Below are 72,089 nucleotides of genomic sequence, written 5' to 3'. Positions count from 1 at the left end.
TTCAATAGCTTCAATTTTTTCTTCTTCCTTAGTTAAATTATTTTCAATAATTTCTTTAGTTACTGGTGATTTTATGAATTTACTTTTATTAGTTTTACATACCAAACATTTAGCTGCTATTCTATATAATCCATTACTAGTTTGAACTATTTCTGAATTCTTATTTTTAGTTTTCTTTTTACATTTTTGACAATGAATAAGCTCATCCATTTATTTAATAAGAAAAATACATCCATTATCTTTATGAAGTAATTTTTCAAGATGGTGGATGTATGTTTTTTATTAAATAAATTTTTTAATAAATGGAACAAATTAAAACATTCAATTTAATGATTTATAAAAATATAAAATATCTTAAAATTTTTTCCATATAAATATAAATATAAAAATGTCTTCATTAATAAAACAATTCAATAATTATGGAAAAATTAAGATAACTAAAAAATAAAAGAGTTGGAAATTAATAAAGAATATGAAATTTTAAATATTAAAAAATCAAAACAAAAAATGGATGTTTCATGTCAGTTGAATTAGAAGAATTTATAACATATTTACCAAAAAAGTATTTAGAAATGTTTGATGAAAAATCTATTAAAGAATTTAATAAAATTAGTTTTATTAGGTTTAGATGATGATAAATATCCTATATTAGAAATGAGAGAATTTTCATAATTTTTTTAAAATTTAAAATTCTAATAAAAAATTAAAAATTAAAAATTAATTTCTAATTTCTAATTTATTTATTTTATTTTATTTTATACTAATTTATTAATTCATTTTCTTGATTATTTAATAATAAATTAATAAATTTATTAATTTATTTTCTTGATTTATTTAATAAATTCTAAATTAAATTAAATTAAATTGATTTTTTTTGGAGACTATTTTGTTGAAAATGTACTTATTTCTCTGCTTAAAACTACGTCTCCAGTGAGTGGAATAGTACTCTCATATTATCATCTACTGGCTATTATTTACACTAGGTATACAGTGATTATAATTTTACAATATATATAATCAGTTCTAGTTCAATGACATTCTATGAACTATTCCGTTTAAAAATCTAGATGCATGTAGGAAATTCAATTCAGGCTTATATTGCGAAGAAATTAATCCAATTTTTCCAGTGACGGTAGGATTATTAGTACTATTCAATAATGAAGGAACTATTATCTGATACTACCTTGTCAATTCACAATACAATATAAATTATAGCATAACATTCTTATAAAAACAATGCATTTTTATATGCTATTTGAATATTTAGACATAACATATGGCATAGTGATTACTTGATTTCAATATTATTCTTTCATTCAATAAGCATTCTGAAGGTTAAATTTTTTTTACAAAAGTCTATTAAAGAATTATATAAATATTGAAAATGCATAAACACATAAAATTCATTATTGCATAATCATGCTATATGACAAAGTTAAACACAATTATTATAATATATTCCTACACTATTATCAATAATAATATAATTAAAGTGAATACTGTTCTCTTGAAGACAATCTCTAGGACTATATACAGTACCATACTTGTGATGCTGCAAAAGGTTTAATACTGCCATCATATTTACAATAATTCTCTTCATTTGAATGAAAATTGATTGTTCTATGTGAATTTCTATTTACAGATTGTAATTTAATAGAAGCAATCATTTCTATTAATAATTATTAGGCCTATAATAGAAAAAAAATCAATAATCAGGACTAAACTGTAGGCTAATGATAACAACTGTTATTATTTATGTAATTGTGATAAGGAAAGCAATCAGTAATATAATAAAAAGAATTCTTGACTACCGTAGCAAAGTTTCTATTAATTGTTTATTTACAAGGATAGGCAAAATTATAAAATTATTCTATGGGTCCCTGATTTGGCAAACCTCTCAACAATTTTTTCAGGATCTATAACTATATCCGGGTGAATGTAAAGTAGGGCCAATCCTACTAGACGGTTCTCCGACATTGTACTCCTCAACCAAGTTTTTAAGAGTCGCAGAGTTGAGAAAGATCTTTCTGAGCTTGCGTTACTTACAGGTAAAGTACACAAAACTCTCAATAGAAAATGGATCGTTGGGTAGATGTCTTTTTCGCATTCTCTCAAGACATTCAAAGCGTTTGTTGGTAATGGCAACCCTTCCTTATTATATCTCTGCCATTTGTTTCTCCAATGAGCCATTTCTGCATTAAGCTTCAGGGAAGACAGGTCACGATTATCTTTCATTATTGAACCAAATCTATTCATAATAGGATCAATTGATTTTTGCATATCTTGCACACTAGTATTTACAATTCCCTCTGGAAGCAGTAGGGGGAGGTGGAATACGTTAAGGACATCAGATGTGAATCTTGTCTTTAGATCCTGAATTATATTATCCAGTACTGGAACATACACAGTGAGTCTAAAGTACTCTTCTGTTGTTGCTGATTGATGATTGGACCGTTCAGTTTGACGCCCACATAATCTTGGGATTTTCAGTTCAACGTCCAATTTCCTGGCGATTTCTTGGGCTTGCATGTAGACACAATTGAAGTACTCAATACTGTTTTGCCTTCTCTCATTCAACAGCTCTAGAAGGCTATTTAGAAGTTCGGCTGACTTACAAAGGTCCAGTGTTTCTTTTTGTAGTATTCTACTCAATGGCAGAGATAAACTCAAGATATCACTAAGGCAAAATAAACCAATTATTAGTTTACTGTCACATAAGGCGGTTATCAATAAGGATGCTTTGCCTGAGGTTTTTTTATCCTTCCACTCAGAAATTTTATGTAGGCAAGCCAGGATATCAGGTAAACTGGTTGTGAACTGAAGAACTCCATCATGCCTCTCAGTCCACCTGGTTTCACATAGGTGAGTCATTTTCTTCCCAAGAAAATTTTTCAATGCTGTATTTCTTTTTGGAAATGAGAAGAAAGCGATCACCTCTTTTAGAACACTCACTGAATTCTCTATGAGTTTTATATTGGAGCATTTTGAAATGCTATTGTTCAACTTATGGTTATAGCAGGGTGTTGTTATAGCATTTTTAGCAATTTTTTGTATCTCCTTGACAGCCCCATTATCAGACAGCATAACGCTACAGCCATCAGTTCCAATCCCTATACACTTATCAAAAGGAAGTTTTAAATCGTCAATTTTTCTCAAAATGATTGCACCCAGGTTCTTACCACTAATACTCATTTCGACCTCACTATTACTTCTTTCGTCGCCCAGATTATCTTCATCAGCTTCTTTCATGTCTTCAAATGCATCAATAAATGTGATGAAGTCCTCTCTTATTTCAAACTCATTTTCAAAGTGCACATAACGCAGTACAATACTCACCTGTGCTCTCTGTGAAATATCACTGGTTTCATCAAACATAATCGAATAAAGCTCAGCTTTCGCAATTCTACTCAGAATAACATCAGTAATTTCTGCTTTGCAGCACTCTATGATATTATTCTGAGTAGATTTGCTGATGTAAGTGGATCTTGATGATGATGTATTGATGTGATCCTCCAAAACTTTATCCCCAGCATCAATTCTAAATTTAATCAAAGCTCTAAAGTTACCCTCATTAGAGACTGTATCACTCATCTCTAAATTGAGTGGCCCATCGTCTCTGTGCCCCCTCATAGGAATATTCTGCCTACCAAGCAAAATGACAGTTTTAACTATAGAAAGAAGTTTCTGACGATTTTTCTGGGATTGAGAGAGCCGTTCTTCATTGATGAGGTTATTTACTTCCATTTTCGGGCAGTGGTATACTCTTAGAAAGTTTTTCCCTGCTGTCACGGCATCTTTATGATATTGGGTATTGCAGTGGTCTTCCAAGTGTCCATCAGATCCTGTTAATTTTTTGAAATTTCTCAAAGGTTCGGTTACAAGAGTTTTTAGAGCAACATTCTTGCAGTAGCCCCCCTCATTACGATTAGTGAACCACGGACAGTATTTACAGAACAGCCCTTGTTTTACATCGGAAAGTACGAGCCAATCCTTATGTGCCTGTAAATGACTTGGCCTAAGAAAATTTTTTATTGATTTTCCTGATACAGATCGTTTTGAGTGAGGAAAAGAGTAATTTTCTGGTGGGACCCACGGTTGCTCCAATAATTTCATTTTAGTATGTTCATCGATGGTTTTACCAATATAATGTCCAATGTCATTTAATGAGGAATTAGGGCATGCATCTGACCTCATTGATTCCGTAGATGATGTGGTGTAAGAGTCGTGCTGCAAGTGGTGGAGTTCAGCATCTGGATTACTAGTTGCTGATGCCGATGAGCACTGAGCAATATTCTCTAAAGTTTTGTCATCACTTGCCTGATGAGGTTCGACTGTATCATCTGCAAACGATGGAGAATCAGTAGCGGGCTCGGTAGCATCTACAGCAATCCTCTCTTCCTGATCGGTTCTGCGTTTCTTCGCAGCCTGACCAAAGAAGGCAGAAATCAGACTTTGGTTGGATCGTTGAGCCTGGGAATGAAAAAAAAATTATAAGTTACAAGTCATGAAAAGCACTTTCATTTCACATTTCCATGGCACACCTGTAATGTGGAAAATATAAACTGTTAAACAGAAAAAAAACAAGTTTGTTTATCTGAAAAATGAACACTTAAATTTAATATATGTATTAAACATGTAATTGTTTGCATGTTACAACTATTCTATATAATATCTATAATATTCAATTGGACATTTTCGATTATCTATGTATTGTTATTGTTAATCTATTAATGTAATCAGATTGAACTGCGAGATAGTGGGAGCGGATTTACAAGGAACATTGTTATCAGGTGTAACTGGAAATCTATCTGAGATAGAACGGTATAGTCGATTAAAAATAGAAATTCTTCTATATTTCGTTTTTCCAAAATGTTGACTCGTTCTAAAAAAATAGTAACTCAGGACTCAATGAAGATAGAAAGCTCAGAATTATTTCATTTTATTACGTATCACGGTATTTAAAAAAAATACTTTTTTAGTGATTTTTCCTGTCCGATCGCTCGATTTGACGGGAATCACAGAAAACTGGAAACGTTTTATAACTGAAAAACTGGAAAAGGTTATTTGTCTCTGTATAATTCTACTTATTATTTTGTTCACCTCATCCCTCATCTTAACTCTTTCCTTCCCAATTTAGGCCTAGTCATACCCACACCATATTACCCACATCATATTTTTTTTAATAAAATGCTTACTGTTCAGTTAGTTGATGAGTGGTGGTTTTAAAGTTTTGTTCTTGCAAAGTTCAGTTGCCATTATGCTTTGGAACAGCGAGGACCGAGGAGGGTGCGTTCGCCGTTGAGGCCTACTTTCCGAGTGGCTGTTCAGTGGATGCAGCACAGCGCGCCTTTCGGAATCAGTTCAATTTCGCCCCGTTGGCCCGTGTTCCAGGCCGGCAATCGATCGTTTTGTGGATTGATACATTTAGAAAAACAGTTAGTACTTAAGTTCCATGGCCACATTAGATTACGTGAAAACATTAAGACAGTGAGAGCTTCAATTTAGTTATCTCCAAACAGTTCAGCAAGCAAATGTGTGTATGCTTTTGGACTTTTTGATCGTTCTTTGAGGAGGATTGTTCACGAAGACCTTCACTTCCATCCATTCAAAAAGTATATATATATATATATATATATATATATATATATATATATATAATATATATATATATATCCATTCAAAATAGCTGTTTTAAAGAGACAGCTGTCTGCTGTTTGCAAAGAAATTTGCTGTTTATTGAAAAAACAGCAATCTTTGAACTTTGCAACAATATCAGAAAGCTCTAAGAGGAAGGCAAAACTGTATCAGGTTTATTTATCGACCCGCAAAAGGCATACAACACACTTGACCTTGATCTGCTCAAAAGGAAACTTGAGGCCCTGCAAATAAAAGGAAAAGCTCTTCAATGACTGGACAACTACCTTACAGACAGAGAACAATATGTTGAAATTGACTATAACCTATAAATCCTCATTAAGACCAGTATAGAAAGGGGTACCACAGGGGTCAATACTGGGGCCACTGCTGTTCCTGCTTTATATAAACGATTTTCCCAAAGAAAGACTGTAGAAAGAGCAGTATACTATTCGCCGTTGACACCACCATCCTGATTCCCACCGAAAAAAACTAACACGATTGTGAAGGCAACGTAAAATAAGGCCGAACAGATATGCAAAGGACTGAACCTAGCTATGAATAAAAATAAAACCGTCCATATTCAATTCAAACCTAGGAAGAGTGACCCAGAGGAGCAGACCGGCATCGACACATCTACAGTGAACTGTATCAGATTTTTAGGCATACCTATTAATTGACAACAATTCAACTTGGCAAAACCATATTGACTAAAGTGCGAGATAAATTACTTTTAACATGAAGAGGAGAAACCCATTTCTCCCTCCACAGTTTGTAGCATAGACACAGACGGACATCCTGCGCACAATTGGATGCACTGTGTCATTTTGCTTCATGTTCTTGTGATGGAAACATCTCTGTAACATACACAAACCAATATACCTGACCAGTAAACGATCTTGGAACAATGCCAGGCACTAGCTGGAGGGGAGTGTTGGCGCGACGCGTTAGAATGCTGCTAGGTAGTGGGAGTGATTGTTGGAGGATAGAGCATCGGACCTCTCCATCTTCGAGAAAGAGCCGTGTTAAAAGTAATTTATCTTGCACTTTAGCTCTGCAAGAGGCTCTCTTCCGCTGTGTTTGTAATATTCAAAAGAATAAGAAACATCACTGAAGAAAAAAACGCATGGTACATAGCCTATCTTGTTTGCCTCTCATCTCAAGTACGGTATAGTGGCCTGGGTTCTGCTGCGCAAACCAGCTTGGACAGAGTCCTGCGTATCCACAAGAGAGCACTCAGAACTATATCAACAGTGCAACGAAGTAGAAAGACCTTATTATAAGACAATAGATTTTACTAACGACCACACATATCAACACCGTAGATTATAGAATACTCTACACACCTGATGACGACCTCAATAGAGGAGATCAAAACCTTTGATGATTCGCTGCTCTAGGACCATGAGGAAGACACCGGAAGTAAGTTAGTAAGTAAGGCATAGCCTACTAAATCCCAGAATAACATATTTGAATTGTAGGCAATTTCAAATAGCCAGCTCGATCTCCTGATTTGCTCCCGAGTGTTTTTTTTTATCTGTGGGGTGATGAAATCCCATGTCTGTCAAAGGATTAAAAGAAAATATACAGGTGAAAATTGTCAAAATTAATTGATATTAAAATACTGTAGTAGAAATAGGCACTCTCTGCGTATACTGAGTGGGGAACGTCACCTTCATGATATAGGTACTCTTCAAAACTACTTGAAACAAAACTTTTAAGACATACTTGAATTTTAAAAATAGAATAAAACTTTTCTGACTCTTAGGCCCAGTTGCACAAAAGCATGTTGAATTTTAACGTGATAATTCCACGAGAACCAATCAGAGAAGCCATCTTTTCAAAAACGCCTCCTGTGATTGGTTCTCCTAGATTAATGACGGATAAATTTCAACTGGCTTTAGTGCAACTGGCACTTATAATACATTTTATTAAGTTTTGAAAAAATGAAATTATGATGCCGCATTCTGTACCATAGCATAAAGCCTGGACATACGTGCTTATGGAAGAGTAACTCTCAGCAAAAAAATGAATATTACATACGATAGAGATAGCCCAGTCAATGAAGGTCCAAAAAAGCAGTTTCAATCCGAAAATTAAATAAAAGCTGAATTTCCCACCCAGATAGAACCCTCCCAGAAGGTCATTCTCCCAAAAGTCCCAAAAAATCCCCTTGGAGCTTTCCGCCCCAACCCCCTAAAACATGAAAAATGCAGGTAAACACGGGAAATCAATTATCTCTGTAACCATTGATCGGAAACAGTTCTATTATATGCCATTCGATTCGTTACATTATGGACTACAATATTAGTTATATTCATTTTTTCAATAAAATTGACAGTTTTCTTGATAAAATGATATATATGTAAAAATTGAGGGGGTTTGTGATTTGATTTTTTTGTTTTCTCCGATTAACCTCGAAACAAGTAGTTTTAAAAGAAAATGAGCCAAATAATTAATGTAGCCAATCTCATTGCAAATCCATTGATGTATAATGTTATGTATTTGCGATTCAATTTGACACTGTGGAAGGGGAAACAGTCGACACGGAACAGCGTGGCTGACTCTCTTAGCCATAGTAAACAGCAAACTGGAAATCAATTATCTCTGTAACCATTAATTGGGAAAAAATCTATCATATGTCATTCGATTCGTTACATTATGGACTAAAATATTAGTCGTATTCATTTCCTCAATAAATCGAACAGTTTCCTTGATAAAATAATATATACGTAAAAATTTAGGGGGTTTTCAATTTGATTTTTGTTTTCTCCGATTAACTCCAAAGCAAATAATCTAAAGAAAATTAGACGAATAATTAATGTAGCCACATTCATTGCGAATTCATTGATGTATATTGTTATTCATTTGCGATTCGATTTGACACTGTGGAAGGGGAAACAGTCGACATGGTATGGCGTGGCTGACTCTCTTCACCATAGTAAACAGTGAAATACAGTAGTAGGCCTACTGCTTTCTAAGTTGCATCTTATTCACACACTATGGCGCTCGAAACAATCAATTTTGTCTATTGTTTTGACATGCGATGGAACTAATTTTTCACATTTTAATTCTCTAAATTCTCTAAAATCATTTTGTTGTTATAGATGTGCTAAATCATGCATTCTATGACAGACAAAGATATTGTTTGCAACCGATAAAATATTCATACTATTACATAATATAATACATATTTAAAATATGTGTGTTTGATCATAATTCTATGCTAAAATTTATCATAAGTTATGTCAAAAACTGAGATAAATTGTAGATTACAATAGTGTTAACAGTGGCAATTTCCTGAAAAATCATAGCTTGCAGTGTTTGCTGTTTTCTACAGTTAATATTCTTCAAGCCAGGTTGATAATATACCTTCAGTTGAGCCAAATATATATGACGGCTGAGGCATGAAAAAATTATACATTGGGCTTGTTGAGTCGAGACTTTCTATGATTCTCTCTGTAAAGTAGCTAGCTTATCTTCCGTTCTTACTAGTTGAATCTAGATTATTTAGACAGTCCAATATGAAAATTCAGTAGATTCTAAAGATGAAAGCCATGCAAACATACAAATTAAGGAAGAGTAAGCATGCATAAAAGGTAGGAAAATCATGAAAGTGTTTCACATTTACCACAAAGTACCCTACTGTATAAGATTAATTGAAAGATGATTCATCATCTTCTATTATTTTTGTTAACATATCGATTTTTCACCTCCACTCGCACCTTGTAATTCACTATACAAGGTTGGCAGAAGCTTTTCTTTATGTCAATTAATGTTGATTGAAATTGCTGTGCTACCAATTTCTCCTAAATAGGTTGGATAGCATTTCACACCTATTAACCTACAGGAAGTTATCGGCTCCAAAGTGGTAGATTCTTGATAAACTATGAATGGATCTATCACCTATGAATGAGAAATCCAGTTTTCAGAGCAAACCAACTTATAATCTTCAGAAGAATTTTGGCAATATACAACACAAATCCACAATACAATACCTTACACACTTAAACATCCTAGCATCATTACAAGCTAAAATACTTATCCAGTTTATATAGTTGAAAACAATGGCTATAGGCTTGTAGACACACAAAACAATTTTATACAAAATTAGAACACCATAAGACTGTTCAAAACTCAATTTAAAACATTATAAATTTCAATTGAACAGAAAAATATTCAGAGAGCACAAAACACTTTCCATAGCCAGCCACCATTTTTCTAGAGAAGACCAAGCACAAATTACAGAGCAAAGACCACACCTCAAAATCAGTGTCAACGTTATGGACACGTCATTGATATTAAATTCCAAAAAATTATAAATTACAAGTTGAGAATTTACATTTTATACTTGTTCTCAATAAAACTTTATTTCGAAACTGTTATTTTAAATTTATATATCATCTATATTTAAATAACCTATTAATTCTGTTTCTCTGTTTCAGTGATACCATGGAATGCAACACAATTACTTATGATAAATTCTCAGTTAAAAAGTTGTCTGCATATCGATTACTCTGATATTTACTATCAAGTTTTATAGATCTCGAATTGAAGATTCGATTTTAACCCTGCATTACACACGGCTGATCTGAGAGATCAGAAAGGGATATTTTGTGTTGCAAAAGTTCTGGGAGTGGCAACACTGAATCCAGTGTTCTAGTACCTTACTAGCTATTATTGAGGAGTGAGTCAGTCCAGTTGGTGTGGTTGTCCACCATGTTGAAGTTTGCCTATACAACTTTTGATCTGTGAGATCACTGCGTTAAAGGTTTTCATTTTTCAAGTTTTATCTGTTTGTCAGTTCTATGTTCTCAAATTTCTTAGTATATCTCAAGTACCACATTAGTTGCACTTATAACAATGGAAGATGTTTATTCCTTACAAAATGAGGCACAAGTGGATGCAATAATTCGCATGCTGGATGACAACTTGCTGACTGACGATGAAGCTAATGAACCCCAATATGATGAAGAGACAGATACAGATGAGGATGCTCCTGAAGAAGATATTACTTTACATGTGAGTGATGAAGATTCATCCAACTCTTCAGAAAGTGATAGTGGAAATAAAAAGTCTGATGAAAACTATTACTTCGCTCATCAAGTGAGAAACAAGAAAACCATCAATACATGGAAATGGAAAAAAACTCCTTACAATCAAGCAAGGAGACGTGGGCCACTGAATATTCTTACTCAACAACCTGGAGTGAAAGGTGCAGCAAGAAACGTGAATTGTGTATTAGAACTTTGGAGTCTACTGATAGATTAAACTATCCTGAATAAAATTGTTGAGTATACAAATAAATATATTGACAAAGTGAAAGACCGATTTGCTAGACCTAGGGATGCTAAACTTACAGATGTAATTGAAATAAGGGCATTTATAGGACTATTATATCTTGCCGGTGTTTATAAGGCATCAAAATTGAATATGGAAGAGATTTTTAGTGATAAAGGTGATGGTATCGAGATTTTCAGACTCACTATGGGGATAAATCGATTTCGATTCTTGCTTCGATGTTTACGTTTCGACAATTTTGAAACAAGACAAGAAAGAAGAGCTTATGATCGACTTGCAGCTGTGAGAGAGTGCTTTGAAATTTATGTTGAAAACTGTTCAAAATATTATAGCCCTGGAGAAAACGTAACAATTGATGAAATGTTGGTTGCGTTCAGAGGGAGGTGTGTTTTTCGACAATATAATCCCAAGAAACCTGCAAAGTATGGGGTGAAAATATTTTCCCTCACAGACGCCCGGATTCCCTACACATGCAACTTGGAAATTTATGCAGGAACCCAGCCCGAAGGACCGTTTGCTTTGGATAACTCACCATCTGAAGTTGTAAAACGTCTAGTAGTCCCAATAAGAAATTCTGGAAGAAATTTGACCATCGATAACTGGTTCACCAGCTATGATCTAGTGAATGAACTTGAGCAGATCAAAATATCTGTGGTAGGAACCCTGAGATCAAATAAACCACAAATCCCACAGTGTTTCAAAAGTAAACAGAGAGAGGAGAAATCATCGATGTTTGGTTTTCAGAAAAATGCAACTTTGGTTTCGTACATCCCAAAACCGAAGAAAAACGTTTATCTATTGTCATCTCAACATTTCGATGACAAAATCGATGAAGAAACAGGTGATAGAAAAAAACCAGAAGTGATAACTTTCTACAATAAAACAAAGGGGGGAGTAGACATTGTGGATCAGATGAGTGCAGCCTATAACGTATCAAGAACTACAAAACGTTGGCCAATGATAGTTTTCTTCACCATGTTAAATACAGCAGGAATAAATACCCAAATTTTGTATACAGGAAATAAAAATATGGTAAAGAGCAGAAGATCATTTCTAAGACAACTTGCAGTTTCACTTATACAAGGACAAATAGACAGGCGAACGACTATAAACACAGGGCTGCCTACATCTATTTCCAAAGGACTGAAGAGACGTCATTCAGAAAATACTACACCTGGTTCAAGTAATCTTCAAACTGTGGAGCAGAATGAACAGAGGAGATTGGACTGCATACCTTGTAAAGTGGTAAAAAAGAGGCGTCTCACAAAGTACAAGTGTCATGTGTGTAAGAAGCCACTATGCTTGGAACATTCACGTATGAGATGCCAGAGTGATTGCACTGAGGATTTGGACACAAGCTCTAACAGTTAATAATATACAAGCTCCTGGAATACTACCCTCTTGATTATTTGTATAGTTATTTTTTATCACTCTGATAGTTAAAGACATTCAACATGATTTTCGAAACATTAACTTTAAACACTTTGTTTTAACTTTGATTAGCATTATGCTTCATTTAAAATTAAGTCAGTCAACTTTGTATTTCTTGAAACTCTAGAATAGGCAAATATTATATGAGTCAAATTTACTTTACTTTATAACATACAAGTATAATTGAAAGAAGCATTTCAAAATTACTTTTGATTCAGCTTCATAATTTAAGGAAAATATCTCAATTGAAAGTTTAATATATATATAAAGAATAGTTTTTGAAATTGCACATAAATTTAATAGATAGAAAAATTCAATTTTTTATTGCATAAAAAAAATTTAGTATGTTGGATAAAAAAAAATGTTTAATGAATTGATGAATTGTTACATTTAATTTTCACATAAAATTTCAATTAATAAAAAAATGTTCATTTCTTTCACTATTGACGTGGTTGATTTTATTGATGCAAATTTTGGAAAACAGTCCGTTAAGGCACTCAGTATGAATTTCAGTTAAGTGTGACTCCAGTGTGATGACATCAGTGTTGGGCTGATGCAATACTCGTAGTGTTGGGCTGATCTGGATGCACGTAGTATTGGGCTGATACTTGTAGTCGACTGATGCATACCAAACTCGATACAGGTGACATCTCAGTTAGCATTGCCTCATGCTTTTAGTAGATGGCTGCATACCAAACTCAATACAGGTGACATCTCAGTTAGCATTGCCTCATGCTTGTAGTAGATGGCTGCATACTGAACTCGATACAGAGTCATGTAAATTTTGTATCATATAATTATAGAATGTACATTTCAGGCTTGAAATGACAATGTAATTCGTTTTTTGGAAAAGAGATAGATGCTGCATACAGGATTAACTTAGGTGAGGATTAATTTAGGTAAGGTTTGGTTTTTTGATATTTTCAGATTTCAATGTTTAGAGTTCTGCATACAGGAATAATTTAGGAGAGGATTTTTTGAATAAATTCTTTCATGATACTGTGACTGTTATTCTGAATTCAAAGTTGTGAATGTGAACAAGGATGGCAATTACATCCAGGTAATGTGGTAGTGTTTAAGTTTGAGTTACATGGTCAGCAATAGGCATTGGCATTGTCATTGGCGTATGCTTTGGTGTCGGCATTGGCGTTGGCATTGTTGTAGGCATTGGCATCAACATTGGCGTAGATATTGGCATCAGCGCAGGCATCGGCGTAGACATCAATGTAGATATTGGCGTAGTTATTGGTGTAGATATTGGCGTAGTTATTGGTGTAGATATTGGCGTAGATATTGGCGTAGATATTGGCATTGTTATTGGTGTAGATATTGGCATTGGCATAGTCATTGGCATCGACATTGGCGTAGACATTGGTGTAGACATCGGTGTAGTTATTGACATTGACATTGGCATCAACATTGGCGCTGATAGTCAATTAATGAGTCACATTAGTTCGAAAATCACCCAAATGTTCTTAACACTCTTCATAGCGTTCACTTGTTGCTGATTTCGAGATTCACGTGATAATTATTTTGATGTTAATGTCCACGCTGTACCTGTTATCTTAAAATGCTTATAAACTAAAAAGAAAATTTTTATTAGGCTACCAATACAATCTAATACACATGAAAATTATTTCTAAGTATATAATCAATATAAAAATAAAATTTATTAACATCTTATTATACAGTCAGCAATACATATATTGTGAAATTTGGAGACATCAATTACAAAATTTTAATAAAAAAATTTCATTTCCATTTATTCACTGTTCAAATAACATAATTTAATCCATTCTTCAAAATTTAGAACATAAACAAATACATGTTACATAAATTTCATTACACCCTGTATCATTATCAAAATTATAAAAAACATCAGATCATCACAACAAAAATAATTTCAATACATATTTCAATAATATTTCAGACAATTGGTTTTCTATTCACAATCATTTCATAATACAATATATCTGCATTTCATTATCATTTAGTATAATATTTCACATTTATGATTTATCATTCAGGGATTCAAAATTATTTATGTGGACACATTTATAAATTTTCATTTTAATTTTTTGTTCAAATATTGTATAAAAAGCAAATTATTTAATATTATTAATCATTGTTTGTTGGATACTATAATTTATTTCGACTTTTCAATGTTCTAAACACAAACTACATTTCATGACAAAACTTTACTATCAATCATTAAACAAGAAATCATTCAAAACATCAATAATATTTTGCTTCAAAGGCAATCAATATTCATAAGTAATCATCTGCATCTATGGCAATCAACATTATTAACCATTATTTTGCATCTATGGCAATCAACATAAGTAATCAACACAAAAATATTATCTCATTACTGCCTCTCTAAGTCATAACCTCTGTTATTCCTTCTTTAGGCAATAATGGGTTTCCATCTCAAAAAACAATCACATACCACCAAAATTCTAATCAACAAACCCCACTAAAAATTCTACATACACTCCAGCATCCATTTCAAACGATAGGTAATCAATCATATCAAAATTTATAGAACAGTTTTCAAAATTTAGAAAAATACATCAATTACAAAAACTTTAGAGAAGTTTTAACCTTTAACTCCTTTCAATTAATAATATGACAAGACGTTTTTATTTAATGAAAACATTATTCAAGTTAACTTTAATTTATATTGAACATCTCATATATATGGCGACACAATTCATTAATACTTTAAAATTTTGAAGTTTTATTATTATAACAAAAGAATTTATACATAAGATTAAATTTCAGTATGTTCTAAATTGAACCATTTATTTTGTAAATAATTTCAGAGTTTGAAGACTGTATAATAAGTACAAACATTTCAAGATTACAATACAAAGACGATCAAGATGAATAATGGGTAAAATAAGTTCCCTAAAAAATACAAATAAGAGAAAAAGAAAAATTGAGTAAATAAATTTCCCAAATAATACAAGGAAGAGAAAGATTAATTAGAGCCTATCCTACATGTCAGTTCTAAACTTTCATAAGGAAGTATATTTAATAAAATATACTACTATGAGAAAATGGGATATAATTTGCTCTGAAAAAACCTAGTTACCTAATATGATACCTGACAAAAAATAGACATAATTAAAAAATGTAATACATGATGAAAAAATATACCGCAAGCAAACAATTATTTACACTACAATGGATAGATTTTAGAAAAGTTAAGTTGTATCAACAATTTAAAGATTAGGAAAATAAGCTACTATTTTAACTCCCAAAATTATTTCAGAAAAATACAAATTTAAATGACTATGGACAAGATTGGTTAAGATATGCATCATAGAAGAATTTTACTGAACATTACACAAAGACAGGAAAGAATCGAAATTTGAAAAGATTAAGGGCCAAGAAAATAGGCTACAGGAAAGAAAAAAGACACAATTATGGACTCTTACCATACACTGCATAGCGATTATGCTATTCTGAATCCCAGCATAACACTGGATTCCTAATCATAACATAGTGCTGGGGAATACCCACCCTTTCATCATGTGATTCACAGTCATCATCTTGTAAGTAAGCAACTTGAAACAACCTTTGAATACTAACACATCAATGGTGACTTTGTGCTTTGTTTTCTTCAAGAACATGATTTTATTCATGGATTCATTTGTTTCAACAAAGCCATTTTGCTTACAAAAGTCAGTCATGTTCACTAGATAATGCTTTGCATACACCTTTTCAATTTTCAGTTGAAAGTTGAATTCATCAATTAATTGATGTTGACTTTCATTGTATCGCTTTGTATCAATGTTACTTGCACTGTTTGCAATTCATCACTATTCTCTCAAGAATTAGTTTTTTATGAATTTCATGATCTGAAAATTGAAATTCAAATGCTATCTGGATGACGTTCGCATTCCACTGGTTTTTTCAATAATTGTTACGTTGGAGAGTGAGGCAATTCAATCCATTTGGAAGTAAAAGGAAATCACAGAGCGATTTGAACAGTGGATAGTAACTTTGAAATTCAGTTGCTCAATTCATTACGGCTTGAAACTATCATTTATAATTATAGTTGATCAGAAATATGGATTGTCTATAATGTTTATATTCCAGTTTGACCAATCTTCTATCACAGTCTTGCTTTCATTCATAAACATGATAATCCTAAATACGTTGGTTACCTTAAAGATGTAGCTTATCTTACGTCGAACAATGTACAATATAAACAATTTTCATTAAATTACTATTATGAAAATCATTGGAATTTCTGCCTGTGATTGAGAAAAAGTCATTTTATGAGCCTTGAAATTCATACCTAGAAAAAGTTGCATTATTACTAGAAATTTTGTTATTTTTACTATTTATTATAGGTACTGTACATTGATTTTTGTGATTAAAGAGATCAACTACTTTATTCTGAATAAGGATAAGGATAAATAGGGAAATTGTGAGATGGGGATAACATTCATAGTTACATAGCATCAATTTGAAAGCTCAGATAATAATGATTTTAACGGAACTGCGATTCTGGCTTGGTATTGCCTCTTCATGTTCAGTGAGAATAGTAAGCTTCAGAATAATTCGTTCTCACTATATTTGATAATATTTGTTAATATTTGAACTGAATGTGCAACAAATTAATCTACTCTCAGCTTGAAAATTTTTTTGTTCATGTGATGTGATGATATTCATTCCATTATCAAGTGTTTAAATTATAAAGAGTGATGAAACAAGTTGAAACACAAGAAAAGTTACGAAAATAAATTTTGAATTTTCATTTTTCACAAAATAAGGATAAGACAAAGGAGTCGGACACATAATATATCATGAAACCTCGTTGAAAAACATCAATATCTGAAACTAGAGTTATCAAATTGTGTTACCTCTGACTCGTATGGAGAAGGCACACTTCAAATTAATATAATAAATTCTGTGAGAAAACAACGAAATCCTGATTTTTATCATGAGCATGGTTAAATCAAGAAAATTGTAATATTTTTTAAGAGTATTGAAAAGTGAAAATCTATTTACAGCGCATGTCAAAACAATAGACAAAATTGATTGTTTCGAGCGCCATACTGTAAATGAGATGCAATGTAGACAGCAGTATTATTCTGTTTACTATTGTGAAGGGAGTCAGCCGCGCCGGCTGTTTCCCCTTCCACAGCGTCAACTTGAATAGCAAATACATAACAATATACATCAATGGATTCGCAATGAATGTGGCTACAATAATTATTCGTCACATTGTTCTTTAAAACTACTTGCTTCGAAGTTAATCGGAGAAAACAAAAAAACCAAATCGAAAAACCCCTAAATTTTTACATTATATTATTTTATTAAGGAAACTGTTCGATCTATTCAGGAAATGAATTCAACTAACATTGTAGTTCTTAATTTAACGAATCGAATGGCATATGATAGATTTTTTCCGATTAATGGTTACAGAGATAATTGATTTCCAGTTTGCTGTTTACTATGGCTAAGAGAGTCAGCCGCGCCATTCCGCGTCGACTGTTTCCCCTTCCACGGCGTCAAATCGAATCGCAAATTCGCAAATACATAACAATATACATCAATGGATTTGCAATAAGAGTGGCTACATTAATTATTCGACTCATTTTTCTTTAAAACTACTTGCTTCGAAGTTAATTGAAGAAAACAAAAAAATCAAATCGCAAACCCCCTAAACTTTTACATAATATATATTTTTTTTATCAAGAAAACTGTTGATTTTATTGAAAAAATGAATATAACTAATATTGTAGGCCATGATGTAACGAATCGAATGGCATATAATAAAGCTGTTTCCGATCAATGGGTACAGAGGTAATTGATTTTCCGTGATTACCTGCATTTTTCAACTTTGAGGGGTGCTAGGGGGGAAAGCTCCAATGGGATTTCTTGGGACTTTTCAAATGCCAGGTTCGATTATTATTTTTCATCAAGCTACAAAACTTAGCCTACTTCATCAAATAAAATTGAATGATGGTGACTAATTCCTAGATAAATAATATCCTTCCTTATTTATCCAGCATATTGTTGAATTGAAAATTAGAAAGATCTAAGCAAGTAAATAAATAACATTACATTTTAAAAATAATAATTGCAATATGGAAACAAAGTTACCGTATATATTCACTTCTCCTTATATGGCCATCAAAATTGATAGAATCAATGAAAATTCTTAAGTAATTTATTGAAATGTTTGATTATAATATTGATTAATTTTTCAATTACAGTAACTTAATTAATTGAAAATGGCAAAGAAAAATAGTCGATTCATGTCAGTAGTCGGTAAATTGATGAAACATTTTGAAAGCTATATAGGTAACTACTTACTTGCAATGAGAATTTTTATTTCATTCCGTTTTCAGTAATATTATGAGGATTTTTTTCATGAATATTACTGCCAAGCAGTGCTAGATTTAAACCGGTGCACAACAGAGCTGAACAATATTAGTACCTACCTCTACCTAGGCATATATTCAGCAGTTTAATTTCATCCCAGTTAATACATTTAAGAGAATTTAAATCCTATTCTAATCCTGTATATGTTATGTTTGCTGTCTTTCAACTAAAACTGAAACATGAAAATGAATCGTCATCATGATATAAAATACTATTGACCTAATGCTGATGATTTTTATTTAAACCTGACACAGGAAAAATTTCGTTTGAATAGTAATCAAAATTGATACAAATTGGCCAATTTTATTAAATAAAGAAAAAAATTTCCCGGGGGAAGACTACAGTATACTCCCTTCCACATGGGAGGCATTCCATACCCTCCCGGAGCATAGCTCCGGTACTTTCTTGTGTCAAGTATCAAATAATTAACTATGCTTTTTTAGATTTCTATTTAAAAAAATATTATGCACATAATTATATAGCCTACCTGTATGGGCCTACAATATAGAATGCAGTTATTATACAATATATTGTATCTTATCGCTCAAAACGATGAAAGATTCAAGGCTGCTACCGTACTCCTTTAAACCAATGACCGCACTTGAACTGGCTCTGCTTAATAATCGAACCCCACCTTGGAATAATATTATATCATATCCATCAAAAATATTGATATATTATATCCTTTCCATATCCACATCATCATTATTTCACATACTGTACCCGCTCTTTCGAGGAACACGTTCAGTAAAAAACTTCCACAAAAAATAGGAAAACAGACTATCATAAAAATTTTTAATTCTTAATAACGTATAAATCATTTGCGCTCTTTATTTATTGTTTAAAAAATTATATTTTAGTTTTTTATATCGACATCTTCTATAAAATTATTGAATAAAATCTCAATGCCCATTGCAACTTCAAATTCAAAATAATTAATCACAGTTATATCTATGCAATTGTAAATAAGACAAAAAAACTCACGTCCCTTAAAATAAGAGTGCCGTCTCTGGTGGATGTGCTGCCACATTTCCACTTGTTCGTCAAGTAAATTCAAGGGCTCATTTTCGAGCTCGGGATTTAGCTAAGTTCTAGACTTTAAACAGCTGGAGCCAGAAAATTGGCTTTCCGAAAAAGGGCGTATTCGTAGTTTTTATGCTAATCTTCATTTTCTCATTTCTATAATTATTGGAGACGTTTATTGCCTTGACGAAATGATACATTTCTAAATAATTCAAAATAGGTAGCTGAAACTTTACACTATTTTCTCTTTATTTTATTTTGTGTTCAATTTTATAGTTTTTCAAAATTTAATTTAAACGTGGACTACGACGACGCCCCGTTTCGGAAAGCCAATTTTCTGACTCCAGTTGTTTAAATTCTAGAACTTAGCTAAATCCCGAGCTCAGAAACTGGCCCTAATATTTTATATTTTCAAATCACTCCAATTATTCCAGTCCGTTCATTCCATTCAGCTGTATGTATGAGTGAATTAACGAAGTTGATAAATTGTGACCCATTAAAAAAATATGATTCCACCTCTTGGCAGGATACAATTAGCAACGTCCCGTCCGAATCCCTCCTCACAGGGATAATAAACCGATTTTCAGTAGCCGCTACCAGGTCTAGTAGACGCCAAAAGTAGATTTAAATAATAACAATAGAGTACTTAAAGTGAGAAAACGGAAAAAATGACATGAATTCAATAATTATAATTAATGCTGTTTAATTCATAGATAGTAAAAAATAGACTCAATTACAATTTTACGATATAATTCTAAACAAAAACACTTATTTTAGAGGCAAAATAATCAAATTGTTAAAAAAGATTACCATTACACTACTTCAACAAACAGAGTGCCCCAATATTAGATTTTATCAACTTGTAGGTTATACAATTCAAGAGATTTAGGTTATTACAGAATGACCCAAAAAGAATGGTCGGCTTTTAAGTGACTATAGAATAATTTCCAACATACATTTTATTTCTATATATTATGAGCTTGTTCAATTGTCTAATTTCAGAAAACGTCATAATTAACAAAACTGCTTCAAAGTCGTCGACGTTCCATTAGGTGGCGTGATTATCTTTTGGCCTTTGTTTGCCGCTCTTCCTTTACAGTATTATGTATGTTAATTATGACGTTTTCTGAAATTTGACAATTGAACAAACACAGCAATATAGAAAACTAAATGTATGTTGGAAATTATTCAAGTTATAGTAATTTAAAAACCGACCATCCTTTTTGGGCCATTCTGTATCTTACAACAACACACAACGTTCACATTACACATAAGGAACTAATTTTATCATCGGAAGAAACATAAATTATCAGCCATACTAAATTAGGATATTTATTGAGAACAATATTTTCAATAAGTCAAAATCACACTGATTATCCAGAAGCGAAATGCTAGTTGCAATTCAATACAGCTGTATGTATGAGTGAATTAACGAAGTTGATAAATTGTGACCCATTAAAAAAATATGATTCCACCTCTTGGCAGGATACAATTAGCAACGTCCCGTCCGAATCCCTCCTCACAGGGATAATAAACCGATTTTCAGTAGCCGCTACCAGGTCTAGTAGACGCCAAAAGTAGATTTAAATAATAACAATAGAGTACTTAAAGTGAGAAAACGGAAAAAATGACATGAATTCAATAATTATAATTAATGCTGTTTAATTCATAGATAGTAAAAAATAGACTCAATTACAATTTTACGATATAATTCTAAACAAAAACACTTATTTTAGAGGCAAAATAATCAAATTGTTAAAAAAGATTACCATTACACTACTTCAACAAACAGAGTGCCCCAATATTAGATTTTATCAACTTGTAGGTTATACAATTCAAGAGATTTAGGTTATTACAGAATGACCCAAAAAGAATGGTCGGCTTTTAAGTGACTATAGAATAATTTCCAACATACATTTTATTTCTATATATTATGAGCTTGTTCAATTGTCTAATTTCAGAAAACGTCATAATTAACAAAACTGCTTCAAAGTCGTCGACGTTCCATTAGGTGGCGTGATTATCTTTTGGCCTTTGTTTGCCGCTCTTCCTTTACAGTATTATGTATGTTAATTATGACGTTTTCTGAAATTTGACAATTGAACAAACACAGCAATATAGAAAACTAAATGTATGTTGGAAATTATTCAAGTTATAGTAATTTAAAAACCGACCATCCTTTTTGGGCCATTCTGTATCTTACAACAACACACAACGTTCACATTACACATAAGGAACTAATTTTATCATCGGAAGAAACATAAATTATCAGCCATACTAAATTAGGATATTTATTGAGAACAATATTTTCAATAAGTCAAAATCACACTGATTATCCAGAAGCGAAATGCTAGTTGCAATTCAATACAGAAGTGGAATTAGTGTTAATCTAGCTCTAGAAGATCCACATTTACGAGTAACATTTTGAATGAATAACGCAACACATTGAAAAAACTGGTTATTTATATAGTAATCAGTCTCCTACTATTTACATTTTATTTTACATACTACTATATTCATTTCATTTACATTTATGACAGACTGGCACACTGTCAAACGAGAGAAGGAGGTAGTAATTTCAAGCATCTTTTAAAATGAAATGTTAGTAGCAGACAGATTACTAAATAAATAACCATGTTTTTCAATGTATTTCGTTATTCATTCAAAAAAGTGTTGATTTAAGTTTCATTACTTTACCTATCATTTCTTTACAAACTAAAACTTCAATCAACCGCCATTTTTGGTAGAAGTATAATAGAAAATTTTTATTGATGCCATATTTCTAGTTTTAAAAAAGCATTTAAAATGATGTAGCACACAATGGGTGTTAACAATATTAGAGTTACAACCCCTAAGTCACCCCCTTCCTTATGAGGGGTTGAAATTCAGTTGTACGTCAAAAGGTAGAGTATTCGTCTAATAACTTATCTGAAAGTTACAGTATTATAACTACAACAGTCTCCAACTTATTGAAGGGTTCCCATACATTATGACTTACTCTGTATAAATACATTTTCAACTCAACTAACTTAACTACCGTATATGATATGAGCAGAATAATAGTTTCTTCGTGTAGATACCTCTCCAGCCGCTTCCAGTAGAATGGGAAATTATCAATTTTAAAAACAACTTCCTCACTTTACCAAAAGCGGCCCAGAGATCCTTGTTTGTCAGCTATCTTGTTAACAATAAGTTAATACAAAAGTGGTGAGTCTTTTTTCCTATTACATGAATATTAATTTCATTTATTGACTGATGGAAATATCGGTATGGATCGCTAACGATTTTTCATCACTGTATAAAAAAAATTATTAGAAGTTCAATTCAAATTTATGTTTAAGTAACTTGAAAGTAGAGCAACAAGGAGACATAATTTTAGGGCCGGCCTCCGAGTTCGAGATTTAGCTTAGTTCTAGACTTTAAACAGCTGGAGTCAGAAAATTGGCTTTCCGATATGGAGAGTAGTCGTGGTTTTTAAGATATTTATTTTCTCATTTCTAAAATATTGGAAACATTTTTTCTTGACAAAATGAAGCATTCCTAAATAATTAAAATAGCTGAAACTTTACACAATTTAGTCGTTATTTTATTTTGTGTTCAACTTAAGTGTTTTTGGGAAATTTAATTTAAACGTGGACTACGACGAGGCCCCGTTTCGGAAAGCCAGTTTTCTGACTCCAGCTGTTTAAAGTCTAGAACTTAGCTAAATCCCGAGCTCGGAAACCGTCCCTTAAAATATTTTTATGGTAAACTTCATTCGCATTGATCTGGCAAAAACCCATGCACAATTCTGGGTGATTCACAACCGAACAAAGATAATTCAAGAAACATAAATTCGGGTTGACCGTCACCTTTTCAAGTAATTCATCTAGCACTTCAATCTCAAGGGTTTACTATAAAATGAGGATTATTGACATATCGGAGATGTTATCAATTGACTTATTATAGCATGGTGATCCAAGTCTGAGCAGAAGTAATCTATGATGCAGCCTGGTGTATAGACTAGATTTTTTTTAAGATTTCGTCTTGGAGACTTCAGGAGGGAGTATAAGACAAGTCATTCTTATGAATACTCAAATTCCATACAGTACAGAACAGTCAAAGTGTATAAATCACCAATCCATACGAAATAGTCAAGTGAAATAGATGGTGATATTCTTGGTTGTGTGGTATAATAGCAAGTTCCGTTGAAGCGGCGACAAACCAGTTCAACTGAAACAGGAGAGAAAAGCGATCAGAAACAACAGCAAAATACCAAGGAATAATAAGCTTTTAATGAAATTTGTTATTACTTCATTACAAGGCATATAAGTGCTGAAATTATTGAATATTGAATATGAAAAATATTCAATATATGAATATTTCTTGTAACCGGTGGAGGGTTTTATCATAGCCACCTCTAATACAAGGCCCCGGCCTTGCAACGTCGCAGCGTAGGCCTAGAATCTAATACATGATTGGTGAAAAAGATCAGCTGGTATTTTAAAAAATCTTTTTACCAATCATGTATTAGATTCTAGGCCTACACTGCGACGTTGCAATATCGTAGGCCGGGGCCTTGTATTAGAAGTGGCTATGGTTATTTATAAGCCTCTTCAACTCACACCGTACATAAAATTATGTAGCTGAGAATGCACGAAAATTGCTTTAATTTCGACAACTAAGCAACAAGTTAGCAAATTCAATAAAAACATGGTCAATTCTCATACTAAAAACTCAAGGTTCAACATAAGGTAAAAATCAAAGTTCTTTCAGTTCAATAACCTGCAAAAGAATATAAGATACACAGAAAAAAATAACTACAATTATATCCACTCAATATCACACTATTACATTTCAAACAATATGAGTATGAAATATTCACAATACAGACAATTAAAACTTACAAAACTACATTCCAAACTACAATATGAGATATCCAAAAACTGTAAAAAGATTTCACTTTTGACACTGCCAACTGAATGAAATTTTGTGAGTTGTGATTACAGTAGGAAAGAAATAATTCTTGTTAGGATGTAGTAAGCTAAATGAGCTCACCCATCATCTCTCGTTCATCACTGCTCATATATTTTCTATGATATTCACAACCATTCTATAGTGAGGTCCACGTTATAATGGCAGTGGAGAAAGATAGCAAAACAACGTTGCCGATCCTCTGTATTGTCAATGCCTTCTATAGACGGTAGCTAATACAGGTTTATTGATATAATATTTAACTTATTTCTTGTTTGAAATAATCAATTTTATTTTATTAAGCACGAAATTATATTTTCCAATAATTTCATACTGAATTTTAATGATGAAGATGAAATATTTTGTTAATTTATTATTAATTCTACATTGTTAAAAGACGATTTGGCAACAGAGTAAAGCGAGAAAGAGATAGCGCTATTTGCTTTATTGAATGATCGACAAGGATAGTAATACGATTGCTAATCAAACACTGCCATTATAACGTGGACCTCACTATAGGAAGTTGTATGGTCGCTGAAGAGAATGAATTATTATTGTTTGTAAGCAGGATTATACCAGGGTCATCTTTTTCAACCTCCGATCTCATATCATAAGACACAGACAAGCGATAGGGGGGCAACTTTCACAGAGCTCAACAGTTAAATATCATTCCCACCAAACGCCCTGTGATCCATGCGGCCAGAACGTGAATTTTTGTCAAGTTATAGAACCACAAACACAAACATGGCCGCCTAACTTGAGTCTGCTGCCAAGTGCTAGTTACGTAGCGTTATTAGTTTTTGCAAGCAAAATGCAAAAGTTCAGCATAAATCTGAAAATTATTTTAATAATGTGTGGTTACCGGAAATCAGATGCATTTGAGTACCAAGTACTAAATGAAGTAACGTGAGTAATCAAAGTATCGTTTCTATTGAATACGTTAAGTAGTGAGGGATAATGACTGCATCAAGTAGATGCTTAATACCAACATAACAATATCACTGAAGAGAGAAAGAAACCGAGGATTAACGTGCCGTTCGTAAGATTTGGAGCCAAGCCATATGAGGCGTTTTTCAGACGAGTCGACAGGGCAGGAAGCTCTCAGATTGACTGATTGGGTAGGCGTTCCGGAATCAGCTGATAATTAGCCAATCGGTGAGCTTCCTGCCCTGCCGACTCGTCTGAAAAACGCCTCATGTGGCTTGGCCCTTGGATCGTATGGATATATTGGAATATTACGCTAAGGAAGCGGACCTCAAACATAAATTCGGCAGACATCTCTAAAAACATATGAGTAAATTTGTAAATTCTCATTTGAATAAGCTTGAGATAATATGTCAGCAACAGACTAAAATGTTTTAAAATAGTTTTTTAAACAGACTATGTCTAAAACCCCAACAAACCGACACTGTTGGAGTTTTGATGGAACATGTGTGACAAGCTCATGTGAGCATCATCTGTGCTCTAATTTAGATTGACCAATAATTGATGATTGAACAATCTATAAATTTGATGATTGAACAGTCTATAAATTTGATGATTGAACTAATTTATAAATTTGATGGGCAAAAATATGTATTCAGTCCAACGCTCACCTTCAAGCTTAGTATTGATAGAAAATCCAAATAGAGCACTGGAGGAGCATCTACTATTTCAAGAGAGAGCCTGCCATAAGCATGAATATCAAGATTATCAATCCATTCTGAAAAAAGAGTTATACAGCATGGGTTAAATTGTGTTTTGTTAAAGAAATTTAATCTAATTATTATTCTTGTAGATCCATCTATTCAGTGCGCTCCTTAATTAATAAATTATAAAAGTGTATGAACTGTCAAAAGTGAGGAAATTGTCATGATGAGCAACGAACTCCAATTTCAGGAAACAGTTTGGAAATCTGTCAATGGCTTATTTGTAAACGTAGAGCATTTTAATGAAAACGTACAGATGCAAATGAATCTATAAATTAAATAAATATAAAGAATATATTATTAATATGGTAATATTATATAATATACAATATCATATAGTAATATGATCGATATTAGTAGTCACTAATAGGCCTACTATATATCGGCCTGTCTCCCAAGATCTTTCTTAATTGAGATTTTGATTGGTTGCCTTTCAGGGATTTGATGTGCTCTGGCAATTTATTGAAAAATATGACACCTTTAATAAATTAATCATTCTCTGTTAGTTTCTTATTTACCCTTATACTGTGATAAAATTTAGAGTTTCTACTGTTCTTGCTATGTATGTCACTTGAAGCAGTCAATTTATGTAAATTTTTGTGGATGAAGATTATGGTTTTATATATGTAGAGAGCATAAACTGTCAATATTTTATAGTTTTGAAATGTAGTTCTACAAGAGTCTCTATATCCTAGTCTAAAAATATATCTCAATATTCTTTTTTGAACGGGAAAAGGTCTATTCATGTATTTATTGGCAGCTCCTCCCCATATTATACCATAGGCTAGATGAGAGTACATGATTCCATAATAAATCAGAAGAAGCCGATCTTCAGTTAAATATTTGGAAAGCCTTTTGAGAATGTAGGAATTTCTATTTATTTTATTTGTGATGTAATTGATATGATCTTCCCGGGTCAGTTTTTCAACAATGTGAATACCAAGAAAATTCAACTTTTTCCTTACTTCTAGTGGTTCATATCTACGAGAGCAGTTTGGATCCAGTGAAAATTGATGTAAAAATCTGGTGTGGCGCACTCACACAACTTTTCTTTGCTATTATGAAAATTATTGATCACCTGACGCTAGTGTTCACGCGCATCTCAAGTCTATTATCCAAAGATCTGAGCCAGCTGGTGACAGGACAATAACGCTGGAGACACACGAGGTCTGCTATCTCTTCATAGTGAATGATTTAATAGAATCAACAGTGGCCAACAGTTTGCAATTGAATAATAACATTTTCTTGAATTTCAAGCTTATTTTCAATTTTAGGTGAACATTTTACTGAACATTAATTGTAGAGATTTTCATTCTCAATCTTTCCCACTTATTTTGTGTTTAAATTGTATCTGAAGCCTGATTATTGGGAATCTAAAATCAAACTTTGCATAGATGGGGCGGAGCTCTTGAAATTTCTACAGATGTGGGACTTGTGGCAGTTGATAGAGCTTATCGATGACTATTTTAGGTATAAATTTGATTGTGAAAAACCCTGTTTTTGACAACATTTTCACCATTCTAGCCGCCATCATAAATTGCAGTTGATCGAAATTGTTCGAGTCGGATCCTTATTGTTTAAGGACCTTGTTATAGCCTACACTGTATCTTATAATATTCAACGTGACATTTGCCGCTTGCGTTATATGGTAATTTTAAATGAAAAATAAATTAGACCTTTACCTTCGATCTTGTTATGGGTGAATCGAGCATCTGCACTAGATGCAACGCCAACTCTTTCACGATGGAACTCAGCCGGAATATTCTTGCACTTCATTCTATAAAGAAGAATAATTCAAGTTTAGAAGTTGTTAATCAGTTGGTTTCTACAATTGTTCACTAAAGGCGTAATCCCTTAGCGATGAGTTGTTGGGAATAGCACTTTGGGAAGTAAATTGAAATAAAATGATTTTATATACCGTACACAATTTAACTTAGGCTATGCGTTAAATAATATCAAAATCAAATCATTTATTGTCACACAACATTAAAATGTTACAACAACGTCATTAATAACACAGAAACATCAGTTTAAAAATCTATTACAAAGAAATATTCAACTTTCATTGACCAATACTTTTTTAAATATTTACAGTAACTATTAAAGCTCATTCTTTTGATATTTTCAGGCAAAGAGTTATAAAGTTTTATTGACATGTATTGCCAGTTTTTTTGGGAACTTGTAAACTGGCAATACTCGACTCTTATATTATTCCTATTTCTAGTGTTATGTTGGTGTATACTAGAGTTAACATCATATTGATTTTCAGTTTTCTTCACTGAAATCAAGCATGACAATACATACAAAGATGGCAGAGTTAATAGTCCGAGTTCAATAAATAATGATTTGCATGGACTACGAGGAGCCTTGTGGCAATTTATTCTCACTGCTTTCTTTTGACATTTAAACAAGATGTCTGTAGTTGAGCCATTTCCCCACAGCTGGATTCCATATAGCAAAAGGCTATGAATAAGGGCAAACTAAACACTCATTAAAACAGACATATCTACAATATTACATAATCTACGTAAAAGGAAGATGCCCTTGTTGATTTTTTTATAAATTAGTTAGCCTATATGACATTTCCAAGTCAGGTTAGTATCAATTCTCACGCCAAGAAACTTAGGCTTAATTGAGTTTATGTCATTAATTTTTCTGTCAAAGCTCAAAGTTATATCCTCTGTTTTTGTGGAATTAATGCTCAGATTGTTTGCTGCACACCAATCTTCAATTTTAGAGGTATTATTCAATGTGTTAGAATACAAATGATCCTTATTCTTATTAGCCACTTTCAAACCTAAGTCATCTGCAAACAAATACGAAGCACTATCGTCATTACAAGAATCAATAATATTAGGCAAATCATTAATATAAACAATGAATAACAGTGGACCAAGAATGAAACCTTGTGGCACACCGTATTTGACTATTCCACCTCTATAATACTCGCCATTTTTTTAAAACATACTGTATGGTACTCTATTTGTGAGATAGGAATAAATAGGGTCAACAGCCAATTGATTCAACCCGTAATAAGATAGTTTATGACATAATATAGTATGAGTAATATAATAAACAACAATTTTGGTGTAGTGCACTATATTTATGGGCTTCTGACAATTAAGTTAGTTAGGTTTGGTATGGGTTGTGTAGGTTTTAAATCCATACAGTACCGTACTGATCAATGTTTATCACAAAAGTCGATGTAGCCTATATTATTATTTTACTCCCACAGGTTGCAGTGTATGAGCTTTTCTAGAAGTGACGTGAATTTTAAATTAGTATGAACAAACCAGATGATATTTTAATGATCTTTCCAAGCGATCAATTGATTACTGTAGATTCATACATTTGGAAAAAGGTGTACCGTATTTTATTGCCATTTGAAAAGATATTCATCTGAAAAAGAACTACCTATTTAAATCATGAAGATTTATTGACAGACACCCATATAGGGCACTTTTTTTAGAAATTTCAAGCAATAGGAAGTTTATAATTGAGCAGGATATAGGCCTAGTTTACTAAAGCACAGTTCTAAGTAGAATTTAGTTTATGTTACTCTTTATGCTCAAGTTACCTACTCGTGTAAAAATATTTGTTGTATGGAGTTGACTTGACTTGAATATCATATCAATTGTTTGTTTTATTCTGATTTGTATATTCAGATTAATGATTTAGTGTATAAATTAAAATGGACATACCTAACCAACATAATATTTGGACAATTCAAGAGAGAATTAGGAAATTGAAGAAGTTTTAGGCAATAGCCTGTTTTTTCTCCACCAACTATTGTATTGTTTGCTCTATCCAATAAATGAATAAAAGTTTTAAATAGATTAGCATCCTTGCACTCCAATCCTAACCTACAAATTTGACTAACCTTTCATTTACTTTAAATGGTTTTTGTATATTATTATAAAAAATCACATTATTTCTATTCTTTACTTTTACTACTCTATTGAAATATTTTGTCTTCTGAATAAATGATACATTTTATGGCCAACATTGGAGTCTTTCACCAAATCTCTATAGGTTACGTGATTTCAATAGTTACCTAACTGAAAGCTTCAGTTGTAAATTATAATCCTTGCTGCCCAATTTCTACAAAATTTAATTGCTCGCACAATTTAAATAGGCTTAATTGAATCATGCAACATAAAAAATTGAGCTTATTAGATAAACTTTAGCTTTACTGTATTTGTATTATACACTAGCCTACCTTTAAAAAATACATTTAAGAAAGAATAAGTGTAAAAATAAATACATCAAATCTCAACAGACTACATAAACTATAAACATTCTATTATAGAAAATTAAAAAAACAAACTAGTTTTACCTTCAAGAACAGCTCAAGACCGGCTATTACAGAAATATTTGCAAAAAGATAGTTCTATATTGAGATTCACTTTTAAATATTTTAGATAAGAAACTCAATTATCACATTCAAAAAACACTCAACAGTATACTAAATATAATTACATTTTGAACTCATAATAAAGTCTTAACAAAACATAAGACTGGAAGGTGAAGATCAGTTAGTAAAGCTTGTATAATAATAATTTATTCAAATCAAAACAGTACTTCTATAGTAATAATTTAAAAATGGAACAGATACTACATTCTGTAACAGAGTATTAGAACAGTTTATTATCCTCCTTGGAACAGTTAACAGTATGATCGAGATGGCAATGACAAAATCATATAAAAATATAATTGTAAATATTTTGACGGTTGAATAAATTTATTTGAATGGACAAAATAAATTGAAGTTGAATGATTGATTATGCTAAGGATTTTGATATGAAATTTTTACAATGTGACACCAAAGTTCACCTTCGAATCCCGCTACAATTAGGCGCGCTCCTATGGAGGTTAGGTTTTGGTTTTCCTATTACAAAATTTCATGTTGATTGATATCACAAATAATATTTCTATAACAAACACAAAAAAAATTGATCATCTATTCTTAGCACAATTAAAACTTAGACGAGTTGAATGTCAACCTAAAATTTCATTATCAGCTGTTATTTTGATTTGCGTCTACACAGCTGAACAAGATACGTATACTGTTTACGTGTTTACGTCAGCGTTTGAGGTTAGTTGTTTCGGCATTTTGGGCAAAATTTTTATTTCAATTATTACTTGAATAATCAGTTCAACATGGATTTCTTGAAAAAACTACAACCAGGTATTGAGAAGTTAAGAGAACTTGATGCTTATTCCAAACCTATTGAAGATTTTCGAGTAAAAACTGTTTCCGGCGGCACAGGTTAGTGTTAGCGTCTAAACTCAATTATATATACGGTATATGAAATAAGGGCTGTTCAACCATATAAAAGATCCATTTGATTTCTTCAATTATAACATTTTTCAATTACAGGCCACGTTTTTCAAATGCAATAATTTTACTTTTCTATGGCTTACGTGTTAATAACTCATTACTTGAGCAAAAGCAAGCCATTTAGGCTACTATCCGACAATTGGGCCCAACTACATTGGGTCGGCTGGTTAGTCCAACTTTACCACTCATTTTCAACTTCCAAATACATTTTGACTGTAGTCCAAACATCTTCCGACTTGGAGGGATATGCGGAGCAAAGAAAAGTATGGATACAGCGGCGGCGATGTTGCCGTGCTAAAGCGGACAGTGTTCTGTATTCTTTTGTGAGTGATCAACTGCTCATGATACGCATACGTACTCTTCTCTCTGTAAGAACTGAATCTGATCAATAAATTGGCAAATGCACATCTTTTTATGACTCTTACACTGTAATTGGCTGATCTCTCTTTATTTTTCTTTTACGCATATTTCTCCAAGTCGAGAGTTAATTTTTATGAATTATAACCAGCTAACCTTACCAGGTTGGATAAGTCAGGTGAACTACTGTTCACCCGAATTGTCAAACACGTCCGGCGTCGTTCCCCCGCTTACAACTAAACACATTCACGTTCCGACGTTGAATACAATATTTGATATAGAACCTCAAGTTTGGCGAGAAAATGTATAGTGAATGGCCCGCTTCACTTGTCAGTGTACGAACAGTAACAGAACGGTCATCAACCTTCATGTAACACATGAAGCATAAAAGTGAACAATTCAGTCAAGTCTCGATTTCCGTTCAGCACAATAACATTCAAATAGTTTCATCATCTAGTGCGAGACCACATTAGGCGTTTTTCAATTGACACAACTGGAAAGGAAGCTCTCCAATTGGCTGATTGAGTTGGCGTCTCGAGAGAGCTTTCTGTCCAAACTATCGGGGAGCTTCCTATTCTGCCATGCCCACTAAAAAAACGCCCAACTTAATTTGGTCTTGCCCCAACAGCTGATTAGTGGTATCGATCAAACCGAAATCTACACCGCGACCCACTCAATCGAAAACTAACCACATTAGACTAATTGAAAACATCACTCATTCAGCATAACCTAAATGGTCAGGTAACAAACTGCATGATCTCGTGACAAAATCTGCAGCTTTCAATATTTCTCAACTCCAAGGATATTTCTTGATGCATGCTTATTGTGAAATTACACAAATTTAATAAATAAGTTGTAAACTGCGTAAAACCAGCTCAAATATTTCACTAAAATAATTGAAGAAAATACTCATTCGACATAACCTAGTCAGGAAACAGACTGCACGACCTCATGACAAAATGTTTTTATCGAAATTGAATATTCCTTAAAACTCCAAGGATAACTTTTAATGTGATTTAATTGTTGAATATTTTATACGATTTGAAAAATAAATACTGAAAATACGTAAGACTTGTTACCTGTTAATTTACATTTGACATAGCTTAATTGATGCTCTTTATATTTTAAATATTTGACAATTGTTAATTTACATGCTTATCATTGACCATTTATCTCGTGTCAAACAAAATAAACGACCATTAAATTTATAAATAGACAATTGCATGTTGCAAAATACCAGTATTTAATAGGAAATCCCCAAGGCACTTAATTTCTTTGTAGGCTACCATTGACTGTAGATTGACCGATTCTCAACAAAAAGACAAGCTTTAGAATATTCCACTACTTGCATTGGTTCTTACAAGATGAGAATAAACAATCTACAACGTCACAGAAAACTAAAAAACAAAGCCTACAACTAGCAACGCCAAAAATACTGATGAAATAGGCACTCGACACCACTCCCTGTGTAGTATCTGCAAACTCATAGTGCATGATGAGGATAGGGCAGTGGCCAGTGAATGTGATAGTAACAAATGGTACCACATAAATTGTGTGGACGTTACTGACGAACAGTACAACTTGATGATGAAAGGAGAATGCAATGAACAAGCATGGATGTGTGAAAACTGTACAACACTAATTACTGACGAAGCCATCCTAATTTCATCAATGCTGAATGATTCTGCAGCTCACACTAACTCTGTATCTGCAACTAATACCTGTATGCGCCATAACCCGACACCAAGAAATATAACTAGGACAAGTCATACTGACCATTATGATGAAATAATTAAACTTCTACTTGAGGATATAAAAGAACTTGAAGACGAAATCCAATTGTTAAAAAGGGATAGAAATAGACTCTCAGATGCATTGGCGAGGAAGACTGATGTTATTTATAGGCAAAAAAATGTAATTTTCGATTTCACGCAGGGCATCTACCCCGAGCCTACATGCCCCATCAGGAGAAAGCAGAGGAGGATATGAGAAGGTTGGTGAACGACATCGAGGGTGGTGGGTGGGGGGTAAGCAGGAGAGGGCAGCCGGGGACACACAGATGCCAACAGCCCACCTTTTCGAACAAAGACTGTACCGCCAGTTGCAAAACAGCCAAGCAGGGAAATAGATGAGGAGCTGCTGCCAGGGAACCGAGGGGAGGAGGTGAGTGGTGGTGAAGTAAAACATCCACATACCACACTCCACATACCAAGGAACACAGAAAAAATCAACAATCCTTCAAACAGACTTGCAATAGGAAAAATAAGTCACTCACCATCTACCACTTGAATCTACAAAGGGGATTGCAATCAAAACTGGAGAGGTTGAGCATGGATCTGAGTCTGTACACCCCTGATATCGTTGTTCTTTCGGAGCATGGACTCAGAGAGGAAGACCTACTACACACCAATATTGCTGGCTACACTCTTATAGCAAACTATTGTCGTAAAACTCTTCTCTGGGGCGGCATTGCCATGTATAAAAGAAGCAACCTTCAACTGAACATGGAGAAAGTAAACTTAGACCAGTCACATGCACCTGCAGAACAGCTTTTTGAAACAGTAGTGGTGAAAGTACGGATGAGGCAGATGAACCTAATCATTATTGGCACCTATCGATCTCCATACCCCAGAACAGAAGATGAATTCCTATCCAGACTTGGAAGTCTACTTCAAAAATACTCTGGAAAGCGCTTCAAGATTGTTGTCCTTGGAGACACCAACATAGACACTCTAAAACCAGAGAGCCAAATCTGTAAGGACCTAGAAAATATCTTGACACAGCATGGCTGCCAAATCTACAGGATGCCTGCCACAAGAATCACTCAAAACTCAACCACTAGCATTGACGGATGTTATCACAATATGGACACAAAAACAATAGAAACTAAAGCATACCCAAACCAAATTTCCGACCATCACACTGTCATCTGCAAAGTAACTAGTACGGTAGAATATGAAAATGCTATATATAAACACACCCGAAACTTCTCCACAGAAAATCTAAATCAACTAAAGACATTGCTTCAGCAAGCTGACTGGACAAGGGTGACAAACTCTCCTCAAGTAGATGACAAATATAATAACTTTCTGAAGATAATGCGGATAAGTATGGATAGTGCAATGCCTCGAGAATTAAAAAAAATTACTACATCCGAAAAAAATATCTTTTGGGACAATAACACATTGACATTGAGACACAAACTACTCCAAGCAAATAACCAGTACTTGGCAACAGGCTCTCTGGAAGATAAAGAAAAATGCTCTACTTTAAAGAAGGCCTATGACACTGAAGTGAAAGAGAAGAAAGTGCAGCAGATAAGAAGTAGAATTGAAAAGACTAATAATAAAACAAAAATTCTCTGGAAGATTATCAATAATGAAAGAAACAAAAACAAGCTAGGAGTACAGGACAACCTAGTGCTGAACTGGAAAAACGGAAAAATAGTTAACCCCAAGCATATTAGTGATATCTTCAATTCTTTATTCACACAACCGCCACCAAAGTCAAATATGCACGCATTAGATAGTGAGGATGAGATGCTTGATGCTCCATTATTCAGTGATTTCTCCACAATTTCAGAATCAGACATTGACTGCCTTCTTGACAACCTAAAACCAAGTAACTCAGCTGGATATGATGAGATTACAGGAAAAATAATGAAGTATTGCAAGGACGAGTTGAAAAAGCCACTTCTTGACATTGCTAACTCATCTATAAGACAAGCAAAATTTCCATCATACATGAAAGTGGCAAAGATTTATCCTAAACTGAAAAAAGGTGACAAAACTGATCCCAGGAATTACAGACCGATTGCTAATCTGCCTACACCATCAAAAATAATCGAAAGAGCAGCCTATAATCAAATAATATCCCATCTTGAAGACAACAATTTACTTGTGAAACAGCAGCATGGATTCAGAAAGAACCTCGGCACAATGACTGCAATATCAAATTTACACAATGAGATTACAAAAATGTGGGAAGAACATAAAACCCCCTGTGGACTCATTATTGATCTACAAAAGGCATTTGATACAATAGACTTCAACATACTAAAAAGCAAACTCAAAAAACTAAAAATTGTAGGAAATGCACTTGCCTGGCTAGAAAACTACCTCACAAACCGGCAACAATATGTTGAAGTAGAACATAAAATCAATAGCAATGTAATCAACTATAGATCATCCATACAAGCAGTCACTAAAGGCGTACCACAGGGATCGATACTGGGCCCCCTGCTATTCCTCATTTATATAAACGACTTTTCTAAGGAATTACAACCTGATAAAAAATGCATTTTGTTTGCAGATGACACAACAATACTTATGCCCACTAGCAAGGAAATGTCTAAAAATGAAGTAATCGATTCTACATTCAATGAAATTAAAGAAATCTGCAATAAATTAAACCTTACCATCAACACTACAAAAACAGTCTGTATTACATTCACAAATAGAAATCAACAACATGAACCCCTGAATGGAGAAATAATGGAGGCCGACAATACAAAATTCCTCGGAATTCTAGTGGACAAAAATCTCACCTGGCAAAACCACATAGATCACCTGTGTAAAAAACTATCTTCAGCACTGTATGTGATCCGCAGAATACGCAATATAACAGATGAGAAGACAGCATTTACATCCTACCATGCCCTATTTTCATCTCATCTCAAATACGGCATTGTTGCATGGGGATCGGCAACAATAGCAAACCTCAACAGAGTACTGTGTATACAGAAGAGAGCTATACGCACTATACTGAGAAGAAATATGTTGGATCACTGTAAGGGCTTCTTTGTGCAGTATAATATCCTGACAGTGATCTCACTATATATCATGGAAACAGTACTAGCGGTGGTGAAAACAAACCCCAGGCTGAGATGCGGACAACACACCTACAGCACCCGAACCAGGAATAATATTGATCTTCCCCAACACAGACTCACTAAGACTGCAAAATCACCAGCCTACACTGGGGCTTTCTTCTTCAATCTGCTCCCGCTGCATGTAAAATCAATGGTCAATACTGGGACATTCCCAAGAACACTGAAGATGTACCTGCTGACAAGACCCTATTACTCAGTAGCAGAGTATGTTGGGGAACACACTGCTACACACCTGGACTAACCCGGGACAACTATGACGACTCCACGGACACACGACCGTCGGGAGGACCTAGGAAGTAAAAAAAGTAAGTAAAAAAAGTACAGAACGGCAGGACACTGATAGTGGGTGATTCCTTATTAAAGCTTGCCCCAAGCAAACAGGCCATCAATGTGGAAATCATCCCAGGTGGGAAAATTCAAGATATTAGTAGATACTTAAAAAACAGAACCATACTACCTCCAAAGGTTGGCTCAAACAATCTACCTAGGTCAAAAACACCAAACCACGTAATGCGCCCAGTTTGGCTCACAATTGAATCAAATATCAAGCGCTTCCCACACCAAGTGGTACGTGGCATCTATACCGATTCGGAAGGATGTAAATGAGGGGTTTATCATTGAGGCAAACAAGGCATTGAACTTTATGTGCGAGCAACTGAGGGTAACATTTGTAGATAATTCAAACTGCCTTAACAAACACCATTTAGGATGGGATGGACTACATCTGACTGGAGAGGGATCTAGGATTTTGGCTGAGAGGCTAATGGAGGCACTGACCGGGGACAGGGAGAGCAGCAACAAGAAATTCCCAAACGAGGAGTTGGCCTCACCTCTCCACGAAACGTAGAAAATCACCTCACTAAAACTACAACACAGCAATCAGAAACCTAAACTAATAAAGCAAAAGAAATCCATACAAAACAAAGCCTCCAACAAAGCAGTCATAGAAAAACAAACTATTTACAATCTACCACCTTAACATCCAAAGAGGCCTACAAGGAAAAATAGATCGACTTACAATAGAGCTAAATCAATTTTCCCCAGATATAGTAATCCTGTCTGAGCACGGCCTCAAACAGAAAGAACTACAACTTACAAAACTTCCCGGCTACACACTCATAACAAATTTCTGTAGAACAGCATGTCTATGGGGTGGCATAGCAATTTATAAGAAAGACAACATAAAATCCACTACTGATGTTGTACCTATGGAAGCACCATGCTGGCCTACAGAACAAGTCTTTGAAACAATTGCTATAAAAGTTAAACTAAAACCCTTCACCCTGATTATTATAGGCACTTACCGATCGCCAAACCCCAAAACAGAAAATGAATACTTGACTAAACTTGGATATTTACTTCAAAAATACACAGCTAAACATTATAGACTGGTGATACTTGGAGATACTAATATTAACATACTAAACACTGACAAACTAAACTACAAAGATCTGAGAAACATGCTCACACAGCATGGATGCTCTATATACGACATACCGGCTACAAGAATAACAAAATCATCAATGACAAGCATTGATGGTTGCTACCACAACCTTTCGACTGATCTTATCAAATGCACAGCTTACCCCAACCAAATATCAGATCATCATGCACTGTTCTGTGAAATCCACTCAACTTCCAATACCAAATCTACAATGTATAGATATGCCAGGAATTACTCACTACAAAACCTAGAATTATTGAAATCGGAATTAGCACAAATAAGCTGGAGTACAATCAATAACCGAATCTGCACAGGTTGACTCAAAGTATAACAATTTCAATAAAATACTGCGACTTCATATGGATCACATAATGCCTAGAGAGCCCAAGAAAATCAGTAACTTTCAAAAAACAACATTCTGGGATAACAACACCATTATTTTAAAAAGAAGACTAGCCAATGCTCAAAATAGATCTGCAATCTGCAACAGACAAGGAACACTACAACAATCTGAAAAAGCTATTTGGATGTAATGAATAAAAAAGGACACATTTGGAAAGTAAAGTGGAACACTCTAATAATAGAACTCAAACGTTGTGGAGATTAATAAATAATGAAAGAAACAACCAATGTACAGGAAAACCTTTGCCTAATAACAGATAAAAAGAAAATAACATACCCCTACCAAATCAGTAACTTTTTAAACACATACTTCACCCACAAAAACACTACTAGAGCCAACGAAATACCTCACAACCCAGAAAATAAATTTGATATACCAGCACTCTGCGAATTCAGGAAAATTACTAAAGAAGAACTGGACCATCTACTTGCTAGACTCAAATTCAACAACTCTGCTGGCCACGATGACAGCACGGGCAAAATTCCAAAGTACTGTGGGGAAGAACTAACTACGCCACTACTGGACATAGTAAATTCGTCTATGGAACAGGCTGAATTCCCAAAAAACCTCAAAATTGCCAAGATCTACCCAAAATTTAAAGGTGGAAATAAAAATGATGCAAAGAATTATAGACCAATTGCTAATCTTCCAGTGACATCTAAGATCATAGAGCGGGCAATATACAACCAACTGATGACTCACCTGGAAAGCAACAAATTACTGACTGTGAGACAACATGGATTCAGGAGGGGTCTTAACACTACTACAGCTATATCAGAAATATGCAACGACATAAATAGCATATGGGAAACGCACAAAACAGCCACTGGACTCTTCATAGACCTGCAAAAAGCATTCGACTCCATAGACTGGAACATCTTAAAATTAAAATTGAAAAAGTTGAGAATTGAGGGTAAAGCACTTGAATGGATCGAGAACTACCTATCAGAAAGACTACAGTATGTGGAGATTGACCACCATAACAACAACTTCACCAGTACCTACAAATCTTCACTTCGACCAGTAACCAGAGTTGTACCCCAGGGATCCATACTGGGCCCTCTGCTCTTACTGGTGTACATAAATGATTTTCCAAAGGAACTAAAGAGTGAGAAAAAATGCATCTTATTTGCGGATGACACCACAATATTTATCCCATCTGAGAAGACCACACCAATAACAAATATAATCGAACCGGCAATAGAGGAAGTAACCTCAATTATAAGAAAACAAAGATATTGTCAAATTTCACTGAAAATTTTAGTAACCTCAATTGTAATAGACTACAAACAACTATGAACAAAAACAAAACAGTCCACATCAAATTCACACCTTCAGGAAATAGCGCAGAAACGGAACATATAGATGACAACATAATGACAAAAAGCTCCAAAAAATTCCTTGGCATACTAATAGACAGCCACCTGACATGGCAGCACCATAATATATAGACCACCTTAGTAAGAAATTATCCTCAGCAGCCTATGTGATCCGAAGAATACGACACATCTCAGATGAAGGCACTGCCTTTATTGCCTATCACTCACTATTCGCATCGCACCTTCGTTATGGCATTGCGGCTTGGGGTTCAACAGCACAAACAAACCTTGAAAGAATACTGAGAATCCAGAAAAGAGCGATAAGAACGGTACTAGGAGTCGATAGGATTGAGCACTGCAGAGACCTATTCAAGAGCAGCAAAATTCTGACAGTCATATCGCTCTATATTTTGGAATCAATAATGCAAGCAAGGAACACAAATCCCACTCTAAGATCAGATCTTCACAGCTACAACCTGCGAAACCAACACAACCTAAATCTACCTCAACACCGACTAAGAAAATATAGCAGATCCCCAACATATGCAGGGTCTTTTTTCTACAACTTGTTACCTGAAAACCTGAAATCAATCACAGGAAATAGAGTTTTCGTAAAACAGCTCAGAGGATATTTGACTGACCGGCCATACTACTGCATAAATGAATATGTAGATGAAAATACATACATACACAGGATATAATCCTTAAAACATGACGACTCCTACAGCCACAGGACTGCTGGGAAGACGGATAAAGTAAAGTAAAAAGTAAGTAAGTAATCTTTACTCTAGTTCAAGTTAACCAACACATGAATAAAATTTCTATTTCATACTTATTTTGTAGGAATATAATACTTAGGCTGGGCCTATAATAATGATTCCTTTTTTATGCTGTCAATCATACATGAGTATTGAACAAATCTTCTCATTTCTAGCTTTAAGATTTACTTGTTTAGCATGCAATGTGATCTATTCTAATCATTATACATTTTTTCAGTTTCAATATTATGCTGGTGTCTGATAGTTTTCCTCGTGTGTCTTCGATGCTATGAACATCTATATAATGAAGAGACTGTTGAAACAATTTTTGTGGATGTATCAAGAGGACCAAAACTGAGGATAAATATCGACTTTATTATGAAAAATATATCCTGCGAATGTAAGTTCCAAAAAAATAAGTTGTTTCTTCTTTAACAACAATATAGGCCTACTGTATTACTATTATATTGCTTTTTTAGTGTTTAGGGGATTCGTTTGGTACTTGAATGCATCACTTCTCGTACACACTTCATACTCGCAGATAAGACTCTAAGGCCCAGTCCCAACTATACGAACATCATAGACGCGCTGAATCCTTTCAGCGCGTTTAGAGGATGCATTGACTCTTATGAGGAAAACTATTCGTAATAGATGCTATACATAAGAAGCCATGCATTAAGAAGACGCGTCTATTTCACTTGTATTGTTGTGGCCTAAGACTGACTTATCGTACAGATTGATGAAAGTCATGGTCTCGGTTGATACGTTGAAGGGTGTCTGCTTGAGACCAGTTCAACCGACAGTTGTCAGCTGCAAAATCTCTTCGATGAGGTATTGAAACTATCTACAACTAGCACCATTCCATCTCTCATCATTATTTCGCCCATTAACCATTCATAAGCCAGGGTTTACGTGTTCACCATTTAATTAAAAACTCAGTAGATACAATAACTCATTTTGATACCTTTGAAAATCAAACTCATCAAATTGCATTGATTGAAAGTTACGTTGGGTTTTATTATTTATTTTTCTCATTCATTTTTTCAAAAATTTAATCTCTGTTACAGTTCTTGCTCTCGATGCAATGGACAGTTCTGGAGAGCAACATCTTCAAATATACCATAATATTTATAAGCGCAGACTGGACAAAGATGGACATCCCATTGAAGAACCCAAAAAGGAGGGTGAGTAAAATGGCAAATACGTATGTGATTATATCACAATTAAAACACACCTGATTTGTACTTCTGTTGAGAAAGCTTTCTCAAAATTTATCTCAATTGCAAATCGGATCTGAGAACGTAAAAATTTTCAATTAGTATTACTGAGGTGCATTACAAACTTGGTTAAATATCTTAGTCTTGTTCAATCGTTCATAATTCTGAACTAAAATAGAATTTATCTGTTCAATAATAATTGATTAATACTCTAAGATCTCTTTTATTTTTTCTCGTGCAAAATCAAAGTGAATCAACGAAAAACTGTTTGGAAATTCAATGAACTCGAATTGAAAGTACCAAGTTAAAAAGGTTCCACTCTAGTGTTCGTTAATGTTCAAAATAAGCTGATATTGAACCCTTTTTTTGTTTCAGATGTTGGAAAGATTATTAAGAAGGATGAAGAGGTTGGTTGATTAAATATTACAAAAATGATGAATGGTAAATTATATTAGCTGTAGAAAATATTAGGTATTATAGATCTCAGCTACACGATTCAGAGAAAGCAAGTCATTTATGACTTGATAATAAATATACATCAAATGAACATTGATGATCATTCAGTTCAAATGAAAATGAGTAAACAATGCTATTTAAAAACACATTGTTGTTCAATGAAATCTTTCAAAAACGAATGAATTTTACAAGTGATAAGGTGCATTTTCGTTTGTGCGTAAACTTCCGCAGTCGATGACGAAAAGCTTTGTTGACATTCATATAGTCCAAATTTAAATTGTGCTAAAACAGCTGATCAAATAATTTTTCATTATTTGTGTTTATTATTCAAGAATCAAAACATTTATAATAATATCAACATACTGCCATTTAAAAGTATAAACTCAACATCTCCCATTAAAACATAATTGAACATAATCTTTCAGGTTATTTAGACGAATTGAAATCTACCCAATGTGAGATCCTCATCCTGTCGTGGTCGACGACGGCATTTACGTAGCCAGCGTTATACTTTAACTTCCTTTTTTAAAGCTCTCTCATAATGATGTTCCAAGATGCATCAGGTACTATTATCTGAAAATCGAATATGAATTTTTTTCAGATAACTTCTTCTGGTAATTTTTTGATTCAAATTGAGCTCAAGTTTAAACCGAGAAATTCAGCTTTCATCGTCTTGGAAAATTTAGTCAGTCAAAATAAAAGCTAGTTTCTTAAAATTATATTTTTTGTCACAGAAATCCGTGAATGATACTGCTGTGGATGTAGTTAAATGTGGGAGCTGTTACGGTGCAGAAAGTGAAGCCTTGAATATAACGTAAGACATCCTCAACAATATTCTTCAATTTAGCTTTCCATTAAGGGCTGCGAGAATAGTGAATAAATTCAAACCTTTTTTAACGACATAGCAATTTAATTCACGTAGATACTGTAAAATTGAAACTAAAACCTACTATTCAATTATTGAAGTTCATTTATATGAAATTATACAGCTATGTCGTTACAAATGTGTTCAAATTGATTCATTTAAAGAAATGTTAACAAAGATTGATTTTTTTCTAAAATTGTTATTTATTTATTGGATGAAGCAAATAAATACAATAATATTAGAAATGAAATAATTTTGAAACTTTATTATAAAGCGAAACCACTCTAGTCCATTCAGTATGTGGTTCATTATCAGTTGTATTCACATATAGATTGATAATCTACTAGATTCATGTTTATTCGTCATTATTATTCTCCTAGCTCAGCAATGCTTGTTTTGAAGTGTAATTCAAGTTATCAGAATGAGACGTGATCATTAATACAAATAGCCTAACAATGATATCAGTCAGTTATTAATTTATAATACTCCAAATTGATTTTTCCGATCATATTTAGTTTAAGGTTTCGTTGGTTGATCAACTGATGTGTGATTTTTCTGGAGAACATACTTTTTGTCAGTTACATTGATGAAGAAATCAACATTATGTCTCTGTTGCTCTATATGTTTTCCAAACTATTCACTTGATCACTTTTTTGTATTGGTGTGTTATGATGTTTTATTGTACTTTACTCTAACTTACCGTTGTATTATTTGTATCATTCAATTTTCCAGTTGCTGTAACACTTGTGAAGATGTAAAAGAAGCCTATAGGAGGAGAAAGTGGATGCAACCCAACCTTGACACTATTGAGCAGTGCAAAAGCTTGCACGATCCTGAGAAGATAAAAAATGCATTCAGTGAAGGATGTCATATTTATGGTTTCATGGAAGTTAATAGGGTAATGTATCATTATTTTGCGTACAGATTTACTTGAGAAGTGTCAACTTCTACATTAGAACATTATAATCTACTTCTATTTTATTAATTCTATTAAAATTGAGCATCTGTTGAAAAATGTTGTACATGCTGCCCTACAGAGTGGGTGAAAAGTCCGAGAACGGCTTAATATCTCATACACAAAGGTAATTTGACGGTGGGTGTGATTGGGGATCCTACTCAAATTGATAAAACTACTTTATTATGACTTTGAAAATCTGGTCCACCATCTTGGATCCGCCATTTTTGATGCAACTTTATTTTTTAAAATAGGAAGGTGGTCATGCAATACATGATTCCGATACGGAATTTCAAGAAAAAATGAATGGCGAAAACCGCATATCGATATCTCAAACCGTTTTGAAGATATTCATATTATTAATCAATACTATTCAAAGCAGAAAGTAGAGAAAAAATCTGGTATGGTACACTCACACAACTTTCCTTGCTCATATTTGAAACTACGATCAGACTTCTGTATATGTGTATATATAATTGTTTTCAGAGTACTTTTTCTTTGTGTGAATTGTGAAATTCGATGATTTTCTTAGTCGTCATTTTTTTAGTCGTCAAAACAGCTGTTCTACAGATTAAATATCTCGACTATGTGTTCTTTTTATGAACTGCGCTACCTACCTACCTCATGCACGAGAAGGAGGTTACTAAGTCCATTTCCCAAGGATGGAAATGATGGACCCCCCATTGGTTTCCCAGAAAGAAGACTCATGCCAGTTTATAAAGCTGATAAATAACTATACAGAGTATGAATTTGAAAAAAATCGGTCAAGTTATTTTTGAGAAAATCGTGAAAAACATGGTTTTTTAGTAATTATCCGCCATTTTTCTCAAGAATATTAAGGATCTCCTGCAATTTTCCCAGAAAAAAACTCATGTCATTTGATTGGGCTTATGAATAGTTATCCATGGTATAAATTTGAAGAAAATCGTTAGGGCCGTTTTCGAGAAAACCGTGAAAAACATGGTTTTTCAGTCATTATCCGCCATTTTTCTCAAGAATATTACGGAGCTCATGGAATTTTCCCAGAAATGAGACTCATGCCAGTTGATAGTGCCTATGGATATCTATCCATGGTATGAATTTGAAGAAAATCGTTAGAGCCGTTTTCGAGAAAACCGTGATAAACATGGATTTTTAGTCATTATCCTCCATTTTTCTCAAGAATATTACGGAGCTCCTGAAATTTTCCCAGAAATGAGACTCATGTCAGTTGATAGGGCTTATAAATAGCTATCCATAGTATAAATTTGAAGAAATTCGTTAGAGCCGTTTTCGAGAAAAACGTGAAAAACATGGTTTTTTAGTAATTATCCGCCATTTTTTCCGCCATCTTGAATTGAATTTTATTGAATTTCTTATTGTCGGATCCTCATGGTATAAAGACCTTAAGCTTAAAATTTCAAGTCAGTCGGTTAATTAGGAATGGAGTTATCGTGTTCACAGACATACACACATACACACACACACATACACACACACATACACACACACACAGACCAACACCCAAAAATCATGTTTTTGGACTCAGGGGACTTTGAAACGTATAGAAAACATGAAATTAGGGTACCTTAAATTTTTTGGAAAGCAATACTTTCCTTTCCTATGGTAATAGGGCAAGGAAAGTGAAAAGTACGAGAACAGCTTAGTATCTCATAAAACAATGTTATTCCAAGGTGGGTGTGATTGAGGATACTAGGTTGTGAGTTCGAGACATGATGAAACCCATGTTTCTTGCTGTATATTTTTAACCTCGCAATCACATTTTTTCATGAGATACTAAGCCGTTCTAAAACTTTTTTCTCTTCTTTCTGGTATGAATAGTATTGATTAATAATGTGAATATCTTCAAAACGGTTTGAGATATCGATATGCGGTTTTCGCCATTCATTTTTTCTTGAAATTCCGTATCGAAATCATGCATCTTATGACCACCTTTCTATTTAAAAAAATAAAGTTGCATTCAAAATGGCGGACCACATTTTTAAAGTCATAGTAAAGTAAGTTTTTCAATTTGAGTAAGTAGGATCCCCAATCACACCCACCATCAAATTAACTTTGTGTATGAGATATTAAGCCGTTCTCGGACTTTTCACTCACTCTGTATAGCTGCTTCGATTTAGTTGAAGTATATAGGAATGACTCTTTTTGCCCCATAATGGGAATTCAGTTAATTCGTTTTCTACTTTTATCATTCCAACTAAGAGATGTAGTTGAGCACAGAAAGTATACAGAAATGACTCTTTATGCCTCATCATTGAAATTCAGTCAATTCCTTTCCTATTTTTTTTATTTAAGACAAGCAGGGGAAAATTTGGTGTTTTAGAATGAAATGTCCAGGAAACATCAGCAAATGGAATAATTATTATTTATTATGTTGTTCAAAATCACGTGGATAATCTTTATAAGAGTTAAAAATATACAGTGAGAAACATGGGTTTCATCATGTCTCGAACTCACAACCTTTGATTCGTTTGAACCGCGTGCGCTACCAATTAAGCTATGGAGTCACTTGAAGGAAGCCCTGTTTGGTTGGGCTTCAATAGTTACGTAAACTTTGAATCGCAAATTGAATATTTTTTTTAAATTATTAAATTAAAATTAATCGATAAATAGAAATAAGCCTATGTTCATCCTTGATAAATTCAGTATCTTCATTTAAAGTTGCATTACCTCACATTCACGTATAAGCCGATACCTTCCTTCATAAAGGATTGGTGAAAAGTATGGAAACAGCTGAATATTTCATTTAAAATGAAAATTTGACGATAGGTCTGATTGGGGACCCTAATGAATAAAAAATACTTTTCTGTCGCATCAAAATTTTGGCCGCCATCTTGGAACCTACTTCATTTTTTTTAAATGGGAAGGTTGTCATATTATACATGATTTCGATACAGAATTTCAAGAGAAAATGAATGGTGAAAACCGCACATCGATGTTTCAAAGTTATTTACATTCAAATATTGGCTACTAATAAATCAAAAATGAAAAGAATGAGTACCTACATACAAAATCCAAACTTTCAAATTTCACTTTTTCAAGTGGAAGTAAGCAATTGAAGAAACTTCTACTCACATAGTATGATCTCTGAACAGAAAAGTTTGATCTGTCAAATTTTCAACCTACTCATTTATTTCATGTTTGTATTATTCATTAGTATCTTTGAATTTGAATAATTTCTCTTAAAATTCATTTTCATTCGAATAATTTCCTTCAGAAATCATTTTCTCTTAAAATTCTGTATCGAACTCATGTATCATTATGACTACCTTCCCATTTAAACAAAGGCGAGAGTTTTCTGCCCAATTGCAGGATTTGGAGAAATAACTGAAAACTAGAAAATGAACTGAAAATAGAAGGTTTTTGGGCCACTCTGTATATAGAACAAACAAATTTTCCATGAAAAAAAATTGGTTCTTCAATTGAAGTTTGATTGGTTTCGGTCCCGCAACTTATACAATTCATAAGTCGCGCGTGCTACCAATTACGCTACGTAGTCACCTGTAGATAGCTCTTCTTGGTCGAGCATAAACTTTGAATCACAAATTGAAAAGATTTGTTCTAATATTATCAAATTAAAATTAATTGATTAATAAAAATGAAAATAAGCCCATATCCATACTCAATGAATTCAGAATCTATATGATTGTAAAATTGCGAATCAGTCCATTAGTTCGTAAGTGATAATGCGTCAATCGTGTATTTCCTATCCCGTACGTGTATAAGCCAATAGCTTTCTTTATAATATTAGGAGATAGATAGATTAATAAAAACGAAAATCAACCTATAACCATCCTTGGTGAATTTGAATCTTTATGCAAAATTTCAAGTTGATCAGTTCAGACGTTATGATGAACTTGAACTGGAAACTTGACGTACTGAAATCCTGACGAATTTTACACTTGAGAAACTGGAAACTTGACATGCTGGAATCTAGAAAAAGGGTAAATAGACCTATAACCATTCTCGGTAAATTAAGAATCTCTATTCTAAATTACTAATTAATCAGTTCAGTAGATCAGACATGATGATGCGTCAAACATGTATTTTGTATCCTGTACATGACTGTATAGGCCAATTATTTTTTATAATATAGATAGCAAAGTATCATAAACTGGAAACTTAACAGAAGAAAACTTGATGAACTAGTATCATGAAGGACTGAAAATAGGCCTATAACCTTTCTCTGAAAGTTAAGAATGTATATGCAAAATTTCAAGTTGATCAGTTCAGTAGTTCAGACGTGATGTGGCGTCATTCGTGTATTTCCCAATCCGTACTATAAGTAAATTATTTCCCTATAAGTTCCAATTAGTCAATTCTTTTCTTTATAATATTATAGATGATAGATTTGTACGTATATCTTTTGAACAGAAATGAATATTACTTGTGTCTCGAACAAACACATTGACACAACTGAATTGATTGATAGGTGGGTGGCAGTTTCCATGTAGCTCCAGGCCAGAGCTTCACCATCAATCACGTCCATGGTAAGTATAGAGAGACAAGTTCGAATAAGTTATTATAAGTAGTGTCAGTACCAGTAAGTAAACTCATCGATTATTCTATTTTACACTGATTCATTCACAATCAACTGAACTAAAAATCCACTGAACCCAATACGTTCAAATTAGGCATTTATGTTCAGTTGGCCTTCTAGAGGCGCACTTAGAACGGATTCGAGAAAATTTCCAATTATACGCCCAAAATCAGCGTTTTTCTGCGTTTTCTCAGTTTTTTCAAGAACTACTTGGCAATAAGTGTTCAAATTTGGTAAACAGCTGCTGAGGTGTAAAAATGTTGTATTGAAAGGGTTTTGAAATTGAGCCAAAGATCCGCTCAAAATCTGAAGTTTATGAGCGTTTTTCCTGCGTTTTCAGGAACAGAATAATTGACAGATAATGTTAGAATTTGGTACAGAAGTTCAGCTAGTGTCTAGAAATTTTGTCTTGAGAGGACTTCAGAATCAAGCCGAAGATACCCCCAAGATAAAGCGGTTTATCTGCGTTTTATCGCATTTTACAAGAACTAATTGAGAGAAAATTCATAGGTGCTACAAATGTTCAGGTAGGGTCTACAAATTGTCTTGAAATTTGACTTCCCAAATTACGACAAAGATACGCCCGATATAAGCGAAAACCCCTATTTGATGGGAGAAAGCAAGCTGAAATTAAGAAAGCAGGCGAGTGAAGCGAGTCTGATATTCTCATATCTGGATGATTCAGCCGAGGGGTCCAGGGGACGGAGCCTCCTGGCTAGACGGATAAGGTGAGCGAAACGAGCCTGCCGGCTAGTTTATTCATGTAATGACCATTTGTATAATGTATTGTAATGTTCACTTTGACTTTGGGCAAGATCGAAAAAGTTAAAACCTTAATTTTTATAAATAAAAACTATTTTTAAATGAAGACTTTCATTTTAAAGTTTCATACTGAATAGGTGACAGTAGTATATACAAATTATAAAAATAAATAGAGGAAAAATGTGTTTTCCAGTGCACGATGTCCAGCCATTCTCTTCATCATCCTTCAATACATCTCATAAGATAAGACATCTTTCCTTTGGTGAGAACAAGATTGTCGGGAAAATCAACCCTCTTGATGACACAGAATCAATTGCAGATGAAGGTAAGAAGTAATTCTGAATTCTTTCAAATGTTCTAATTGAAATATAAAATAATTTGTTTCTGTAGACATTTCTCTGGAGTTTGGGGCTTTCTATAGTCGTATGAGAAGTGCAAACTTGTTATCAAAATCCCAATTGAGACTCTAGAACCTTGAAGGTTGTACAACTTCACTTAAATACTTCACTGCAATATTATTATATTATTGAAATTTTGTTTGTACATTACATTTCTGCTTTGTAAATACATATTATTGTTGATAAAGTCACATTATTAACTGAGAAATGTGAATATTGATATGAAATTAGCAATGTTTATAAACTATTGTAACTGTTCAATCCTGCAACTTCTGCATTTCCTGTAATATATACCTATGACTTCTTACAGCTATTAATATCTAACTCTTACTCATTAGAAAAGATAGCTAAATTACCTTTGTTAAATTGCTTAAAAATGTGAGAGCAGTACATTTTATGTTCGTTTTAAACCAATTCAAGTTTGCTTGTCCCATTATTTTTCAATTTGTGAATTATGATTAGCAACATTTTTTTATTCCAGAGTCGACAATGTTCCAATACTACATAAAAATTGTGCCTACAATCAGAGTTCACAGAGATGGCTCCATCTTCGAGTCCTACCAGTTTTCAGTCACTAAGCATAAGAAGGTAAGACATTTTTCAATTAGATACTGTACCAGTAAAACTTTCTCATATTCCATTACATCTATCCAGAAAAAACTCCTAATGCTTCAATTCCATTCGATATTTAATGTCACACGCATTTATAATAATCTACATGCTATATACAGGGTGTTTAAGAACTCCCTACCAATACTCTAAGGCATTGTTCCTGGGTAAAAAACATATCTAAATATCATATTTAAATTGTCCGGAAGTATTCAGTGTTACTCACACAGCGGCCATTTTGCTTTTTTCACGTATTTTTTTTTGAATAATGATTAAACATATGAAATTGAAACTTTGCACGGTCATTCATAGCAACTAGACAAAGCTAGAAAAAAATTATGATAATTTTTGAAATTCTTGGAACGAAATTACGGCCATTTAAAATGTTGTTTCTTTAATAACTCAGAAACCGTTGGTTTTACAAAAACTCCACAATGATAACTTTTTTAGTAAATTTAATTGCCTATCGATTGGTACCAGATTTTTTTAGATTGAACTAATATTAACTGAGATATGGCGGCTGTAGTGATAGGTGACCAATGAAAGTTTGTTGCAGTGCAAACCAAGGCATGCCGATAGATTCGCCTCAATGATGCAATAATCTCTTTTTGCATTGAATGTTAATATTAAGCGATTTTAGGTCATTTCAAACAATTAAATAACGTTACATAACCCTCTAAAGGTGGGTCACCAACCACTAAAGCTACCATATCTCAGTTAATATTGGTCCAATCTTAAAAAATCTGGTACCAATCGATAGGCAATTGAATTTACTGAAAAAAGTTATTCTTGTTGAATTTTTTTGTAAAACCAACGGTTTCTGAGTTATTTAAGAAACAAAATTTTAAAATGGCCGCCATTACATTCTATGAATTTCAAAAATTATCATAATTTTTTTCTAGCTTTGTCTAGCTGCTATAAATGATCGTGCAAAGTTTCAATTTCGTATGATTAACCAGTATTCAGCAAAAAATAATAAGTGAAAAAAGCAAAATGGCTGCTGTGTGAGTAACTGAAGACTTCCGGACAATTTAAATATGATATTTGGATTACCCTAGAGTATTGGTCGGGAGTTCGTAAACAGCCTGTATACATAAGCCTATATATTTATACATAATATCAGCATAACATAAGTTTGATGTGCTTTGCTTTTAGTGATACTGAATAATAGTAATTGTAGATGTTGTTTTTCAATACTGAAGAATCCAGAGAATTCTATAGGAAAAAGTTATGAGCAGTAGTAATTAAGAATAGAGGTGCATTATTACATCGAGGTTCAGCGCCGGTGAAAAGGCGAGGTTCGAGCGACTTCATTTGCACTTCGTAGCAGCTATCCAGCTTTGTTGCAACTTGCAACAAGTTAGATTTTGACAGAAATCTAACGGGGCTCGGAAATACTCCGTAGTGTATCGGAATAGGAGAAGGAAGGCATCTGGAGACCGTACCATCAAGTTCCGTTCTCATAGCTGTGTTTCTGACGACTGCTGAGAGCCGGTTACCGTGTGTATCCAGTTAGGTGACTTACGGTGAAGTCCTATTCCAGGGCTCGTTTAATTCAGATTGGAATAGCAAGAGAAACTCCAGTTAAGTAGGGATTGGGAACACTTTTCCCGTCCCGGAAATTGCATTCCTGAAGGCTACAGACAGCCGGTTACTTGGAGTGACGTCACCGTGCTAAGTCCAGAAGGTGGGCCACCCTAAACCTAGCGCCGCAGTGCAGGATGGTTTCTCACAGCTTGACGTTGTTGTCATTTGAGATGGGTGTCTGGCTTGGAAATGTTTCGGCCGCATTGCAGGATGACTGTTAACGGTTGCCGGAAGATCAACAGCTGGGTTTTTTCGTTATTTTTCGTAATAGATAAATTCTGATTGCAGATTCGTTCTCAGCGGCCCCAAGTTTAGCCTGAAGGCTCAGAATGTCAACAATGTTTTTAAATAATTAAAAATCATCATGAAAAGTCATTAATATGGTAGTACACCACGTTTCTGGAAACTTTTTACTGGTGACTGGAGTTATTATTGATTATAGGTAACACAAAAATCAAAATAATCGTGAGAAAGAAAACTGCTGATGAACGCGAATAAGACCGCCACTCCATTGTTCTATTGTCTCGGCTGCTTGGCTGAGCCTGGCTGGAGGGATCAAATAACCGACTGGATTGATCTTCCGTCTGTCCACTAGGCGGAACTACGCCGACCATTGCTGGGTGGAAGAGCTCAACCTAGCGCCGCAGTGCAGGATGGTTTCTCACAGCATGGCGTTGTTGTGTGCCGTGCTATGAATTTAGAAAGTAAATTTTGAATTTAGAAGCACACACAATATAACTTAATAAAAGGGATGCTTGATAAACATACCTAGTGCTAGAGAACGGGAAACCAGAAATGACAAGAGAGACAACGAAATAGAGAGAAGGTATCAACTATATTGTCACCTCTTACAGTTAAATTCAACAATTAATAAAACAAAAGGAAGTTACATTATGAAAACCGAAAATAAAATTACTTAAGTTAAAAGTTATCTCTGAAATAGATAATACGGTAATAACCTACTCCGTATGCTCTACATTGAAAACGTTTTAGATTGAATCATAAGAAGCTTAAAGGACTCTAATTTCAGAAAGAAGAATTAAAAATCATCATAAATATTTCTCACAAGTTAATCATAAATAACCATACATATGTTAAGAAAAGATCCACATAAAATTCTTAGAACATTAAATTTAGAACACACTTGGAAACTTTAAAACACTATCAAAACATTATCAAATATTAATGATCCCCAATAATAACTACTCTGTATCTTTATATCATGAAAGCTGCAAAGACAAACATTCCTCAAGTATCACATCATGGAATAATACCTTAAAAAAAAACTATTCAAAAATATATGTCATCAAAACAAATTTAGAAAAGGTTAGGGTCCTTGAAACTTCATTTGATCCTTTACAACTTTAAAATGAGAATTATTTTAAAACATTAATTTAATCAATAAGGGACCTTTAAAAATTCATATACTCATTCAACTTTTAGTAGTTTAGAAGATTATAATTATTTATAAATTTAAAGAAAACTGAAATTCCCAGCTGGATCCTTACATAGAAAATATGGCCTCACTTTTCAATGTAAAGATACAACCGAAAATCTATTACTCAAACCAAATTAATAAAATTAATAATCTATCTATCCCCAATAATATCTCAAAATTATGATTTAACAAAAGTCTAATTCCGCACGTTTTAATTGATTGAAAGTCTGTCGTCACTAAAACCCATTTTGTCACATCCGGAGTTCCTGGGACGTTCGTTTAATTTGGAAAAAAGTTGTTACCTCATAGCCGTTTCTTCAATTTGAATCTAGGCTCGGTGATCGAGCTCTACACGTCCAGATGGACAGGAGACAGCATACCCCAAGCTTCTAGGACGGCCATCGATTCAGAGCCGTCTCAGCGGCTTAAAGACACACGTTCATGAACCCATGAAATGATAGATTCGTACGTTGATCCCATACTTGATGTTCCCGTACTTACACCGCTGTTAGAATAAAAAAATAAACTAGGATAATACAAATTAACTTAACATCAGTTATATAATAAAATCAACCTATTTTAGGTTATATAAACTCAAATCAAGATTATTACTTTAAAACGTAAATAGGCATTACCTACTTCAATATCTTGATTTAATAGAATAGAATTTATTAGTAATCAGGGTTATGCCCTATACACAAAGCGATGAGTACATAGTATTCCATAATAGGCCTACATAATTCACAAGTTGATTGAATTACTTCATAATAAGGTATTTCGAGTATTGTTGTTAGTTTAGTCAGTTCTCTTACATAAATCACATTTATGGTGTAATTTAAAAGAATAAATTACATGATAGGTGTTTCCCAAATAATCATGAAAGCTTTTCATAAGAATCAAAAGACAAATAAAATCTATAACCAAAAAATACTGATAGAGCTCATAAAAATATACTGTAAACATCCGTTGGTTTGGATTTAACCAACAGTAATTGAAATTTAGGTTAATAGCTTCCTCTTCAAAAATAGTTTAAATCAAACAAATATCTTAATTCCTACTAATAGGTACTCTAAATTTCTACAAAACATATATGGTTAATTTTCATCCAACATTGATCAGTTTGAATTACCATTACCATCTTCCATTCAAATCAAAAGGACTATTCTCAATTTTTACACTTTAATTACGGTACATTACAATAAATACTTTGATGGAAGCTTTCATTGAAGATAATTTCCTTAATTATATTATAAATCTATGACGTACCTTTAGTAGCGGTTATAGGAGAAAAATCTCCATTGTGAGGTTACAATTTGATACTCTCTCTCTCTCTTCTTAATTAAAGCGACTACAGAGGCAAAAAAAAAACTAAAAATGCTGCTGGAACAAAGGTTCCAGAGCCAAAAACTAAAAGGCCTAAAGCTGGCATGGAAGCCATGATTAATACAAAGTTCTGAACAGACTACATTTAGTACTGCTTATGACAGTGGACAGACGCTGAGTGAGTGCGCTTCGCTTTTCTCGTCTTGAGGTGGACAGCTGCAAACGGCTTCACTAGATGGGAAGCCAACCAACGCCAACTGTGATTGGTAGCCACAATTCTCTAGAAAAATTTCCACCAATAGAAAGGAACGTTACAACTACAATTTAAGATACATTCTCCCACCAAGTGACAGCTATTTTTCCTTGACAGCTACAAATTCCTTGCCTTATAAGGTTGTGAACCAGACTTATATTCTAGGAAAATCGTTGATCTTCCCACAACTTCTACACACACACCTATAGAGTCGACACTACACAACGCAGAAAAGCAAGGCTCATGAACTAAGCTGTTGCTCCAGGAAAATTGATGTTATTCATAGGATCATAGCTTCTACGCACACACTTACAGAGTCGACACAACACAATGCCGAAAAGCAAAACAGCAAAATCCATTTTCACAACAGGCTAACTTCTCAGGCTAATTCGCATAATTCTCATCACTCACAATTGTAACAATAAATATTGTTACAGTTGTCATTTGAGATGGGTGTCTGGCTTGGAAGTGTTTAGACCGCATTGCAGGATGACTATTAACGGTTGCCAGAAGATCAACAGCTGGGTCTTTTTCGTTAATTTTCGTTATAGAGAAATTCTGATTACAGATTCGTTCTCAGCGACCCCAAGTTTAGCCTAAAGGCTCAGAATGTCAACAATGTTTTTAAATAATTAAAAATCATCATGAAAAGTCATTAATATGGTAGTACACCACGTTTCTGGAAACTTTTTACTGATGACTGGAGTTTATAGGCAACACAAAAATCAAAATAATCGTGAGAAAGAAAACTGCTGATGAACGCGAATAAGACCGTCACACCATTGTTCTATTGTCTCGGCTGCTTGGCTGAGCCTGGCTGGAGAGATCAAATAACCGACTGGATTGATCTTTCGTCTGTCCGCTAGGCTGAACTACGCCGACCATTGCTGGGTGGAAGATGTTACTGCGGCCGCTCGCATTCCCACCAACGCTGCTATTATTTGCTGTCTCAGCGCCTAGTCCGATTCAGCCAAGCATCCAGCCTGCACTTCGGAGCTAGGTTTACTGCGGCCGCTCGCATTCCCACCAACGCTGCTATTATTTGCTGTCTCAGCGCCTACTCCGAGTCAGACAAGCATCCAGCCTGCACTGCGGAGCTAGGTTAATAGTGGCATTGAAGTCGATCCTTAATTGAAAGAGAAGTCGAGAGAGATCCAACGACACCATTTTGAGGTGGCGGACACCACCCTTGTCCACCAGAGGGGCTTGTTCCTATTCCTGACTCACCACGCCCAACCTTTTTAGGCAGTGCGAAAGCACGGCCCTTCTTACCTAAAAGAGGGAATCGTCTCAAGAAGGCACTCACTACTCTGTTTCAACCCCCGACACGAGCTAGGTTGGTCGACACAGCAGACGAAGCGTCCCGTCCCCTATTGCGGCCCACCCCAGATGCTGATTGAGTCTAGCCGGCCCAGAGCGACATTGGGATTTCTTGTAGAAAGCGGATTTCTTGTAGAAAAAATCTACTCGGAGCATATGCAACTTTTTTATTCAAATCGCTGAATTAATTATTGTGATAGTGTATTATATTTCATTTGTATTGAAAATATCAAATCACAAAAAAAATTCTCAGAATTGTACTCTGTGCCTTTCATCATCTGCAATCGACTAGATTACCTTTACCAATCAGTTACTTTTAATTATTTAGAAGCCATACAATTTTATCAGGATAAAAATAAAATTTCCTCTTAGTCCAGTCAAGGAAAGGTTATAGAGAGAGAAAAGTTGAGAAGACAATTTTTGACCCCGCAGTTCTGTTGAGGGTAGTAAGGAGGTAAACATATCAGAAGTCCCCACCCCTACCCCTACCCCCTGTGCTAAGGGGGTGGGGTGGTTTAAAGGTACCATTTTTTGGTTTCTCGCATAAAACTCGATGTCTAATTTCACACTTTTACGAATTCTCCTACACCTTTTGCAGCAGATTTAGTGTTGAGTGTGAAATCTCTATTTTTGAAACAATAGACCAATTGACAAAGGAATTTGGAGCGAATGTTTTAAACAAACTTTTTGACTTTGCAGCTATGTTGAGACTAGTTAGGAGAAGAACATATCAAAAGTCGCCATTGCTAACTCATGTGCCAAGGGGGGGGATGAGGGTGGTTAGTTGGTGGAAGTTGCATATCTCAGCGTGTTGCTTCGACGCTCATATCTTGAGAACAATGTCGGCGTTCAACCGACATAACTAACAGTTCAAGCTTCATAAATTCTCTACACTTTTTGTTTAGTGAAATTCTTTGATATTCCCAACAGTTCCCGAAATATTCGCTCTTGAAAGTGTGTAATTGTTAGAATAACAGGTTTTTATCCCTTGTTTTGCTCTTTCAGGGGTTATAACTCGGGCGTAAAAGTGTGAAATTATACATCAAATTGAAGAGAATTTAATGCTCTATAAGCTCATAATCAACATGGATTTTTCTAATCGATTTTTAAAAAGTTATAAGAACAAAATAGGAAAAAATTGGTGGCAAACGTGGTTTTTTAAAAAATATCACACCTTTAAGAGCGGATATCTCGAAAACTAGAGGAGATTATAGAAAAAAGTAGCAGAATGAATATTGTAGGAAATTATGTACGCTTTAATTTTTTATTTGACCGTCAAGTTCTTAGGATACATGGGTTTCGATTTTTATGCGAGAAACCAAAAAATGGTACCTTTAAACCACCCCCACCTCCTTAGCACAGTGGATAGGGGTGGGGACTTATGATATGTTCACCTCCTTACTACCCTTAACAGAACTGCGGGGTCAAAAATTGTCTTCCAAACATTTCCCTCTACACCCTTTTTTGAGCATTCATTGTGTGGACTATTGCCTGGACTACTGGACATTGCTCGATTCTCACGGTGTGATTTATGAGCGTCAATTCATTGATATTTCTACAAAGATTACTTAGTATTCCTAATAATTCTACTCGATTAATTAATCAATGAATACCGTACTATGTAAATGATTAATAGTATTTGGTACTCTATGTCAATATAGAATAATTGGAAGTAAATAATTTTACAACGTTGATTCTTTTTTCAGAATGGAGCACAGAGTGGTATGCCTGGATTATTTTTTAGTTACGAATTATCTGCTCTCATGGTCAAGATTACTGACAAAGTTGTGTGAGTAAATTTTTATGTTATCATACACAATTAGTATTTCCCCTAATTGATTAGAATCTTATGTAATTTTATTGCGTGGATATTTGCATGTTTATTTTCTTCTACAATGAACTAAATTATTAGTCAGCGTGGGAATCGAACCCGGTACCTCCTAATTGCCAGTCAGGAATGCTTACCGTTACTCCAAACTGACAATCTGTGGATAGCAGCGCTCATCTAGATACCGCTATCGCAGGAAGTACCGGGTTCGATTCCCGAGCTGGCAAATAATTTTTGGAAAGTAGATCTCATCAAATTTCCATCTAGCTGTTAGCTCTGTAGCACAAAATAAACTTTTTACAGCACAAAACAGCACAAATTGAGCACTAAATCCCTAGATATGTTGATTTATTTGTTCTGTTTTGTGAATTGAATTGTACCATTTTGGGTGGTGCAAGCGTGAAGCCAGCCCTACCCACTTTCAAAGTCCAATATCTTCTTTAAATTGATAGCACAAAATTAACTTTCTACAGCACAAAACAGCACAAATTGAGCACTAAATCCCTAGATATGTTGATTTATTTGTGCTGTTTTGTGAATTGATTTGTGCCATTGTGGGTGGTGCAAGCATGAAGTCAGCCCTACCCACTTTAAAAGTCCAATATCTTCTTTAAATTGATAGCACAAAATAAACTTTTTACAGCACAAAACAGCACGAATTGAGCACTAAAACCCTAGATGTGTTGTTTTATTTGTGCTGTTTTGTGAATTGATTTGTGCCATTTTGGGTGGTGCAAGCGTGAAGCCAGCCCGCCCACTTTCAAAGTTGAATATCTTCTTTAAATTGATAGCACAAATAAAAATTTTTGCAGCACAAAAAAGCACAAATTGAGCACTAAAACCCTAGATAATATGTCAATTCGTTTTTGCCGTTTTGGGTGGGGCCAGCCCGCCCACTTTCAAAGTTGAATATCTTCTTTAAATTGATAGCACAAATAAAAATTTTTGCAGCACAAAACAGCACAAATTGAGCACAAAAACCCTGGATATGACAATCAATTGTGCCGTTCTGGGTGGTGCTAGCGTGAAGCCAGCCCTACCCACTTTCAAAGTCCAATATCTTCTTTAAATCGACAGCACAAAATAAACTTTTTACAGCACAAATTCAGCACTAAATGTTTAGATATGTAATTTAATTTGTGCCGTTTTGGGTAGGGCCAGCTTCACGGGGGTTTGTCATGCTGCAAATCTGGAGTACGCAAAGTAATACTTTGCGTACTAGAGCGGAAAAGTGATTCTTTGCGTTCTGTAATCAGTGCAGAAATGCTCACTTTTCAAGGTATCTGTAGGAAAAGTATATATTATATCAATATGAATAATATATTCAGTTAAGAGATACCTCGTGCAATTCATAATCAACAATATCTGTGTCTATGCTATTCGCTCTTATAATAGATTATTTAAAACATTTGTTTCAGACCTCTGAGCCACTTTATAAATGACATTTGCTGTTGTATTGGTGGAGTGTTCATTGTCTTCATGCTCATCGACTCTTTCTTCTACAGATCATCGATGTTGTTAAAAAAAATTGAGATTGGAAAAGCTAGTTAGCTCTAGTTTGGTTTTTTATGAATATTAAGAAAATGTTTTATTTATAAGTTCTATTGTGATATGATTTATGGTTAAAATAATTATTGTCCTCAACATCACAGAGTTTATCTCGTATTATTTGTAAAACTTTTCAAGTACGCATTATCATAGAGAAACAATAGCATAAGTAGATATCCCATTGTATAGGGCGTTTATGTCGCAACTTTTACTGTTATCTCAAGCTGATAGTCCACGTAGTTCTTTTCTTTGAAGCTTTATGACGCTGGTAGTCTCTCATATTGTGCCGTTCATACACTCTTACCCGGTCAAAACAGTAACAATCTACAGTAATCGGCTTGAGATAACAGTGATAGTTGTGACATAAACGCCCTATACCATGGGATATCTACTTACGCTATTGTTTCTCTATGACATTACATTACGACTTCTAACTTGGCTGTAGGATGCATTTCTGTATTCATATTGTACTAACTTGTGACTAAAATTTATTACTCAAATTTTAACGTTTTTATAAAAAATCGTGGAATTTCCATTATGATGATTCATAGTACAAGAAATCACTAAGTGATATGACTAATAATAAATTATTTTTTCTCAATACTGTTAACTTAATAGTCGTATGTATTATATAAGATAATAATTGAATTATTTTACGTGTGGTTGTCATGATCTTGTATCTCTAGATTGAAATAATCAATTATGTCTACAGGTGATTTCCATTAACTAGTCTACTTTCGCAGAGCAATAAATCGTCCACTATAGTATGCTCGTCTAAGTTTATAGGTTTTATTGTCTTTTCTAAAATTTCAGATAACTATCATTAAGTTTCATCTTAAGCAGCGTACAGACTTACACGCCACGCATCACACGAATGTCTCTCAAACATTGATCGTTTAAATTGAAATCAAATCGTTTGTGACCAGCTTGTAAGTCTGTACACAGCTATACAGATAATATGTGAATTTCGATGTAATTTTTCGTAGTTTTTCAGCAGTTCGAATTATTGAACGAGAGAGAACTGTTGGAAAGATTTTCAAATGAAAATATAGTAAGCTACACTCTTCAAATTAATTGTACAAAACTGAATGCATGTTAGAATAACATGTATCACGATTAGTAGGTAGGCCTATTTAGTTTTAGTGAAATCTCCATAGCATTTATCATAATATTATTATCATTAAGAAATTGTATCATTACATTGGATTCCCATTTTTGTGAATTTCTTGTAAACGTTTTGAATTGTACAAATAAAATAGATGAAACTCATGGATTGGTGTCGCATTAATTTATTGTGATTAATCCTAAAACATTATTACATTCCCATAGAGCTGTGCTATTGAAAAATTGCAAGTCCCTGATGCACATCCATCAACATTTGAAATGCTAAATTGATTGACAATGACATCAGTCATCAAATTTGATATGAATACATTCATTCACATGGCATTAAAATAGTTATTTGTATATCTAGAGTAAAAAATACCGCTTTTTCTACCTGAGGGGAAAGATTGATGCCCGAGGCAAAGCCGAGGGTCTCAATTTCCCTGAGTGAGAAAATGCATTTTTACCCGTGATGTACTCAACATTTTTCCTCCATCTACATTTTTATAAAAACTGCAAATAAGATAATTTTTAAAACTTACGTGACCAGTAACAATTTGTTACAAGATAACTTAAGAGGTAAACAGCTGGCAGTAATCACAGTTCACCGCCAAGGTCTATAAATACAGGTCATGACACAATCCCGTAATGCATTGCAAAATTGCCATTTTATGGGGTTCTAGTTCATCAATTTTCAAATTTATCGGCTGTTATCATTATAGATTGAACAGGATGATGTGTTATTTTGTTATATTGTTCAAGGAATATTGCTTGCCTTTGAATTGTAAAATAAATTCTTACCACAGAATAATAATATTTAGATTTAGAATATTTAGATATTTAATATTTAGATTTTAACTGAATTGTTGATTTTTATTTTTAGATGGAAACTTCAAACTCTTTTTGAGGTTTGCCTTTTGTCCCAATGCCTTGTGAATCATAACAAGTTACAAGAATAAGAACAATTTTTAATAATAAAAATGAATTATTGAACCATTTATTATTGAAATTTCATTATTAAAAAATAAAAAAAATGAATTTACATATTATTATCTGAACCAGATTATTGTTTTTGAAAAGCATAATGCATGATTTTCTTATGAGCAGATTGGAATATTTCAAATTTACCGCCATTAAGACCACACTTAATGGTCGCTCCATAAGGAACACGAGTGTCAACCGCCGTGAAGCTGGCCCCACCATATCGAGTACAAAATTTGAAACATATGCCAATATTTAGGGCTTTTTTTGGGCTTCCAGAATAAACAAGTTTCAATTTTTGGGCTCAACCGGAAATTGGTTTTATAAGGGTTTATTTACACATTGACGGTTTATACATTGGCGGGCCAGCTTCACGGTTAGCCCGCCACCAACACCGATCTTGAAGATGAAGGTGTCATTTGATAGAGTGAATTTTGGGCTTTCATTCTATACCATTTTCAAATTTTGGGCTCAGAAAATACGATCGTGAGAGACTTCGAAAGTTTTCAAATTCGGCGGGCCAGCTTCACGGTTAGCCCGCCACCATCACCGATCTTGAATATGAATGTGTCATTCGATAGAGCGAATTTTGGGCTTTCATTCTATACCATTTTCAAATTTTGGGCTCAATAATTACGCTGCGGGCGGAGGAAAAACGTTATAGGCAGGGGGAGGGGGGTAAATGTATTAAACCAGGTCCCTTGTCGCCGCCAGGGAAAGTGTATTCCAGAAAAAAATGATGAGAATCGATGGAACAAGTCTTCAGCTATCATATGATTCCACTTTCAATTTTTGGGCTCGATAATCACGCCGTCAGCGGGGGGGAAGGGTTGTTGGTAACCAGGTCACTTGCCGCCCCCAGGGTATGTGTATTCAAGGAAAATTCTATGGAAATCGATGTAACAAGTCTACAGCTATCATATAATACCACTTTCAAATTTTGGGCTCGATAATCAAGCCGACAGTGGGGGGGAAGGGTTGTAGGTAACCAGGTCCCTTGCCGCCCCCAGGGTATGTGTAATCGATAAAAATCCGATATAAATCGATGTAACAAGTCTACAGCTATCATATAATACCACTTTCAATTTTTGGGCTCGATAATCACGCCGTCAGCGGGGGGGAAGGGTTGTAGGTAACCAGGTCCCTTGCCGCCCCACCATATCGAGCCCAAAATTTGAAACATATGCCAATATTTAGGGCTTTTTTTGGGCTTCCAGAATAACCAAGTTTCAATTTTTGGGCTCAACCGGAAATGGGTTTTATAAGGGTTTATACATTGGCGGGCCAGCTTCACGGTTAGCCCGCCACCATCACCGATCTTGAAGATGAAGGTGTCATTGGATAGAGTGAATTTTGGGCTTTCATTCTATACCATTTTCAAATTTTGGGCTCAATAATTACGCTGCGGGCGGAGGAAAAACGTTATAGGCAAGTGGAGGAAGGTTAATGTATTAAACCAGGTCCCTTGTCGCCGTCAGGGAAGGTGTATTCCAGAAAAAATTGATGTGAATCGATAGAACAAGTCTTCAGCTATCATATTATACCACTTTCAATTTTTGGGCTCGATAATAACGCCGTCAGCGGGGGGGAAGGGTTGTAGGTAACCAGGTCACTTGCCGCCCCCAGGGTATGTGTAATCGAGAGAAATCCTATATAAATATATAACAAGTCGACAGCTATCATATTATACCACTTTCAATTTTTGGGCTCGATAATCACGCCGTCAGCGGGGGGGAAGGGTTGAAGGTAACCAGGTCCCTTGCCGCCCCCAGGGTATGTGTAATCAAGAAAAATCCGATGGAAATCGATGTAACAAGTCTACAGCTATCATATTATACCACTTTCAATTTTTGGGCTCGATAATCACGCCGTCAGCGGGGGGGAAGGGTTGTAGGTAACCAGGTCCCTTGCCGCCCCCAGGGCATGTGTATTGGAGGAAAATTTCATGGAAATCGATGGAACAAGTCTTCATCTAACATGTGATACCACTTTCAAATTTTGGGCTCGATAATCACGCCGTCAGCGGGGGGGAAGGGTTGTAGGTAACCAGGTCACTTGCCGCCCCCAGGGTATGTGTAATCGAGAGAAATCCTATATAAATATATAACAAGTCGACAGCTATCATATTATACCACTTTCAATTTTTGGGCTCGATAATCACGCCGTCAGCGGGGGGGAAGGGTTGAAGGTAACCAGGTCCCTTGCCGCCCCCAGGGTATGTGTAATCAAGAAAAATCCGATGGAAATCGATGTAACAAGTCTACAGCTATCATATTATACCACTTTCAATTTTTGGGCTCGATAATCACGCCGTCAGCGGGGGGAAGGGTTGTAGGTAACCAGGTCCCTTGCCGCCCCCAGGGCATGTGTATTGGAGGAAAATTTCATGGAAATCGATGGAACAAGTCTTCATCTAACATGTGATACCACTTTCAATTTTTGGGCTCGATAATCACGCCGTCAGTGGAGGGAAAGGGTTGTAGGTAACCAGGTCCCTTGCCACCCCCAGGGTATGTGTATTCGCGGAAAATTTCATGGAAATCAATGGAACAAGTCTACAGCTATCATATTATACCACACTCAAATTTTGGGCTCGATAATTACGCTTTCAGTGTCTGGAAGAGCTGTCGTTAACCTGGTCCCTTGTCGCCCCCAGGAAAGGTGAATTCCAGAAAAACTTGATGGATATCGATGAAACAATCCCTCAGCTATTGATATGATACCATTTTCAAATTTTGGGCTCAACAATTACTCCGTCAGCGGGGTGAAAGGTTGTAGGTAACCAGGTACCTTGCCGCCCCCAGGAAAGGTATACACCTTGCCGCCCCCAAAAATATGATACAGTACCAAGTTCTGAAAAGCTAAAATATCATTGAATAATCATTTTTTACAAAAATAAAATGAAAACTCGAAAATCAGTTGAATGTTCAAGTCAGAAGGTTGGATATTATTCAATTCTGATTATGACCTAACATCAAATTCGTGAAATTCTTATAACTTTGTTAGTTTTGAACAGATTGATTTGAAACTTCATGGGTGTGTTAATATTGTATGAAGGGAAACGTTCATGATTTTTTGTAGAATTTTCCCACGTCCCCTTCTCCCTCCCAAACCAAAAAAACATAATATGGTAGACTAGTTCTGATGCTATATGCGAGAAAATTCAAAAGTCGCGCTATTCTGAGCTTCCTCCGTGCTTCGCGGCAAGGAAGAGGATTGGATTAAATCGCCCGCGGAACAACGCTACTGGTCTACTCATTAGCTCTACTTTTGAATCCTCTCTCATATACCATCAGAGCTACCATATTATGTTCTCGGTTTAGGAGGGAGAAGGGGACGTAGGAAAATTCTGCAAAAAATCATGAACGATTCTCTTCATACAATTAACACACCCATGAAGTTTCAAATCAATCTGTTCAAAAATAACGAAGTTATAAGAATTTCTCCAATTTGTTGTTAGTTCATAATCAAAATTGAATAATATCCAATCTTCCGACCTGGACATTCAACTGATTTTTGAGTTCTCATTTTATTTTTGTTAAAAAATTATTATTCAATGATATTTTAGCTTTTCTGAGCTTGTGATCATATTTTTGACGAGTTTCTTCATACCTATATCCAATCAGGTATATCTTATATGATACAGTTCTTGAGTAATTAACATTTATTTTGTATATTCTTGTCATTGAGTTTAAATACCTAACTGGATGAATACTTTTTGTACAAATCAATTCATATTCCATATAATTCAGTAATATTCTAGTAATTTGAATTAGAATAAAATATTATATGAGGAACTGTCATAAGGCTGTTGGAGAATGTTTATTATAGAATGTAGTAACTGTTTGTACCATTCAACGTTTTAATTCAAGTTCAGTATACTTTCTTGTGCATATCATTTATCATTGCCATATACTGTACGATAGGTATGGATTGAAACTTGGAATAAATTTAAATGATAGGCGGTGTATCTAAAAAATAATAATAGGCGTTGTTTGGCAAAGATGAATTCCAAACAATATTGTGATTGTGATGTCGAAATGCAATAAACCTTAGCTGCAATAAACTTATATGTGGGCTAATATAGTATTTAGTATTATTAATATAACATTTAGCTTTCTGAAAAAATAAAATTACCCGGTCTAGGGGGCCCGGGTTAGGGCCCGAAATGATAATTTATTATATATTGCATACTTTAAAAAGAAAAATTAAATAATAATGGAAGTAACTTTTGATAAAAAAGCAGAAGTTTTATTGTGGGAAATGACAGGTTTCATTTATTGTGTAAGAAGAAATAATATGCAATAGAACGATGTTATCAGTCTGATTATAAATTAATATCAAGATAATACAAGTAGAAAATTATGAATAAGGCAAAGAAAGAAAAACAATCATTGGTCAAATATTTTGACAGCAGTAACAAGAGTTGAAATGTCATCTCCTTCTTCTACGTAATAAGAGAGACTAGGGGTTGTGTTTGTTCGTTTGTTCGCATCAAAACATGTCAACTTGTGGATTGCATACCGCAAAAACGGGAATGATTTAGATTTCCAAACTTTGCACATATATTTTAAACATTTCAATTTCGTGCTCCTCGAAGCCGAAATTTTAATTATTATCCTTCTCGGTTTTTCAGAAATAATGTTCAAATTTCATTCATGGGACATGAAATAATATACAATAATATAATGTACATATTATACCTAACTGAAATGCCATACGTTGAAGGAACTATAGTATAAGAGTACCTTTTCGAAACCGTTTTTACGTTTAATATTGGCAATAGTCTAATCTTGTCAGGTTGACAGTAAGTTGAAGATGGTTTTCAATCAAGATTTGAGCTCTGTCATGTTATAAAGTTAGCGCTGAGTCGAATAACTCATTTATGTGATATTACTGATATTACAGTTTTCTTTACATGAACAACTATTTGTATTTTTAATGAAACATCCCTATTATAAATCCTCAGTAATATTTAAAATCGATAGTAAATATAAAAATGTTTAATGCTAAACTGAAGACTATCTAGTGGGATCTAGTGTATTGATAGTGATGATTTGTTCTTTCAAAATGTTTATTTTCTTATAATATGACAAAACAAGTAAAGTATAGTATTGTAACAAAATGTGACAATATTCAATGCACTTGTATGAATAAAGATGATTGTCTGATTGATTGTTTGAAATATTTATATTGCACTTCCTAAAATATAATGATATATATATATATATATATATATATAATATATATATATATATATATATATATATATATATATATATATATATATATATATAGGAAAGGACTCTACACGGTCGACAAAGGCGGCACAGCTACCGAAAGTTTCCAAAAATTATATAATTTTCCAATATTTTAAAGTTGAAAAATAATAATAAATGAAAATTATAATATAACAAATTCTTACCAACTAGTTCAAAAAATCAAGGAAATAACTATACCAAATCACTTAATTTTCTATAGCTTGATGTAGTCAACATGTATACTTCCATCCCAACTAATAAAACTATCAACATTTTAAAGCAAAAGTTAATTGAAAATAATCTGAACAGTAATGGAATATAAGGATTCAATAGCATTAACAAAAACATGTATAGATCAAAATTATTTCACTTTCAATGACAAAATTTATGAGCAAAAGGAAGGTTTAGCTATGGGGTCACCATTATTAGGATACCTTGCTAACATATATATGAACAATTTGGAAAAGTCAAAAATGAATAGTAATAATCCTTTGAGAAAAAATATCATTTATTAGTATAGATGTGTAGATGACAGTATGGTTATGACATAGTAATAATGATGAAAACCATGAAGATTTAGAAAGATATTAAACTCAATTCCACCTTCTATAAAATTTACTATGGAAGTTCAAAAAGAGAAAATAATTTTTTGAAGCTGCGTTTAGACCAAGGTTATTAAGAAAATGTTGATAACTTAATCCTTACAGATTCTATTATTTGGATTTGTATTTTATTTTTATAAACTGACGATGGTGTGATCACCGAAACTAGTAGTTTGTATTTGTTTTATTACAATATTTGTATTCTTGTTTTAGTATTTTATTGATTTTAAAGGGTACTATAATTTATTCTATTTTATAGATTCAATAAGATTGAACGGAGCTTGACAAACACATATGTTCATCATGTTTATGATAAGTTATATTCAGTGGATTTGACAAGTGGATTTTTTATTGCATGCATTAAACTGATGTCTAGCTGTATATATTTCTATAAGGTATATTTCAATATTTTTTAAGATGCGTGCCCATCAGTATCAATATTTGGATTTGTATTTTATTTTTATAAACTGACGATGGTGTGATCACCGAAACTAGTAGTTTGTATTTGTTTTATTACAATATTTGTATTCTTGTTTTATTATTTTATTGATTTTAAAGGGTACTATAATTTATTCTATTTTATAGATTCAATAAGATTGAACGGAGCTTGACAAACACATATGTTCATCATGTTTATGATAAGTTATATTCAGTGGATTTGACAAGTGGATTTTTTATTGCATGCATTAAACTGATGTCTAGCTGTATTATATTTCTATAAGGTAGGGTTTTAATATTTTTTAAGATGCGTGCCCATCAGTATCAATATTCTCACATTTGAAAATTAAAAGGTGATTGAAAATATAATAAAAAATGATTAAATGAACTAAATAATGCTAAAGAAACTATAATATTCTTGATTGAAAAATAATAATTTTAAAATAGTTGAGAAATATTTTTATCAGATGGGAAGATTATCATCATGGGAAAATGAATAAATCATCATATGGGATACAAATTCATTCAAACGTGAACTGAGTTTATTAACATAAGTGAGTTTTTGATGTTGGAGAATACAAATAACAGTTTTTAAGAGTAAATTATGATTCAACTGTGAACTGTGATTCACTGAATCAACTAGAACAGGTGACATCAGATACTTGTGGATGAGGAAACTGCGTGAGGTCTCCTGTTCACAGAGCTACTAGTATTTAGGATACAAAACAACAATTAATGCTTTTTAACTGAAAAGGAAGATTTCTAATAAAAAATACAAGAACAATTATTAAAGAATCAGGCGTTTATAAAACTGGAATATAACCTAGTATCACATGATAGCTGTAGACTTGTTACATCGATTTCCATCGGATTTTTCTTGATTACACATACCCTGGGGGCGGCAAGGGACCTGGTTACCTACAACCCTTCCCCCCCGCTGACGGCGTGATTATCGAGCCCAAAATTTGAAAGTGGTATAATATGATAGCTGTCGACTTGTTACATCGATTTATATCGGATTTTTCTCGATTACACATACCCTGGGGGCGGCAAGTGACCTGGTTACCTACAAACCTTCCCCCCCCCCGCTGACGGCGTGATTATCGAGCCCAAAAATTGAAAGTGGTATAATATGATAGCTGTAGACTTGTTCTATCGATTTTCATCATTTTTTTCTGGAATACATTTTCCCTGGCGGCGACAAGGGACCTGGTTTAATACATTAACCCCCCTCCCCCTGCCTATAACGTTTTTCCTCCGCCCGCAGCGTTATTATTGAGCCCAAAATTTGAAAATGGTATAGAATGAAAGCCCAAAATTCACTCTATCAAATGACACCTTCATCTTCAAGATCGGTGATGGTGGCGGGCTAACCGTGAAGCTGGCCCGCCAATGTATAAACCCTTATAAAACCCATTTCCGGTTGAGCCAAAAATTGAAACTTGGTTATTCTGGAAGCTCAAAAAAAACCCTAAATATTGGCATATGTTTCAAATTTTGGGCTCGATATGGTGGGGCCAGCTTCATGGCGGTCGAGTGTCATGACCTGTATTTATAGACTTTGTCAAAGACCTTGAAGATGCATAGACTCACATGCAGCGTACTTGGAATTGAAATCCGCCATTGAGGGGGCAACCCATAAGATTATTACATAGCCTACCAATGCCACCAATGCCTTTGTGATCTATAGTATTACAAATAAATGATATATAATATCTCGTGCTAAAATACCCCAATGGCTGCCTTCAATTTCAAGTAAGAGCTATCATTGGGAAGGCATAGGCATTGTGGGTCTATATCTCTTCAAGGTCTTTGGACTTTGTTCACCGCTGACAGCACTAAACGCTATCTGTCCGCAAAAGTTGTAACAATGGCCGACTCATAACTAATATTAACAGCTATAGTGAGGTCCACGTTATAATGGCAGTGGTTAAAGATAGAAGAATAGTGATGCCGATTCTCTGCATTAATTAATTATAATTCTTCACTGTCAAAAACATAATTGGCATCGTTGTCGACCTAGGAAAGGATAGTACCACCGGCTTTATCGAATGATAGACAAGGATAGCAAAACCAAAGTTGATCAAATACTGTCATAACATGGACCACACTATACAACACTATGATGAAGTTTGCGTTCCAAATTTGATTAGTTGAGAAGTAAGTATTCATTGGCTGGTATTTTGATTAATATGGAACATTAAAAATATTCAAATTTTTATAGTACCTATATTAGTATGAAGTATGTAATAATTTTAGCATACAACATATTTCATACGGTATTATGTTGATTAAATTTGTGGTTGATGTATTGAATTTAGTTGGTTCAACGACTACTCTTTATGCTTCCTCATCTGAGTTTAGATCTTCAAACCTATCTCCAATGTAACTTTTTAAAATAGATATATTCCCATGTTATTTGAATGGAGTTACTTCTACTCCCTATGGAGTTTTTCTGTATTTTAGTCCCAAGAGCGAAAAAGTGACACTCAAGTATTAAGTTGCAGGGAGTGAAGTAAGTACTTTAGACAGTAGGTGGAGGAAAAATCCTTTCTCATTCTGTATGTCGTGTCAGATATCGCGGTATATGTAGATAGGCTTGATTCATATGATCCATCTAATCTTCAACATCGTCGTGATCTAAACTTCGCCACGCCATTGATTCATTCTAATCAATTAAGGTGATTCCATTCTAATTCATAGCCCAGTAATAAGAAAGCAAGGAAAATAGAGTTGAAATCTCCACATTAACTCATCAATCATTTTATTTTAGATAAAAATATTTTTTATAAAACTACATTCAAATAATGTTCACGTTCACAATATATATTCAACACTACATGCTTTGGGGAAAGAGAAGCATTAATTTATTATATTATTATTTATAGTGCTTAAGATTCAACAATACATCAACGTCTTATTATTATAATCATATTTGATTGTACTTAGATCTACAAGAACAAGTGCTTAACATGAATCAGTCAAGTTTAGTATCAACTCAATCTAGTAAGGTACTGGAGGGCAAATTCAATGCATTGAACATTGGTGATGTGTTATAATTTTCAGATAACTGAACTTTCATGCATTTTCAGCACATCTATATGTACAATTCAAATGTCTTTTATATTCACAAAATGAGATGAAAATAATTCAAATTATTCAATCTGAGCAAGATTAAAGTAAAAAATATTCCATCCGAATATTGTTGTATTTATAAAGCGGTATCCACACTGAACAAATGTTCGACAAACATGTTTGTTGAAACAGTCTGAGCAAATTTTATTATGTTTGCCCGTGACCAGTGTGGACCCGTCACCAAACAAAATATTTGTGAGAAGAGATTTTATGTTTTACATCTGTTTTACAGCTGTCAACACCGCAAACTTTTTAAAATGTTTGTCCCTGAGCTCCTCAACAAACATGTTAGCCGAACATGTATGTCGAACATTTGTTCAGTTTGGACACGGCTTTACCTTTCATTACCCGCTAATAAGCTTTCCTTTTACAGGATGATAAGATGAATTTATTGTATAATTTCCATCATAAGTAGATTCTCTTTAAGATTTATTTTCAAGAATTAAAATAATGAGAAAAATGTAACCAGAAATATATTTTCGGGGCCATATATCGTAGCCTACCGTTCATTAATTTACAAG

General features: G+C 34.0%; 3 protein-coding genes across 5 annotated transcripts; 1 reads left to right on the top strand and 2 right to left on the bottom strand.

Annotated features, from left to right (window-relative positions):
* Positions 1-1,857: 1,857 nt before the first annotated feature.
* LOC120350276 (52 kDa repressor of the inhibitor of the protein kinase-like) lies at positions 1,858-5,112 on the bottom strand. The gene is made up of 3 exons (XM_039422873.1): positions 5,101-5,112; positions 4,190-4,470; positions 1,858-3,643 (listed from the first exon to the last, which is right to left on the bottom strand). Exons 1-3 carry the CDS (start codon positions 5,110-5,112, stop codon positions 1,858-1,860), a joined length of 2,079 nt encoding a protein of 692 aa, XP_039278807.1.
* An 18,303-nt stretch (positions 5,113-23,415) lies between these two features.
* On the bottom strand, positions 23,416-31,284 carry LOC111049582. Of its 3 annotated transcripts, none has more exons than XM_039424407.1 (4): positions 30,772-31,284; positions 28,118-28,212; positions 26,343-26,449; positions 23,416-24,006 (listed from the first exon to the last, which is right to left on the bottom strand). In XM_039424407.1, exons 2-4 carry the CDS (start codon positions 28,209-28,211, stop codon positions 23,893-23,895), a joined length of 315 nt encoding a protein of 104 aa, XP_039280341.1. In that variant the 5' UTR covers position 28,212; positions 30,772-31,284; the 3' UTR covers positions 23,416-23,892. The 3 variants fall into 3 exon arrangements, with proteins under 3 accessions (XP_039280341.1, XP_039280342.1, XP_039280343.1); XM_039424408.1 differs by lacking the exon at positions 30,772-31,284 and adding an exon at positions 30,490-30,723; XM_039424409.1 differs by lacking the exon at positions 30,772-31,284 and adding an exon at positions 30,316-30,448.
* Positions 31,285-31,496: 212 nt separating this feature from the next.
* LOC111060856 (endoplasmic reticulum-Golgi intermediate compartment protein 3) lies at positions 31,497-61,316 on the top strand. The gene is made up of 11 exons (XM_039424406.1): positions 31,497-31,704; positions 41,187-41,348; positions 42,016-42,132; positions 42,541-42,572; positions 43,356-43,435; positions 44,219-44,384; positions 48,874-48,931; positions 49,937-50,068; positions 50,623-50,729; positions 58,378-58,460; positions 59,918-61,316. The coding sequence occupies exons 1-11, from the start codon at positions 31,596-31,598 to the stop codon at positions 60,048-60,050; spliced, it is 1,179 nt and encodes a 392-aa protein (XP_039280340.1). The 5' UTR covers positions 31,497-31,595; the 3' UTR covers positions 60,051-61,316.
* Positions 61,317-72,089: the final 10,773 nt, after the last annotated feature.

This window comes from Nilaparvata lugens, chromosome 3 (genome assembly GCF_014356525.2).
Source record: "Nilaparvata lugens isolate BPH chromosome 3, ASM1435652v1, whole genome shotgun sequence".
NCBI classification, from domain to species: Eukaryota; Metazoa; Arthropoda; class Insecta; order Hemiptera; family Delphacidae; genus Nilaparvata; species Nilaparvata lugens.
Note: the sequence above shows the minus strand (reverse complement) of the source record. Positions and strands in the feature narration are given on the sequence as shown.

Bases quoted from the DNA above. Each gene is read 5' to 3' on its own strand.
- LOC120350276 (XM_039422873.1), bottom strand. The intron at 3,644-4,189 runs GTCAGATGCATG...TTTGCTTGGTAG, and splicing joins TCATCTACGGAATCAATGAG to GCAGAATATTCCTATGAGGG.
- LOC111049582 (XM_039424407.1), bottom strand. From the start codon at position 28,211: ATGAAGTGCAAGAATATTCCGGCTGAGTTCCATCGTGAAAGAGTTGGC. The intron at 26,450-28,117 runs GTAAAGGTCTAA...CTCTTTTTTCAG, and splicing joins CACCCATAACAAGATCGAAG to AATGGATTGATAATCTTGAT. The intron at 24,007-26,342 runs GTGAGCGTTGGA...CTCCTGTTTCAG, and splicing joins TATCAATACTAAGCTTGAAG to TTGAACTGGTTTGTCGCCGC.
- LOC111060856 (XM_039424406.1), top strand. From the start codon at position 31,596: ATGGATTTCTTGAAAAAACTACAACCAGGTATTGAGAAGTTAAGAGAA. The intron at 41,349-42,015 runs GTAAGTTCCAAA...TCTCTGTTACAG, and splicing joins GAAAAATATATCCTGCGAAT to TTCTTGCTCTCGATGCAATG. The intron at 42,133-42,540 runs GTGAGTAAAATG...TTTTTGTTTCAG, and splicing joins TGAAGAACCCAAAAAGGAGG to ATGTTGGAAAGATTATTAAG.